This window comes from Pipistrellus kuhlii, unplaced genomic scaffold, assembly GCF_014108245.1.
Source record: "Pipistrellus kuhlii isolate mPipKuh1 unplaced genomic scaffold, mPipKuh1.p scaffold_m20_p_15, whole genome shotgun sequence".
NCBI lineage: Eukaryota > Metazoa > Chordata > Mammalia > Chiroptera > Vespertilionidae > Pipistrellus > Pipistrellus kuhlii.
Genome location: NW_023425460.1, coordinates 30299262 through 30367122, shown reverse-complemented (window position 1 = coordinate 30367122; position 67861 = coordinate 30299262). Strand labels below are relative to the sequence as shown.

The 67861-nt window shown below is 54.7% G+C and overlaps 2 protein-coding genes across 9 annotated transcripts; both read left to right on the top strand.

Annotated features, from left to right (window-relative positions):
• The first annotated feature begins 7472 nt into the window (after positions 1 to 7472).
• HPS1 (HPS1 biogenesis of lysosomal organelles complex 3 subunit 1) lies at positions 7473 to 29485 on the top strand. 7 transcript variants are annotated; one of them, XM_036438792.2, is made up of 20 exons: positions 7475 to 7750; positions 8791 to 8906; positions 10797 to 10913; positions 14822 to 14959; positions 15120 to 15262; positions 15597 to 15705; positions 15951 to 16111; positions 16615 to 16714; positions 17333 to 17428; positions 17515 to 17587; positions 19054 to 19109; positions 20204 to 20371; positions 20457 to 20636; positions 21539 to 21600; positions 22139 to 22273; positions 22352 to 22417; positions 23445 to 23589; positions 26252 to 26365; positions 28006 to 28088; positions 28781 to 29048. In XM_036438792.2, the coding sequence occupies exons 3-20, from the start codon at positions 10797 to 10799 to the stop codon at positions 28941 to 28943; spliced, it is 2109 nt and encodes a 702-aa protein (XP_036294685.1). In that variant the 5' UTR covers positions 7475 to 7750; positions 8791 to 8906; the 3' UTR covers positions 28944 to 29048. The 7 variants fall into 7 exon arrangements, 5 of the variants coding, with proteins under 5 accessions (XP_036294683.1, XP_036294682.1, XP_036294684.1 ...); XR_004988112.2 differs by lacking the exon at positions 28006 to 28088 and having other exon boundaries at positions 7473 to 7750; positions 23449 to 23589; positions 28781 to 28918; XR_004988111.2 differs by lacking the exon at positions 28781 to 29048 and having other exon boundaries at positions 7473 to 7750; positions 23449 to 23589.
• Positions 29486 to 31125: 1640 nt separating this feature from the next.
• PYROXD2 (pyridine nucleotide-disulphide oxidoreductase domain 2) lies at positions 31126 to 55451 on the top strand. Of its 2 annotated transcripts, XM_036438793.2 has the most exons (16): positions 31127 to 31279; positions 35279 to 35298; positions 37587 to 37680; positions 37763 to 37836; positions 40051 to 40206; positions 42173 to 42326; positions 44008 to 44069; positions 44175 to 44272; positions 46268 to 46409; positions 46823 to 46957; positions 48711 to 48783; positions 49043 to 49199; positions 51973 to 52127; positions 52987 to 53093; positions 54349 to 54469; positions 55181 to 55450. In XM_036438793.2, exons 1-16 carry the CDS (start codon positions 31153 to 31155, stop codon positions 55249 to 55251), a joined length of 1746 nt encoding a protein of 581 aa, XP_036294686.1. In that variant the 5' UTR covers positions 31127 to 31152; the 3' UTR covers positions 55252 to 55450. The 2 variants fall into 2 exon arrangements, with proteins under 2 accessions (XP_045437932.1, XP_036294686.1); XM_045581976.1 differs by lacking the exon at positions 40051 to 40206 and having other exon boundaries at positions 31126 to 31279; positions 55181 to 55451.
• The last annotated feature ends 12410 nt before the right edge of the window (positions 55452 to 67861 follow it).

The window sequence follows — 67861 nt, the reverse complement described above, 5'->3', positions numbered from 1 at the left end:
AGATATGGCTTGGGAAAGGCAAGGGGAGAAAGTGCATAAACATGTGTGGAGCGTGGCTTCCTCTACTTCCCCTCTTCCCCTCCTCACACCCAGCTGGACACTGCCAATTGCTCACTTCTGCTAACTTACTCTCCAGTCCCATAGCCTCATCTCTGCCAGCCACTCTGTCCTCACCTCGGAGCCCAGGGAACTCTGCTGTACCGAGAGGAAATTTCGTTTTAGTTGTAGAAATGTTTGCAATCTTTTCATAAGATGAACTAGAATTAAAAATAAGATAGTACGGGTTCTCAAAGAGAAGCAGTCATTATCAGGCCCAAACAACTAGAACATTCCAGTCACTCCCTCTCAGTTCCACTAACTGGAACACAAAGGCTCCTGAACTGCCTTTCTATCCCAGTCCTGGGCAGTGAGTGTTTGGGGAGGACCAGAGAATTAATCCATCCAAGGCCATCTAGATAAGCAGAGGGCAGGAGGGGGACTTGAACCCAGATCTGTTGGATTCCAAAATCTACTCTCATTGCATTGTACTTCCTTTCTCTCTTACTGGACTGGTTATGGCCAACTTTTTCTCATCTCTATTTTGCCCACAGTTAGCTTTCTTAGCATTCTGTGTGTGTCTACAGACGACTCTAGTAGTGCCTTCACCCAGGACAGTTTATCTCAGGTTTGGGGTAGCCAGCTAACAACTCTGATGAGTAGTGAGTTGGGCTGTGACCAGCCTTGGCTGTAGAATTTTGAACCCAGGCTCATCTTGGCCCACCAGGCCCTCCTGGTCTGCTCCCCTCCGTCTGTGTTTTTCTGCAGAATAACTTAAAGGCCACTCCCACCATCACTGCCCACCGCAAGTGAGGAGTCTTGATATTCTAAGTCTTGAAGGTGAGTGGCAGAGCCAGTTAGCACCCACGCATGCTGCCTCTACTAGCCTGCTCCTCCTCTGTCCACCACCCAGAGGTTTGGATGTTTCTCTTCGCCTTCCCAAACTAAATAAAAAGTCCATTAATCATTGTCCTATAGGTATTGTTCATAAATATCACTCTAAAACAAGAAAGCCAAAATACTAAAAGAGAGCAAATCAAACGCTTTGGCACCCACTTCCTTCCAAACACCAGAGCAGCCCCTGGGAGTTCTGGGAGCACTTGGGAGGAGCTGACAAGTCCAAAATGACCAGCTCATGAATAAATCCTACTGTCTCATGCACCCAGCAGAGACATCACTAACTTTACTCTTCTAATTATTATTCATAACAATCTTCTAGGATACTTTTTTAAGTTGTAAATGTTATGTAATAAGTTATATTTTTGGAAGAAGCAAAAAGAAATCTTAGTTTTATTGATCTGGAAGTTGGCAAAATGAGTGCAGGAACACCTCCCAGGGAAAGATTCTTCTCTGTGCAGGGCCTTTACCAGGGGTTAATATTTTCTTCCAGAAAACAGAATATATTAAGGTTTATATGAACCTGATGATTGCAGAGGCTTGGGTTCATGAGGTAGTTTATATATTGAGGTAATGTTTTGTAAGTAATAAAATGTGAATACTCTAACTTTCTGTTCTCAGGGTGTTCTGTGGGGAAAGGGAGTCACTGTTGTCCTCGATCTTAAGACTGTCTGTTGAACTAACACATGCTGCCCTAGACTTCTCCCCACACCCAACAAGCTTGTTCAAGTAGTCTAAATGGAAATTAAATTGTATTCTTCAAGTTAGATGTCACTGTCTCTCATAAATTAACTAATAGCTTCAATAATAGGTAAGCCTCAGGCTCTCAAGGCTTAACACAATTGAAGTTTATTTCTTGCTCATAGGTCATGTAAAATTCAGTTGGTGGTAATGGGACTAAAGTGGGCAGTGGTTCTGTTCCATGTAGTCCTTTAGGGATCCAGACTGCTGTGAGTTCTCTGCCATCTTCAGCACTTAGCCTCTGAGATTGCTATGGGCATCTCCAAGATAGACCATATCCTAGGCCATCCGTAAATGTAAAAGGATTCAAGTCATATAAAGCATATTCTCTGACCAGATGGACTTGAAATAGAATCTATAGATATCCTGAAAACCTCCTAATATTTAGAAATTAATAATACATTTCTAAATAACCCATAGGTCAAAAAATAAAAATATATAAAAAGTATTTAGAACTAACTGAAAATTAAAATATATCAAAAATTGTAGGTGTTGATAAAGCAGAACCTTGAGAGAATTTTATAGCAGTAAACTTCATTGTTAGAAAAGACAAAAGATCTCAAATCATGTCAGTTTCTAGCTTAAGAAATTATTTAAAAAGAAAATCCAATCAAATTAAATCCAAAGTAAACAGAAGAAAGGAAATAGTAAATATCAGTACAGAAATTAGGGAAATGAAAACCAATGAAAATTGATGAAACCAAAAGCTATTGAGAAAAATCAATAAAATTCTTAATGTGACCTGAATCCTTACAAATTTAATGAGCAGAATAGACATTCCAGAAATAGATTCATGCATATATGGACAACTAATATGAGATAAATGTATCAAAATAATTCAGTGGAGAAAGGACATTTTTTTCAACAAATGGAACTAGAAAAAAACGGATATTTATATGCAAACAATGAACCCTTCTCTCACATTATCTACAAAAATCAACTTGAAATGGATCATAGACATAAAGTTAAAACCTAAATTTATAAAACATCTAGAAGAAAACACAGGATAAACTCTTTGTTACCCTGGCTTAAGCAACGATGTTTTACTCAGTACACAAAAAAAGCACAAACATTTCTATTCTTAGAAAGACCCTGTGAGGAAAGTGAAAAAACAAAAACATAGACAGGAAAAAAAGGTGCAAAATAAATATCTATTAAAGGATTTGTATCCAAATATATAAAGAAATCATATAATTAATAAGCAAGACAATCCAATTTTTAAAATAAGCAAATGATTTAAATACTTTACCAGAGAGAGCATATAGATGGGATACAAGGACATGAAAAGATTTCAGCATCATTAGTCATTAGGAAAATGGAAATTAAAACCACAATGAGAAACATACATAAAAACTACATACTTACTAGAATGGCTAAAATTACAAAAAGGCAGTATCAAATGCGAAGGAGACTACAAAGCAACTAAAACTCTCAATATTTTAGAGGGAATATAAAATGGTGCATGCACTTTGGAAAACAGTTCAACAGCTTAATATAAACTTAAACATACACTTTACATACGGTCCCGCCATCCCACTCCTAGCTGTTTATCCAAGTGAAATAAAAACAGGTTGACACAAAAGCCTGCACATAATTACAAATAGATAAATTGGATTACATAAAAATTGAAAACATTTGTGCTACAAGTGATAAGTAAAAAGACAAAACACATAATGGTTCACAGATCTAGAACAAATACTCCAAAAATTTATATGGAACCAAAAAAGATCCCAAAAAGCTGCAGCAATCTTGAGAAAGAAGAACAAAGTTGGAGGGATCATAATACCAGATATCAAGTTATACTACAAACCCACTGTAATCAAAACAGCCTGGTACTGGCACAAGAACAGGAATATAGATCAATGGAATAGAACAGAGACCCCATAAATCGACCCAAGCCATTACGCTCAATATTTGACAAAGGAGGCAAGATGATACAATGGGATCAAGGCAGTCTCTTCAATAAATGATGTTGGGGAAATGGGACAGACACATGCAAAGAAATGAAATTAAACCGTCAACTTATACCATATATAAGAATAAATTCAAAATGGATAAAAGACTTACATGTAAGTGTATGTTTAAGTTTATATTAAGCTGTTGAACTGTTTTCCAAAGTGCATGCACCATTTTATATTCCCTCTGAAACCATAAAAATCCTAGAGGAAATCTAGGCAACAAAATCTCAAACATCGCTCATAGCAATGTGTGCAGATACATCTCCTAAGGCACATGTGTCAAACACAAGGCCCACGGGCCAAATCCGTCCCGCCAGGCCTTGCAATGTGGCCCGCACCGCGCTGTCATCACTGCACTCCGCTGCGTTTCCATCACAATGACAGTTTATGACTATTCAGTAAACCATTCGGCCCGAGATTGAGGCTTGATTTTAGATTTTGGCCCCTTCTCTGATTGACTTCGACACCCCTATTAAGGCAAAGGAAACCAAGGAGAAAAGAAACAAATGGGACTACATTAAAACAAAAAGCTCCAGCAAAGCAAAAGAAACCAACAAAATGAAAAGGGAGAATGTGTTTGGCAATGGTACATCTGATAAAGGGTTAATATCCAAAATATACAAGGAACTCATATAACTTAACAAAAGGAAGACAAACAATCCTGTAGGGTGGGAAGGCACGTGGGCAATTTCCTTAATTATCGTCAGCTGAACTCAAGGTGTAGCCAGTGCCACACCTTGGGCACATGTTTCCCCAAGATGGTGGACATGTTGTCAGCTTGGCCTTCATATCAGCCCAGGTGTTGGCAGGGGTGGGACTAGATATATACATCCAGGCATGGTAGGGCCAATTTAAGAATGCAAATAAGTTGGTGTTACTTCCTGGTATTGGGGGTATAAAATACATGCGCTGGGAGGGGTCATCGTCTTTCTGCCTCTCCAGCAGACAGTATGGCGGCCCACCCAGCTCCCAGCTTAAAATCTGTCTCTGTGTCTTCTCTCTTTATTTCTAATATTTCTCAATCCCTGGCTACCTCCACTCTGAACCGGTTCGTTCATCTCTCTTTCTGTATAAGACTCGGAAAAGGGAGATCCCTGCCACGTCTGGCCCCCGCGGCATCAGGCCCCCGCACAATCCAATTAAAAAACAGACAAAGGATTAAATAGACACTTCTCCAAAGTGGACATACACATGGCCAAGAGACATATGAAAAAATGCTCAAAGTCACTGATCATCAGAGAGATGCAAACTGAAACAAGGTAGTACCTCACATCTCTCAGAATTGCTACCATCAACAAATCAACAAATTACAGGTGTTTGCTAGGATGTGGAGAAAAGGGAATCCTAATACATTGCGGGTGGGAATGCAGACTGGTGGACCCGTTATGGAAAACAGTATGCAGTTTCCTCAAAAAATTAAGTATGGAATTGCCATTTGATCCCACTCCTAGGAATATATCCAAAGAAACCCCAAAATACCAATCAGAAAGAATTTTTGCACCCCTATGCTCACAGCAGCACAATTTACAATAGCTAAAATCTGGAAACAGCCAAAACCGGTTTGGCTCAGTGGTAGAGCATCAGTCTGCAGCCTGAAAGGTCCCAGGTTTGATTCCGGTCAAGGGCATGTACATTAGTTGCGGGCACATCCCCGGTAGGGGGTGTGTAAGAGGCAGCTGGTCGATGTTTCTCTCTCATCGATGTTTCTAACTCTCCCTCTTCCTTCCTTTCTGTAAAAAATCAGTAAAATATATATTTTTAAAAATAAAATAAAATCTGGAAACAGCCCAAGTGCCCATCAGTAGATGAATGGATAAAAAAAGCTGTGGTACATATATACCATGGAATACTATGCAGCAGTAAAAAAAGAAGGAACTCTTACCCTTTGAGATAGCATGGAGAGACCTGGAAAGTATCATGCTAAGCGAAATAAGTCAGTCAGAGAAAGACAAGTATCACATGATTTCACTCATATAGGAAATCTAATGAACAAAATAGATCCAGAGACATAGAAGCATGGAACAGACTGAAGGATCTCAGAGGGAAGGTGGGGGTGGGTGAGTGGATAGGAAGAGGTCAACTAAAGAACTTGTATGCATATATTCATAGTCCACTGGCAGAGACAATAGGATGGTGAAGGCCTGGGGCGGGTGGTGAGGGCAGGTTAGAAGAGGTCAATGGGGAAAAAGGAGGTACATACGTAATACTTGCAACAATAAACATTTAAACACACACACACACATAATGGGAGAAAAATTTTGCAAATCATATATCAAATAAAGGACTTGTATCTGGAATATATAAAGAACTCTTACAACTAATAATAAAAAGAGAATTAACCCAATTTTTAAAATGAGCAATGGATTTGAATAGACATTTTTCCAAAGAAGACATATAAATTGCTGCCATGCACATGAATAGATGCTGAATGTCATTAGCATTAGAGAAATACAAATAAAAATCATGAGATGCCACTTCACACCCTTGAGGATGGCTAAGTTAAAAAACGACAGCAAGCTTTGGCGAACACGTAGAGAAATTGGAGCCCTCATACAAGGCAGATGGGAAATGGACTAGAGGGAGGGGGGTGGAGAATAAATAGCATATCCACTTGATGAGATGTATTCAATCACTGAAATGCATGCTTGTGAAGGGTTTGACACAAAAGAGAAACATGGTGAGTGGAAAAAACAGAAGAAGGAGTGCACAGCCCGAAGACCTGGACTGTGGACTATGGACGGGAGGCAGATGCCTGCGATGGGGCTCCGTGCCGTAGATGGGGGGTTTGGGCCCTGAGGTGGGCTGCCAGGGATGGCAGTGAATGGAGGAAGGGGAGGAGGCATTAATTCTTGGCCCCTGCCTTTGGCGGGGAGGGGCAGAGGGGGTGTGCTCTACTGTGTCCTACACATTCCCTCAAAGTCATCCCCTATTGGGCTGCACTCAAAGCTCCTACGAGACTCCAGGACACTGAGGGGTGACTTGGGCGGGGATGTAGTACCTTCCATAACCTTTATCAGCTCTCCCCACCTCCAGTACACACACAATTTTTTTAAAAAAATAGATTTTATTGATCTTTTACAGAGAGGAAGGGAGAGAGATAGAAAGTTAGAAACATCAATGAGAGAGAGTCATCGACCAGCTGCCTCCTGCACACCCCCTGCTGGGGATGTGCCCACAACCAAGGTACATGCCCTTGATCAGAATCGAACCTGGGACCCTTCAGTCCGCATGCTGAAGCTCTATCCACTGAGCAAAAACGGCTTTGGCAGTACACACATAATTTAAGAAAATCTTGCAAACTCGGGTTCAAAACAAAGTCGCTAATGTGAAATCCTCTCTCCCTCCCCCCCACCACCCCCATGGACTAAGAAATTCCGAGGCTGGCACTGGGGGCAGCTGGGCCCTCCTGCAGCCGGTCCCTCCCCAGGAGGCCAGGGAACCAGCGGCTCTTGCTGAGAAGTAAAGCCCCTCAGTGGGAAAGGACCGGCTTGGAACCAGGAACCTGGTTCTCACCCAAACGGGGCCCCTCTGCAAGTGGTTATCTCTAGGCCTCAGTTTCCGCTCGGGTGACATGAAGCTAAATGGGGCTGTTCCTAGGGCCTCCATGGGGCATCGCAGGGACTGAGGCCAGGGGGAGGGCTTAGCACAGTGCGGGGCGCAGCGCTGGGGGCTGGGGGCGAGGCCCCCAATCCTTGGAGCCTCATCTCCTTGCTCCAGGACAACAGGAAGGGGACCGGGGTCTGCAGGGGCCGGCGCTCCCAGCGCGGAGCAGCCCGCCCGGGCCAGCGGCACCGCCCACAGAGCGGCCGAGCAGGCGGTCACGTGGGTGGTCACGTGGCCCCACCCGGAAGCGCGCCCGGGGCGGGGCCGGCTGAGCGGCGCTCTGACCCGTGGGGGCCCCTCGGACCGTCCCGGCGCGGCCCTCGGCTGCCCGCTCCGTGGGCGGCGGACCTGCCTCGGGAGCGCGCGGCCCCCGGAAGAGGGGAGCGGGCCCCGTCCCCGCCTCGCCCGCCCGTGTGGCCGGGAGCCCGTCGCTGCACTCCTCGGAGCCAAAGTTTCTGCAGCCGCGAAGTGGGCGGGTTCCACCAGCCCGGCCTTCTTCCCAGGGTAGCTGCGAGGTGCGAGGGGCTCTGGGGGTGACGCTGCTGCCCGGACTGGAGAGTGCGGGGCCGATGGAAGGCTGCGGGGTGGGGGCCCCGCGGGCTCCTCCTCCCGGCCCCCCGCCCCTGGCCCCGGGCCCGGCGGGGCCAGGCCGGCCCAGACCGCGCTTGCTGGGTGGCCACTTGCTGGGTGGATGTGAGATGGGCCCCGGGTGAGGGGCGCGGGCCAGAGTCCCATCGAGGCCGGTGTTCCCTCCTGAGCGCAAGGGAGAGAGAACAGGGAATGACACTGGGGAGGGCCTCTTATCCGCCTTTTGGAAAAACAAAAGTAGAACTTAATGTTCACCAAGAAACATTCCCGTGCTCCTGGGAATGCGGCATGAAGCCCAGGCATGCCTGTGATGTAGCAGCGAGTCCCAGTTCTGTTGCAAAAAAAAAATGCTGAGCCTCTAAAAGCCCTTTCTTGCTTCATCCTAATTAAACTAAAGCTTTATATTACCCCTGCCTTTTACCATCAAAATGTGAATGATCTACAACCAATTTAGTTCATCCTGTTGTTTGATGAAGGGCACCTGGGGAATAAGAATAAAGACACCCTCCCCACACACCTCCTTGTAAGGGCCCTCCTGCCACGTGACTCCCCCACTCCCACTCTAACCTCATAGGGAAGTGCAGCAAGGGGTTCCCCCCCCCTCAGGGAGTCTGAGGCCCTGGGAGGTGTAAGGGCCTTGGCAAAGCCAAAACGAGAACCAGGTGTCAGGTTCCTTTTTCCTGGGACTGGAGTGGGTTTGCTGACCACACGTGGCTCTGCAGGATCCACAGAGATATGAGAATGCTTGGGAGGAAACTGTAGTGGGAATTAATGTTTGTGGGGCTCCTGCTATATGTCCGGTTTTAATTTTCAAGGGCACTCAGACACCTGGTTGTGGGAAATGTTCTGAGCAGACTTCTGCAGAGCCAGAGCCAGAGCTGTGACCTCACAGTCCTTCACCACCTTGTCCACTCCCAGGAACTAGGACAGTCGGGACTGCTTGCCCTCATGACCTCTCTGTTTTAAGCATTTGCAGGGCCCAGAACGTTATGCTGCTCTCCATGAGCTGGTCGCAGGGTCTGTCCACTGCAGCCCTTTCTGAACCTCTGGCTGACTGGAAGCTCTGCCGTGCTCCGTACCAAGGTAGATAATTCTGCCATACCTGGGGCAGCCGGAGGCAGGCAGCACCCACTCTGAGGCTGAGGGAGCTGGACAGAGCGAGGCAGGCAGTGATGGAGCTCTCCCAGGCTCTGCAGAGCCCTCTCCTCAGCCCCTGAATTCACCTTTGCCTACTCTCTCCGTCCTCCCTTGCATCCAGGCAGGCATCAGGGTCTGCTGCTGTGTCTCTAGGTTACACTTCTCCTGGCCTCATTACCCTACTCCAGAGGACCTGCCTCCATAACCTGACCTCACCCATCGATGGCCAGCACGCCTTTCCCACAGCCTTACCAGCCTACAGGGGCTCTGTGCTGTGACCACAGCCTTGATTCCATAGCTCACTGTACCCCAACCCCACATCAGGCTGGCCCGGGAGTCCCGGCGCCTCTTCCAGGTCCAGCTGCCCTCATCCAGCAACCTCTTCGCACTCCGTGTTCTCGCAGTCCCTGCCTGGTGCTTAGCGATTCCGTGGGGATGGGCTGGAGACACCTTGAGGCCAGGTGCTCTGCGTTAGAGTTGATAAACCAACTGGAAATTTGGAGGGAATTCAGTAAGGATCCCTAAGCTGCTCAGATAGGGGATCCTACGTAGAGTCTGAGACCTCGAGATGCTATGATCCTATTAAGGAAGCTGGGCCTCCACTCATGGAAAACTCAGAGCTTCCTTCCTAACCCGTGTCATGTCTTAGCACACGTGCGACGTGATCACGTCCGCGTGGCACACTGCGGTGCATGAGGTTTGAAGTTCCTCTCTGGGGTTCTGAGCTGCACCCACCAGCCTGAGAGGTCTGGCCTTCCCAGGCTTGGGTGGGCTTCTCCGAGGTCGAGAGGGTTGACGTCTTGCTGCACCCAGGGGGCCAAGGCACAGTGCAGGGAGCTCCGAATTAAGAATCGACCAGTTGGTGAATAAGAAAACACACTTTTATGTAAATAAGCCTTAAAATGTGTGGCACAGAAGGTACATGTGTGGGTGGTGGGGGAAGGGGGTTCAGTGAGGCCAGAGACACGGAGGATGTGGCTGCGGACTCAGCAGCTAAGCAGGTGTGAGAAGGAACGTGGACGAGGTCAGGCAGCCTCTGTTTCCCGCCCAGAGCAAGAACTTGTGAGTGAAATTCCTGTAGTGCTGAATCCAATCCTGATGGGCTTCGAAGCGCGCCGTTTGTGGCTGTTCTTTGGTGTGAGGAGAAACACACCTCTGGACTTCCCAGAGGGAGGTCCAGCAGCCGCCCTCTGTCCCTGCACAGGCCCTGTCTGCCGTGCGCCCGGGGACTGCCTGCCTCCCTGTGCAGTGGACTCGCGTCCAGATCGACAGCTGGGACCTTCCTCATGATTGGTCCCAGAGGCCCAGGGTCAGAAGACCCAGGAAAGAGCCCCAGCCGTAGTGTCAGACAGGATCCCATCTCTGCCACTTGAAGCCGTGCCACTGGGTGCTCTGTAAGGGGAGGAACGGAAGGTGTCTGTCTATTTTTTTAAAATATATATTTCGTTGATTTTCCACAGAGAGGAAGAGAGAGGGATAGAGAGCTAGAAACGTCGATGAGAAAGAATCATCGACCAGCCGCCTCCTGCACACCCCCGACCAGGGATGTGCCCACAACCAATGTACATGCCCTTGACCGGAATCGAACCTGGAACCCTTCAGTCTGCACACCGACACTCTATCCACTGAGCCAAACGGGTTTCGGCGGAAGGTGTCTGTCTCAGCAGGTGGCTGAGAGGGTGTGAAGAAAGAACGCCAGGAGGCCCCGGCCAAGGTGCCCGGTGCACAGCATGGGCTCACAATCCTCTGCTGGGGTCACGATCCTCTTCATCACTCAGGCCAAGCTGAAGGATGAGGGGGCCGGGAGGCAACCTTGACCTTGCTTCTCCCCGGCAGATGAAGTGCGTCTTGGTGGCCACAGAGGGAGCGGAGGTCCTCTTCTACTGGACGGACAAGGAGTTTGAAGAGAGTCTGCGGCTGAAGTTTGGGCAGTCGGAGTATGAGGGAGAAGAGGTGAGTGTGGGATGGACGGGAGGGGACAAAACAGAGCTATCAGGAGGACAGGCGGCAGGAGAACCTGTCCACCCTCCAGGGCTGGGCCAGAGACTGTGTGTCTTCGCATCTCCCACCCCTTCCTCCCCCCAGAGCTGACTGGCTAAGTGGGGGCAGGAGGATGTAGAATTGTAATCACACAGCAGGGAAACTTGATCTTACCCTTTTCTTTACTTGAAAAGTTCAGCAGCATCTTAACACGTTACTTTTTATGACAGCTATATTAAGGTATAATGGACAAACTATAATCTGAACATAAAGTGTACAGTCTGATATACTTTAATATGTACATGTCTGCAATTCCATCCAATCAATAAAATGGGCAATACCCACCACCCCCCAAATTTGTGAGCTTCCTTCACCGACCCCCTCTAGACCAACCACAGATCCGCTCTCTGACATAATAGCCCGGTTTGTATTTGTAGACCTTTACGATGAAATCTTGCAGTAGATACCAGGCTGGGTTTGGGTTTGGGTTTGGTTTGGTCTGGTCTGGTCTGGCTTCCTTCACGCGGCCTGACTGAGACTCGCCCCCTTGCACTGTGTGTGTCTCAGCAGTTCTCCCCCTTCCATGGCTGAGCCGTGGTCTGTTCTCACCCTGAGCCACTGGTGGTTCAGCCACGTACCTGCTGGTGGGAGCAGCATGCAGGATGTTCCCAGTTTTTACTTCCACGTAGAGCAGCTTTCACTGGCTCCCTAGGGGAGTGTGGCTGGATCGTGTCGGTGTATGTTGAACTTTTTAAGAGGCTGCCGCCCAGCTTTCCTCACAAGGTTGTGCCATTTAACAGTCCCCTGGTAGAATGGGAGACTTCCATGTCCTCGGTAGCCTGCTGGCCCCTCTGTGGTCACTCTTTGTACAATAAATGTGTTGAGTCTCTCTGATCGGTATCTGATAGAAAGTGACTTTTCTATTAATGTAATTTGTTCATGACAGAATCTCGTTGTGTGTTAATTTTCATTTCCTTAATGACTAATGATTTTGTGTATCTTTTCATGTGCTTATTGGCCATTCTTATATCTTCTTTAATGAACTGTACAAATCTATTGCCAGTTTATTGGGTTGATTGTTATTTTTATTGAGTTTTGAGAGTTTCTTAATGTGTTGTGGATGTAAATCCAAGGAGATAGATGTTTTGTAGGTATTTTCTTCCAATTTGTGTCTTATCTTTGCATCCATTTTGATAATTTAAATTTATCTTTTTTTTTGCTTTTATGGATCATGCTTTTGATGCTATATCTAAGAAATCTTTGCCCAACCTAAGATCACAAAGAGTTCTCCTGGTATTTTCTTCCAGAAATTTTATAGTTTTAGGTTCTATATTAGGTCTAATGATCCATTTTGAATTTTTTTAAATATGGTATCAGGTATAGATTAAAGTAATTTTCTTTTTTGCATATGAACATTCAATTTTAAAACTCAGATTATTATTTTTACTCATATATTTTCCACTCTACATTTTATTTACTTTACTTATTTCAATATATTTCCATTGACTTCAGAGAAACATCAATGATGAAAGATCATCACTGATCAGCTGCCTCCTGCAGGCCCCACACTGGGAATTGAGCCCGCAACCCAGGCATGTGCCCTGACTGGGAACTGAACCAGCAACTTGTCGGTGCATAGGACAATGCTCAGTCTACTGAGCCACAGCAGCCAGGCGGTGTGGCTTAGCAGACCCTATATATAGTTGGGATCATGCCATATTTACAGTTTTATTTTCTGTTTCTTTCACTTACCATCATATCTAAAGCTTATTCCATTTTGTTAAATATTCTCAAAAGCATAAATGTTCTTGGAAACATATTCCTGCGTATGAATAAATGCATGCATTTATTTAACTATTTCCTCAATGCTGGCTTGCATAGCACTTCTAGTTTTCTGTAACTATGACTGTAGGGAACTTGTGCTTGAATTTTACCTCACATCTTACTACTTCCTTGGGATAGATTCCTAAGAACAGAAACCATTCAAAGAGAGTGTACCACTCTGTAATTCTACCAACTAGTATGAGAATGTCCCTTTACACTCGGCTACACCAAAGATTTTTATCTCCTCCCAAAAATTCTGGCTACACCTGCAGAAAAAACTACTATTTTTAACATGAATGGCTATACACACTCTAGATTTTTAAGTGACTTTTCCTGTTAACATAATTCATTCATGACAGTTCTAGAAAATTATGGCACGTGAATAATTCAACATTTGCCTATCTGGAAGGATATTCAGACAAATATGAATTGAGAACCTCTTTTGTGCCGGTCTCTGGAGGTAGAGCAGTGAATGAGACCTTGCTCTCACGGACTTAGAGGGCAAAAAGGGATGACATACAGTGAACCAAGGAAGCACCATGAGTTCAGGGAGTGATGGATGGTCAGAAACGCTTACACCAGGTGTGAGATGGGGAGTGACTGGGACAGGGTGGCCTGGGCATGGTTGGGTGAGAGGCTGTCTTGAGTTGGGACCTGAATGATGAGAAGCAGCCACTGTCTAAGCTTCACCGGCAGGTTCTGCAGCCGCTGGGCACAGACCGTGGCTCCTGATGTGGAGGACGTTGGGAGAAAATCAGCCGCGCGCTGCGCCCAACTCATACGTTAATGCTGCCCCCGGCCTCTAGCCAGCGGCCTGTTTCGCTTCTCCTGCCGAGGGCTTCCTTAGCTCCTTATAGATCTCACCAGCTCCCGGTCAGGACCCTGCCTTCTCCACATTGCAGTCAGATCCAGCATCAGCTGGGGCCGGCCAGCGTGCTTCTCCCTTCCTTGGGTTCCAGTGTGAATTTCAGCTGTGGTCCTTCCGCTGGCCTTATCCCATTCTGTTCGCAGATTCTCTACTAACGTGTCCTTCTCTTTTTTGTTTTGTTTCTTAGTTGGGATTGCAGAGAGAATGAGGGGAGAGAGTTGGGGGGAGAGCTTATGAAAGTAAAATTATGCTTGTTGTGGAAACGGGAGGAGAATTATATAAAGAGTAGGAAGAATCACTCACAGGTCCCTCTGTTCAGAAGTAATAAATTTAACAGTATTGACTTTTTTAATATTTTAATGCTTTTTATACAGTTTAAGATACAGAATTTCACACCTTTTTTTAAAAAAATATATGTATATGTTGTTATTGATTTCAGAGTGAGGCAGGGAGAGGGGGAGAGAGAATCATCAATAAGGAGAGAGAATTATCGCTGCCTCCTGCACGTCCCCTGCTAGGGATCCAGTCTACAACCCTGGCGTGTGGCCGGACAGGGCATCGAACCGCGACCTCCCGTTTTATGGGTGGATGCTCAACCAGTCGGACCACACTTTTGTTTTCTTTTAAACATAACATTGTATCAGAGGAATGTTCCACATCATTGAAACACTCCACTACTTTAAGTGGCTGTCTATTCTTCCATCATTTAGACGAGCTGTTATTTATTTAATGTCCCTCTGGCACTGGACACTTCCCTGTCCCCCAGTTGCCGGCTACTATGAACGATGCAGTAGTGAACATGTGCGCACCTGGGTCTGTGCCCGCTCTCTGACCACTTTCCTCGGCTGCGTCGCCCCCAGCAGGCCCCCCGCTGCAGAGGGCACGGCTGTGTCCGTGCCGCCAGTGCTCCCCCCGCTGGCCAGCTCTCCACCAGGCGCCCAGGTACCGCACACTGGAAACATGGCCGCCTCCCTTCGCGTTCCCTTCCACCTTCAGGGCCAGCCCCTCCCGGCCTTCCTAACCGCACCCAGGTTTGGAGGCAGTGTCTTTCCGCCCCCTCCGGTCAGAACAGTGACACCCTCCCCGGCAGGTCTAAGGCTGTGGACACCCCTGGTGGCCAGGCCGGCTCTGTCCATCTCTCTGTCCTCGTGTCTGGCACACTCGAGCAGGGTCTTCTCCCCTCTCGCAGCTCCCTGCCCTGGAGGACCAGCTCAGCACCCTCCTGGCCCCGGTCATCATCTCCTCCATGACGATGCTGGAGAAGCTCTCCGACACGTACACCTGCTTCTCCACGGAGAACGGCAGCTCCCTCTTCGTCCTTCACCTGGTGGGCGTGGGGCCCCGGGGCCCAGGCTCCCCTTCCCTGACTCCGAGGGCGGTCTGGTCGGTACCCCCCTGCACCTGATCGTCCCCTCGCCGTTCCCCGGGGTCCGGGCAGGTGAGGGGCGCCCCCGGGGCTGGCTGACGTCAGCCGGCTGTGCCCGCAGTTCGGAGAATGCCTGTTCATCGCCATCAACGGCGACCGCTCGGAGGCCGAGGGGGACCTGCGGCAGAAGCTGCGGGTGCTCAAGTTCCTGTTCGAGGTGCACTTCGGGCTGGTCACCGCGGACGGCCAGCTCATCCGGAAGGAGTGAGTCCCCGCGGCCGGTCCGCCCCGGCGTTGGCTCAGCGCCCTCCTGAGGCCGGACAGTGTGCACACGGTGCCCCCAGCTCCTCCCTGCGCTTCTCTGGGCCTCTAGCCCGGGTCCTGTCACCTCTGCGTGTGAGAGCCGGGAAAGGCAGCGGCTTTCTCATCTCAGGCGCCACCCGGTTCCTGCCCAGCACCCCTCTCCCCGCCCGGGCCATGGCCCCAGCACGGCCTCCGTGCCTCTCGCCTGTTACTTGTCAGGTCACAGGGATCTGGGACTGCGCCCCGCGGTTGCCGTGGGGACACAGCTTGCTCACGCCCCCCGTGCTCTCCCCAGGCTGCGGCCCCCCGACGTGGAGCAGCGCGTCCAGGTGTGGGAGCACTTCCAGAGCCTGCTGCGCACCCACGGCCGCCTGCGCGAGCGGGAGCAGGGCTTCGCCGTGGAGGTGACGCGGGCGCGGGTCCCGGGGCCGGGGAGGGTCAGGTCAGAGGGGCCGTGCCGCCCGCCGTGAGACCAGGCTCCGATCCCTCTAACAAGTGAGGGCACAGGCCGACCCCCCCCAAACTCAGCCAGGGTCCGTGCTGGTCTGAGCTCCCGGTTCTGTTCCCAAGCGTCTGTGCTCAGTGCAGGGCCGGGGCGGGAGCGGGCGGCGGGTGACGCGGCTCCTCTCCCGCCCGCCCGCGGGGCCAGGCCGTGGAGCGGCTCATCCACCCGCAGCTCTGCGAGCTGTGCATCGAGGCGCTGGAGCAGCACGTGGTCCAGGCCGTGAACACCAGCCCCGCGCGGGCCGGCGAGGAGGCGCTGCACGCCTTCCTGCTGGTGCACTCCAAGCTGCTGGCCTTCTACTCCAGGTGAGCGCGGCCCGGTGCGGAGGCCTGTCCTCCCTCTCCCCCGGTCAGAACAGTGACACCCTCCCCGGCCGGTCCACAGCTGTGGACGCCCCCCGGTGGCCAGGCCCCGGCCCCTCCGTCACCCCGTCTGCCAGGCACACCTCCCGGGCCAAGGAAACCTCTAAGACCCGCCTGTCTCTCTCCTGCAGCTTCTCACATTCTTAGATTCCTCAGCCCTCGCAGCCCAGTCTCTCTCTGAAGTCCTGCTCCCGGGAATCCTCTCTCAGACTCCGAATTTAGGACTTCCTGGTCCCTGGCGGTTCCCATTGATGGTTGTTTTTAACACAGCCAAGTTTGAGTTTTATCTGCACCGCCTTTCTCCAGAACGGGGGGGAATCAGCTGGCGCAGTCGTAAACTCCTTGAGGGCTGGGACCACGGCCCATCTCTATAACCCGCCCTGTCCTCGTCCGCTGCCCCCCAGGGCCCTGGGCACATGCTGACCAGCCGCCTGCTCTCTCTGCAGCCACAGTGCCAGCTCCCTGCGCCCCGCCGACCTGCTGGCCCTCATCCTGCTGGTGCAGGACCTCTACCCCAGCCAGGAGGACGATGGTGATGACACTCAGGTCTCGGGCAGCCTCTGGGCAGCTGGGAGCCATCGGGGATGCGAGGAAAACCCGTCCGCGGGGGGGCCGGCAGGCTGCTGCGGAGGCCGGGGTTCCTGAGTCTCAGTTCTGGGCTGGTGGCTGGGCAGGCCTTTCCTGCTGCTTTCTAGAAGGAGAGTTCTGGAATGCACGTGGTTAAAAGTGCAGCTTTCTGGAGTCAGGTAGTCCCTGCTTCCCCATCAGCGATGTGGACGGGCAGATACTCACTCCTTCTGAGCCTCAGTTGCCTTATCTGTGCCATGGGGCAGCGATGACTACCTCTCAGGGTGGCTTTGAGGAATAAAGGAGGCAGGGACTAGAGCCCAGCAGTGCCTGGCGAGGGGGGGACTCTCTGTACGTGTACCCCCACCATCCCATCCTCCTGCTCGTCCGTGGTCTGGTGTCAGCGTGAGGGAACGGCAGTGGTTCTGGGGAAAGACTAGACCACCCAGACCCGAGACGTGCCTGGGAAGGGAGGCCACGCTGGGAGCCGGTCGCACCTGTGCCTCTGCCCAATGGCCGACTGGGAAGAGCTGGGAGTGGAGGATCGTGGGAGGAGCCCGTCAGACGGGCTCTAACCACTGTCCTGTCCTGTCGCAGCCTTCCCTTCGGAGGCTGCCGAGCAGCCAGAACATCCCCGTGCAGCAGGCCTGGAGCCCCGGTTCCGCAGGCCCCACCCGGAGCTCCACGGGGACTGTACGTGCCTTGTGCCTGCGGGGAGGAGCGGGGGGGGGGGGGGAGAGCAGGGGGAGCCCTCAGCCAAGCTGCCCCTTCTTCCCCAGGAGACAGACAGCTCCCTCCCCGAGGAGTACTTCACCCCCGCTCCTTCCCCCGGGGAGCGGAGTTCAGGTTCAGGTGAGACCTGTGGGGGAGGGGCCGTGGAGGGGGGAGACAGATGCCAGGCGGCAGCCTTGGGGAGTGTGTCTGGGGGTTCAGTGGACCCCTGTCTTGTAAGGGCCTAGGCACAGACACCCAGATTTCTAGAGTACGGGACTCCGTCTGCCCGCCTGGCTCCAGCTGGAATTCAGGGCTGTGCAGGCCACTCACGTGATCACTAAACTGTCCACGACACACCGATTCCACTTAGAAATTCATTCTCTCGTATGTGTATTCTCTGCTTTCTCTCTCTTTTTTGTAATTACTAAGTAATCAGGTAATTAAAATTAAGTAGTCATCATTTGATTTCAAGCGCAGTGATTTAAAATATAAAGATCCAGTCTCTGTAGTTTATATCTGACCTGTGTAAACAACAGAAATAAAGGAAAAATTTACTTTATTTAATTAGACTACTCCGGGGCCTAGGCGTCGGGATTTTTAAAAGGTCTCGTGTGCGGCCACAGTTAAAAGCCACGGGGTTAGCAGTTCTTAACTTTGGGTCCTGGGATGGGCTGCAGGGAGCCCAGCCACCGAGGGCGTGTCCCCGTTCACGTACGCTCACACGTTTCTCTGAGGCCAGGCCCACGGCTGTCCTCTCCGCCTCTCCGAGAGCCCAGAGCACAGCGGGAAGCACCCCCTGGAGTGGCCCCTGACATGCCCTCCCCTCACTCCTCCAGATCCTCCTCCCCCCCTTTCTCTCGGGGGCAGTCCGTGTTTTAGCCTCGGCGGTGTCAGGGACGCCGTTCTGCAGGGCACAGAATCACGGCTTACACAGGGCTCCGGTGCACTGGTCCATTTGTCAGTCCGGTGCGTGAGACCCAGGAGCAGACGTCCCCCAGAGAAACACGGTGATAAGTGATAGTTGTTTGCAGTAAACTGAGAGAACACTATTGTTACACACATACAGCATTTCCAAGGTGCGGTAGGTTCCGTGGGCTTTTGTGAGCTGTCCTGGGGAGGGACATCTAGCTCCGATCCCAGCACAGGGTAGGTGGGTGCTCAGTAAAAGTTTGCTGATTGACTAACAGATGGGGAAACATGGACTGTGTGCTGCCTCCTAGTGGCCAGTCACTGTTACAGCCAGGAAGGGGCCTGAAGGGGCAGAAGCAAGAGGGAAGGAGGGGGCTGAGGGACATGCCCCCTCATTGCCAGGTGCACCTTCCGGCACCTGCTCCCAGCACCGGGCTCTGGGGGAGCGTCTCTTCCCAGGCCAGGCCCTGGGACCGCAGAGTTCCCTGCGTTGGAAGGCTTGGGAAGGGCAGTGCAGCTCCAGCCCATGCTAAGTGCTCCCCCAGCCCATGCTAAGTGCTCCCCCAGCCAGGGGTGTGCGAGTAGCTGGGGAGGCGGGGGAGACATTCCTGCTCCACCCGCCCTTCTGGTGTGCTGTTGCGCCATTATTTATAATTTCTAATTATTTATGTTATTTCATCACCTGTGGCCTGCAGATAGCACCATCTGGATGGACGGGGGAACCCCACCCACAGATGATTCCCTGATCCAGGTGAGTTTTCGGGGGAGGGGATGGCCCGGGGTACCAGCTGACCTAGATGCTGCAGTGATCCTCGGGGACTCCGAGGTTTATCTCTGAGTGACGCCTGCCACCTCCGGGCTGTCGATGCCAGGACAGCTCAGCCCCAGGCCAGGCTGGCGGGGGGTGGAGGGCGGGGAGTGGAGGGAGACCTCAGCTCCTGAGAAATCCCCACTCCTCATTGGAGAGTGAAAGTCCAACTCAATTTGAAACGTTTTTTTAAGATGAAAATGTAAATATATTCATTGTAGAAAAGCTGGGAAAGACAAAAGTAAAGTATGGAAAAGGACTGCTCTCCCTCAGTACACACAGACACACACACACACACACACACACACACGCGCGCGCGCGCGCGCGCGCGCGCACACGCACGCTACATGCATGTTTTTTTCCTTTCCTAGCGTGTCTCATTACACTTTGCCTTGAGCGTCTTCTCCTTTGCGAGGCCACCTCAGCAGTGTGGTCGGCACTGTGAGCCCACCACGCGTGCCTTCGCTTACTTAGCAAACCGCAGCCACTGTGTCCGCATCCGCTGTTATCCTAGGACTGCAGAGCCTCCTTACAGGGAGGCATCTCTAACGGGTTCCTCACTTCTCAGCTTTCCCCACCACAGGCTTTCTTAGGGCCTCAGTGAGCCTGGAGTCTCGCTCCTGTGGTCCTTCAGTGCCTTGGTTTCCCCCGGTGGGCACTCTGAGGTGGTTGAAATGACAGACTTACTTAACTTTCAATGCCTTCCTCTCTATGAAGACCTGGGGAGGGCGCCTCTTGCCCTCAGTCCACCCTGGTCTGTTTTTCCTGCCTTTTCTGCCTCTTCTCTACACACCACCCCCGAGTGGCATCCAGCCCTGCCTCTGGGCGGAAAGGCCCGGAGAAGCTGAGGGAGAGACAGACGCTGGAACAGGCACAGTGCGGGGATGGGAGAGCAGGACTTCCTGGAGCTGAACCGGCTCCGGCTCCTCGTGGCTCACAGGGAGGATGGCGGATGGGCCCCTGTGGGTGGGTCCAGGACGGGGAGGAGGCCAGCCGGGCCCCCTGCCCCTCCCACCACAGCCCCTCTCCCTCCACAGATAGGAGAAGACACACTCCAGATGCTGATCCCTGGCTCCCCAGCGCCCTCCTGCCCCCGGCGGATTTTCCTGGATGCCAGTGTGAAAGAGGTGTACTGCCCCATGGTGCCCCACACCATGTACTGCCTGCCCCTGTGGCCGGGCATCAACATGGTGCTGCTGACCAAGGTAGGGGCGCCCCACCTGCCCTGGCCTGGGCGCCGGCCCCTGCTGCCCGGCCCCTGCCCGGCCCCTGCCCGCTCTCTTCCCCCAGATCCCCAGCGCGCCGCTGGCCCTGGCCCTGTACCAGCTGCTGGACGGCTTTTCGCTGCTGGAGAGGAAGCTGAGGGAGGGGCCGGAGGCCCGGGGCTGCCTGCGCTCCCACCCGCTCCTCGGGGACCTGCGCCAGCGGATGGACAAGTTTGTCAAGACCCGAGGGAGGCAGGAGCTTCAGGTGAGGCCGGGGCCCCACAGGCCTGCCTCCGGGGAGGGGGGGGGCGGGCCCCGGCGGAGGGCTGTCAGTCGCCTTCGCCCGCCCACCACAGGGCTGCCATCCTTGCTCCTCGTCAGGAAGTTGTAGCAAAAACTTCGGCATTGACATTTTCAGAGCGTGTTTAAGTAAGTTTAGCAGAACACAGGTTATAATTCCCATTTTTCAGAGCAGGGAACTGTGGGACTTAGATCTCAACTTGGCCAGGATTACTTGGGGAGCCAGAGCCCAGGACTCAGGATAGGCCGTCTGTGCCCGGCGCCCTCACTGGGGGGCAGGTCTCACAGGCCACTTGCCCCCCTTCACCCCTCCTCCACCTCCGGTGGCTTAGAGACAGGGACAGGGCCTGGGGGAGGGGAGCCCAGCAGGAAGTGGGGTGGAGGCTGGGTCAGGGAGAGGATCTGCGCGTCACTGGCTGCGCACAGTTGACCTGGAATTGGGCAGAAGGATTGGATTGGAGGAGGCCGAGTCCGTGAAACCCAGACCCAGGCCCAGAGTCTCCACCGGAGCAGCCGGAAGCTGCTCAGCATCTCTCAGTGACGCCGGCATCGCGGTGGCACTGCCTCAGGTGCAGGGTCCTCTGCAGGGTGACGCCCAGGCTCCTCTCAGCGTCAGTGCCCCCTCCAGTGACTTACCTGCCCTGGCAGCATTGGTGTGCGTGTCTGTGCCAGCCAGGCAGTGGGCCCAGCACTTGGCCCACGGATGTGCTTTTGAAATGAGCACCTGCCAAGTGTAGAGCATGGTGTGCAGCGGGTGCAGAGAGCTGGGGGCCTCAGGAAGCCTCCAGAGGAAGCCCTCGGAGCCTGGCCTCACTGTGGGAACACCACCAGGGGGCTGACCAGTCCCCTGCCCCTGCCCTCCTGCAGAGCACCTGGCAGGAGTTCAAGACCAAGGCCTTCTCCAAAAGTGACCCCGCCTCGTCGCAGGAGTGAGTTGTGGGTTCTGGGTGGGGGCGCAGGTTGGACAGAGGGGCCAGTTGCCTCCAGGCCAAGAGGGGGAGTGTTCAGGAAGGTGCCTCTGAGGGGACGGGGTCCTGGGAGAGCGGGTACAGCTGCGGACGCCGGAGGGAGGTTTGGGAGCAGATTGGCTGGAGTCTGGGTGCAGGCCCACGAGGACCCAACACCAGGGACACTCTGCCCGGGTTCCAGCCCAGCTTCAGCTCTGCTTCAGTGCAGCCTCGAACCCGTTACCCCTCTCTTTGTGGGGAAATAAGCCATGACGTTGGACCCAATTCCATGAACTGCGTCCAGGTGCATGGAGCTCCGTGTTGGGAGACCCTGGGGAGGAAGCTACTCCAGGGGCCATGAGGGGGAGGCACGCTCCATCAGCCACGTCTGCCGTCAGTGCGGGGTGACCGTGCAGGACGCAGCGCTGTCCCCGCTGTGTCTGTCGGCGCAGGCCCGGGTAGCCCCCAGGGCCAGTGTCTTCTCCCGGGCCCCGCCCCTGTGACGCCCTCTCCCGGCCAGGCTGCTCCAGCTGTGCGGGAAGATGAAGCGGCAGCTCTGCGCCATCTACCGCCTGAGCTTCCTGAGCTCGGCCCCGAGCCGCGGGGGCCCGCAGCTGGCCCGGCACCTGCAGGACCAGGTCCAGATGCTCATGCAGTGAGTGTGGGGGGCCCTGGGGGGCCGGGGCGGGAGGGGGCCCACGTCCCCACACCCCCGCTCCCTGCCCTCCCGCAGAGAGAAGCTGATGGACTGGAAGGACTTCCTGCTGGTGAAGAGCAGGAGGAACGTCACCATGGTGTCATATCCTCACGTCTGAGCCCCACGCCCCCCGGGAGCCGCCCCTGCCCGCCTGTCCCTCCGCCTGCCCTCTCCGAAGGACTGTGTCTGTGGGATGGAGATTATATATCCCATCGCCTCAGTTTCTTTTCTCTGAGAAACAGGCAGCAGTTTCAGGTTTCTGTCTGCAGGAACGCCCCCAAGGCTGAAATTCCAGCAGCCCCTGGTGTCCCAGAGTGACTTCGTAAGAGCCTTAGCGTTCACCCCTGTCGGTGCTGTCCCACCAGCAGAGTGGTGACGGGCATTCCTCCAGGAGCAGGGGTGCTGGGGACGGGTCGGTATGAGAGCCATGTCGTCCTCCTCGGAGGTCACGGGTCACAGCAGAACAGGGTGGCTCTGAGAAGGCCTGCACAAACGTGTTTTAGAAACCACGTCCCAGATCTGTTAGACCCTTTTGTTACGGACCACTAGTTGTACTGAGCGTTGATCGTCCCTGGAACGTGGTATAAAGCAGCGTTACCTACGTGAAAATCTCGGAAGGGTCTGGTCTCCAGCCCCCGGCAGCGTCTGTCTCCAGAGTGCAGGTGGGAGGGACAGCAGGGCGCCAGCCACTGCCCACCAGGGGGTCTGATCCCAGCCTTCCAGCCTCTCGAGGTGAGAGGCGAACAGACACGGCGAGGTGTGCGGGTGGCGGTCAGCTAGGCTCACCCAGCACCCATGCGGCTCTCCTCTCCGCCAGCCTCATCGTGTGTATAATTTAAATGTGTCCCTTGTGAAAATCATAAAACATGAACACACCGGGTTCCTGTTGCAGCCAGAGCTCCCCATGTTAACTGTGCCAACGTCGGGGATCCATTGTACTTGCATCTTAGGACTTTCTGGGGTTTGGGTTTGGAGGTAAAGAGGGGTCTGGGGGAGAGTGTCCTGGGGGTTCACTGGGAGAGGGGCAGCCCTGGCCGGCTGCCTCTGGCTCCACTGCTGAGCCCGGGGAACCGGGTCAGGGACAGCGCCTCCCTGGCTGAGGCTTACGGCACCTTGACTCTGCCTGAACCTACCTGGAGGACTTCCCGGGCCTGGTGCACTTCATCTACGTGGACCGCACGACCGGCCAGATGGTGGCCCCCTCTCTCAGCCACGGTGAACGGACCTCCTCGGAGCTGGGCAAGGGGCCCCTGGCTGCCTTCGTCAGAACCAAGGTAACCGCCGCCCATCCGGGCACTTCCCTGCCCCGCGGACAGGACGTGCTGGCCTCGGCCCTGCCTGGGAGGGGTGGGGCTCCCGGGCTCTGGAGCTCTTCCTCTGTCGGCACCTATCCTAACCCCGCAGGCGCCTCAGAGCAGCTTGTCTGTCACCCCCGGGCCCTGATCAGCCTTGCTCAGTGCAGGGGGCATCTTCCTGGGTGTTGGCCAATGTCCTGGATTAAACAGAGGCCAGGGGAAGAGGTGGCCAGGGCCGGCCCGGGGGCTGGCACTAATAGGTGTCCAGTAAGTACTGTTTGTTGAGTTAAACAAAACAAAGAAGAAACACAGCTTAGCCAACCTGACCGTCAGACCTAAAGCTAGATGGTTTCTGCTAAGGAAACATTCTCTGGGGATTCTTTTATTCTCTTTAACTGACTCTTCTTCGTGGCATCTCATACTCAGAGTCGGGAGAAGGGATGACCTCGTTCACCTTCTACACTATGTGCACACAGAGACACACCCACTTTTCCACCCAAGTACAGTGTGGCCCAAAGGCTCAGAGCAGATGGACGTCTGGGGGCCTGTGCTGAAACCCGGTTCCCACCGTGTGGCTGGGGCGCTGCTCAGCCTTCGTTCTGTTTCCTCGTTTGTGAAAGAGGATAGTAGTGGCACTATTAACACATATTATAGACGCACATACAGGACTCAGCACCGTGTGCAACGCAACAGAGAGAACTGACTGCGTATTTGCTGGTACCACCATCATCACCACCATCATCATCTTCTCCGTCTCCATCCCTCTCTCCAGAGATAGTCGGGCTCTCATGGTGCATTTATTCCCTTGTTTTCCTGTGCAGTTTGATGTAGTTGAGCGCTTTCTGTCTATGCAATTGTGTTTACCACATTTTCACTTTTATGTCGGTGCATTTCCGTATGTCATTAATTCTTTATAAACATGATTTTTTAACAGCTCCACAACAGTCCATCACGGGAGTGTAACATAATTTACTTAGCCATTTCCCCGATGCCGAGCATGGAGATTGTTCCAGGCTTTCGCAGCTATAAATAATTCCGAGGCACACACCTGTGTGCATCCGTCTTTGTCCTCACCTCTTGATTACTTTCGCTCCGTGGATTCCCAGAAATGGAATGACTAAGTCAAGTGGGAGGAATGTTTTTAAGGTTATTGATACATGTTGTCAAGCTGCTTTCCTGAAAACAAAGCAAATCCATGGCGTTTGTTTGCAGATTTAATTAGACATTGCGTTGTGGTCAGGTTCGGAGTGGATCCCGGGGGCCTTCCACTCAGGCTTTCAGTGAGAGGGCCCGTCAGGCCTTCCCCCAGCCCAGGCTGTCCCCGCTGCCGCCCCTCAGCTCACAGCAGCATCAGGACGTCCTGGAATGAGGCCAGAGAACGTGGCGGGACCTACGTTGCGTAGTCCGCGGGCACATTCCCATCAGACCCCTTGGTGGGCCTCCTTAGGACCCGGCCCCCGGAGCAGAGGTGCTGGGTCACGGTGCCCTGCGAGCTCAAACACCTCACCAACACCTTCCCGGCCTAGAACTCACGTCGGAGGCTCCCAGCCGGGAGAGGACCCGGGAGGGGCAGCCCCAGACGGCAGGAGGGGTTCCAGGAGGCCACCCCTTGGTCTCCTCCTGTGTTGACGTTGTCTTTGGCCTGAATGGTGCATTTACTCATTTATAGCCGGAGCGTCTGGTAACAGGATATAAAGTGCTTTCGCATCTATTTTATCGTCACGGGAACTGGAGGGGTAGCCAGCGGGAACTGTTACTGAGCTCCTGCCCCGAGCCAGGCTGTGCCTGGGCACCGGGGAGAGAAGAGCAGAAGAGGCAGCTCCTTCTCCTCCGGGTACTTCCTGCCCCCCGGCCCTGCCCCTGCCCCTGCCCCTGCCGCGGGGAGAGGGCCACCGAGGCTGCCCTCCTCTCCCCCAGGTGTGGTCTCTGACCAGCTCTCCTCCTCTCCCCCAGGTGTGGTCTCTGACCAGCTCTCCTCCTCTCCCCCAGGTGTGGTCTCTGACCAGCTCTCCTCCTCTCCCCCAGGTGTGGTCTCTGACCAGCTCTCCTCCTCTCCCCCAGGTGTGGTCTCTGACCAGCTCTCCTCCTCTCCCCCCAGGTGTGGTCTCTGACCAGCTCTCCTCCTCTCCCCCCAGGTGTGGTCTCTGACCAGCTCTCCTCCTCTCCCCCCAGGTGTGGTCTCTGACCAGCTCTCCTCCTCTCCCCCAGGTGTGGTCTCTGACCAGTTCTCCTCCTCTCCCCCCAGGTGTGGTCTCTGACCAGCTCTCCTCCTCTCCCCCAGGTGTGGTCTCTGACCAGCTCTCTTCCTCTCCCCCAGGTGTGGTCTCTGACCAGCTCTCCTCCTCTCCCCCAGGTGTGGTCTCTGACCAGCTCTCCTCCTCTCCCCCAGGTGTGGTCTCTGACCAGCTCTCCTCCTCTCCCCCTGGTGTGGTCTCTGACCAGCTCTCCTCCTCTCCCCCTGGTGTGGTCTCTGACCAGCTCTCCTCCTCTCCCCCAGGTGTGGTCTCTGACCAGCTCTCCTCCTCTCCCCCAGGTGTGGTCTCTGACCAGCTCTCCTCCTCTCCCCCAGGTGTGGTCTCTGACCAGCTCTCCTCCTCTCCCCCAGGTGTGGTCTCTGACCAGCTCTCCTCCTCTCCCCCAGGTGTGGTCTCTGATCCGGCGGGCGCGCAGATACCTGCAGAAGGGCTACACCACGCTGCTGTTCCGGGAGGGGGACTTCTTCTGCTCCTACTTCCTGTGGTTCCAGAACGAGACGGTGGGTGCCTCGCTGGGGACTCCCATTCCTCTCTCCGGACGGTGCGCAGGCTGCCCCTTCATCCTTCTTGTCCCCGCTGGAGCTCACAGATGAGCACAGCTGATTGAGACCCAGAACTCCGATGTCCCTTTCCCACCAGCCCTGCGACCCTCCGCCCAGCTGCTGTTCAAGGCAGTGTTTAGTACCTTCAGGTAACGTGCGAACAGGGGGACGCTGGCCCCATGTGAGAGAGGCCGCTTAGACCGTGTGCATCCTCGGTGATGCCCCAGCATCACCCACTGCACGTACACAGCGTGGCACACCGTTGTTCCCATTGTGCAGGTGGATAAACTGAGGCTCAAAGCGACGAACCAGCCTGCCCAAGGCACAGCTGACAGTATAGCTTGGGCCTCTTGCCTCTTGGCTGGTTCTCTAGACCTCACTGTGACTGCAGTGTACGGACATGGCTGCAAGGTGGTTGTCTCTGCTGTCCCCGTGTCTTCCTCTCCCTCCCTGCCCCTCTAGTTCTCCTTCCCTCCCCCACCTTTTCCTTTTCTGTTTCTCTTTGTTTTCTCCTCATTTGTCACCGTTAATCATTATTCCAGCTTCCTAAAGGCCATTTCTTCCCCCCCCCCCCCCCACATGCCCTCGGTCCCTGTTCTCCTGTCCCCCTTGTCCCCCTTGTCCCCTTGTCCCCTACTCTCTTCTCTGCTCTTGGTGAGAGGCGACCCTGACGCAGTGGCCCGTCCCTTTTCTCAGTGAAGTTGTCGGAGTGTCTCACCACCGTTCCCACAGCCGCACAGCCCTGTGCGGTGGGTGAGGCCGGCATCGTTGACCCAGTCTGCACTGGAGAAGCTCACGGTCTGGAGACTAAGCCCCACAGCTGGTCACTGAGGCCATAGGCGATGCCGCCAGAGCCCAGGCTCGGCTCTTTTGGCCGGCAGGCTCCCATCTTTGCTCTGTGTCTCAGAACCTCCTGGGTGTGTATGACCAAACTGCGGCTTGCAAGCCACATGCGGCTCTTTGGCCCCTTGTGAAGAAGGGCCACCGAGACTGCCCGCTGTCCGTGGTGCCAGTGCCACTTCTTCAAAATAGACTCACCCAGACCATGGTATTTTGTGGAAGAGCCACACTCAAGGGGCCAAAGAACTGCATGTGGCTTTCGAGCTGCGGTTTGCCGACCACGGGACTAAGGTAAAGCCGAGGGGGAGGAGGCCTAGTGTGAAGTCCGGCCAAGTGAAGTCCGGCCTCCTCAGTGCTGGGCAGGCCCCGTGCCTGGGCCTGGCACACAGCGGGCGCCCAGTGGACCTCCATTCCCGCCCCCTCCCCATACGACCCTGAGAGTCCCCGGTGCCGTCAGAGACAGGTCTTTGGGAATGCTTTGCTCTTCGTGGCACCGCCCAGGGCACCTCCCAGTGGCCCTCCTGACATGTGACCCAGCTCCTCATGTGCCAGGCATGATGCTCGTAACTTCATACCCATCGTCTCTGCTGCTCGTTGGAGCTTTTACATCCCCATTCACAGATGGGAACAGTACAAAGAGGTCCGGGTCTTCCCAGCACCAGGCACACACCCGGCAGGGCTGAGCCCGGTGTGTCTGGCCCACACGTTCCTCCTACCACACCCTCCGCCGCTCTGAGCCAGACCTTCCTCTTCCCCAGGGGCACAAACTCCAGATAACCGAGGTGCCTGTCCTCTCCGATGACGCGGCGCCCGTGGGCATGCTGGGAGGAGACTACTACAGGTGACAGATCTGTGCTCCCGGCTGGGGCTGCGGGCGCACAGAGGTTGGGTGATAAGTAGCCGTTCCCACATGGGGGAGCAGCTTCTACCTCAAGGTGCCCCCGCACCCTGGGAGCCTTCAGGCGTCTTCAAACTACGGCCCGCGGGCCACATGCGGCCCGCAGAGGAGTCTGATCCGGCCCGCCAGGTTTTTTGGGCAGTGAGCGCAGCCGAGGTGTTACAGTAGGAATTAGTAGTTCATATAGTCCGGCCCTCCAGCTCTCTGAGGGACCGTGATCTGGCCCCCACTTTAAAAAGTTTGAGGATGCCTGCCTAGACCCTTGTTGGAGGCTCCTCGCGATGAGAAAGGGAGTGAGAAACATTAGGGTTCCCGCCCATCTTGCCGTTGTCACCCTCGTGGCAGCCTTTGCAAACAGCTGTGCTGGGGCCCCGGGACTTCCCTGCTGGCTCTGTGGCTCTAATTAGGATGCCGCCGTCAGCAGGCCCCACCCAGGATGGGGAACTGGAGGGATGGACTGAGGCAGGCTGGGGCTGGCCTCACACGGTGAGGTCAGCAAGGGAAGACCTGCTGGCCTGGTGCTGGCACTGGTGAGGGGACTGTCTGCAAGGCTCCGGGGGAGGGTCGGGGCAGTGGGGGGAGTGCCGTGGCTGCTTCTGAATCCTGTCCCACTCTTCCCCCCCCCCCCCCCCCAGGAAGCTCCTGCGCTACTACAGCAAGGACCACCCGGCCGAGGTCGTCAAGTGTCACGAGCTGCTGGCCCTGCACCTGTCAGTCATCCCCGTAGACGTGCTGGTGCAGCAGGCGGGCGAGCTGGCCCGACGCCTGTGGGAGTCCTCCCAGGTCCCCCTGCTCTAGGCAGCCGCAGTGCACCTGGTTCTCCACCCCACCCCCTCCCGCCACAGAGCCTGTCCACCGGAGGACGGACAGGCCCAGGGCAGCTCCAGGATTTCTTCTGTTTCTTTTGTTTGTTTTCCTCTGTTCCCTTCTCCCCACCCTCACCCCACCCCAGGATTTCTTTAAAAAACCCCACCTAAAGCAGCCTCCAGGCCAGGCAGTGACCAAACCCCCAGAAGCTTCTGTCTGGAGGAAGCTGGGGCCAGGAGGTTCCTTTGTCTCTACTACAGCAGTGGCTGCAGGTCAGAGCTGCCTCCGTGTATCTCAGGAGACAGCGTGTCTGAGGACGCCTATCCTCCGCCTCTTTCCGAGGCGGGGAGAGCTCCCTGGGGAAGCTCTTTCCCTCCCCGGATGACAGGTGCTCCCTGGCTGGGTTCCAGCTCTGCCACTTCCCTCTCGGCAGCTCTGAGTGGGCCCCCCACGTGTGGGCGACAGCCCTCCCTTTCAGGGCGTGTGTGAGGGCTGCTGGGCACGAGAGGAGCTCAATAAACGCTGGTTGCGGTCATTGGTCCTGTCCAAGCTAACGCGCCTGGCCCCTGGGCCTTCTTGGTGCCTAGAAACCCTGGCAGGTCCTGGCCTCTGGGTGCCCACAGGGCTCCTGCTCCTGCCCTAGCCCCACCCAGAGATCCAGGGCCCCCAGGCCTGGAGGCTTGTCAGAGCTCCCTGGCGATCCTGGTGGGCCCAGGTTTGAGAACCAGCGCCCGGGGTGCAGCCTCCAACCCAGGAGCTCCCACCCCGGGGGGCGGAAGACCTCGGAGGAGCTGCAGAGGTCGGTGCCCAGCGCACAGCGGCTTCCGCAGACCCAAGCCCCTCCTGAGAGTGCCATCTGGAGCCAGGACTCATGCCCAGGCTGCTCTTTCCCGCAGGGAGCAGCCTGAGGGCACAGGACTAGAGCCACACCCTGTCAAGGTGCTCAGAAGGGGGCAGGGAGGGACAGAGCGAGCAGGAATGGACTGCTGCAGTGAATGGACATTCAAAACGCTGGTTGTGGAAAACAGAAGAGCACAAGGGGAAACAGTCTGGCAGCCCCCCCACTTTCGTCCCTAATATCCCCCTTAAATTTTAGCCGCTGTGCACTGACACGTACTCGGTCCAACCAGTCCTCCCCCAACCCCCTCTGTCTGCGGCAGGGAAGCGTCCCGGGGTTTCGGCAGAGCCTCGCAGGGGGTGCAGGGGCTGTGCCTGTGAGGGGCTCTGTGAGGAGGAGGGTCCCCAGAAGATGCCCATCCCTTGGGGCACTTTCCCACACATTCTCCCGATTGTGGGGGGAGTTTTTTCCGGCATCAGGTTACGGCAACCTGTCAGAGCAGTACACACTCCTGGCTCCTGGGGTGGTGCTTCCTACAAGGCACGCCAAGGGGCCAGGGACCAAGGGGCTCCCAATTCAAGACAGGCCGGAGGGTGGTAATAAGGCACATTAGCCAGTGGTATTGACAGATGTGGCCTTTATTCCCTGGGGATTCTTGGGGAAGGAGCCAAAAGACAAGGGAGACGTCCAGGCCTTCAAAAGGAAAAGGTGAACCCAACAATTCCGGACGAGTGAACCGGCCCCCAAGCGGCCGTCACGGCCTGTTGAGTGTTGAGAAGAGGGCGCCCGCGCAGGAGCGGCCCTCCCTGCAGCGCTGCTGAGGCCGGAGCAGGGCCATGGGAGGGGGTGTTGGGCCAGCGGCTCCCGAGGGGTTCGCCGCCCCACAGGCTGGCAGGTCAGAGCTAGAGGCCGTCAAACCCGAGTGAGTCTGTCCTTAGATGTCCCACCCAGCACCTGCCAGACAGGCCATTCCTGCCTGAGAAGCCGGACAGCACAGAGGCCTCACACCACCTCTGAGCCTCAGTGCCCGGGCTGTAAGGGGAGTGCTGGGGCTTACGTGAGGGGCTCCAGGACTGGTCAGCACAGCCTGGTTCACGGGAGCCTGGAGGATCACCAGCACAGAGGGTACTCCCCGGAGGCCGCGGGCGCTCTGCCGGCTGTAAAGGCACCTCCACAGCGCTGCCCCTGGTGGACTCGGAGGGGGAGGGGCGTGCAGCTCAGCTTCCCTTTAGTCCTGGCCCCAGGCCAGGTGAGACAACAGGCCTGCAGCTCCTCCTCTCTCCCTGCTCTTCCTGGCTCCCCACCCCCTGAGGAGGCACCAAAAGCTGACCACAAGCAGATTACTGAGAGTGCTGAGCAGACATGGCTGCGAGTGGCCGAGGCCTCCGCAGGGCCCTGAGGGCCTGTCCCTGTCCTCCACGGAGACCAGCCCACTGGGAGGCCGCAGGGCGCCTGAAGCCAGAGTACGATGCGGTGGTGATAGGAGCAGGTAAAGCGGCTGAGCCCGCGCTGAGGGCGGGAGGGCAGCTCCGCTCACAGGCCTGGAGGGACCCCCTCCCAGCCTCCCCCGTTTTCTGGGCACAGGCAGGCCAGGGATGGGGGCGAAAGGGAGCAGGGGCTGTGGGGGAAGCCACCATCTGCCAGCAGGCGCCGAGTCCTGGGGCTGGTTCGGGGGTAGATTGGCTGGGTGGTTTGGGGCAGATTCTTGCCCTCTGGGCTTGGGTCTTCCCATCTACAACGAGGAGGAGGACTAGGCCATTCCGTCCCCTGAGGGATTTGCCGGTGGCCACCACCGCCTGAAAAGCACACGTTACCTACGGGCTAGGAAGAAAGCCCTGCAACGACAGAGGGTGAAGTCCAGCCACTGCAAGGGCCCGAGTCCTGGTCGCCACAGCCTCTGAGGCCTCCCAACCCCAGCGGAAACCGGGATCGGTGCACGAAGGGGAGTTAGGAAACCACAAAAACGAGTCTCAGAGGTGCTGTGCGTGTCCGCAGAGGGCGACAGCGCCGCTGCCGAGCACACATGGGTGTGGAATCGGCAACAACCGGTCCTGCTGGTCTGGGGCTCAGAGCCCCATCCCCACCAGGTGCCTGGCAGACGGCCTTCCCTCAGGCCTGCCACTCACACTCACAGAGGGCCTGAGTTTCAACTTATGACATTATTTTCAACTGCGTTTATACAGCGAGACGACCACAGGACCGGAAGGAGGACACGCCCCTCAGCTTTAAAGCCGCACCGTGTTTTGTCAGTTTGTAGGTACTGGGAGCAGCCGTGTGCCGTCAATGTTTAACAGCCACCCCTCCAGGGAACACGTGTGCAAACACACCCATGCATCAGCTTGGTAGCGATGCTGAGAGAAAAGCAACGGAGCACACTTTTCACAGAAAAAATAACGGCTCTCTACGTTCCAGGTGCCCCACTGATTCTCACCGAATTTCTGTGATGTTCGCCAAACTCAGTAGCCAACCTACAGTTGCACTTGACAAATGAGGATAGTTCCAAAAAAATGTGGTGTGATGTTTTCATTTAGTTTAAAGAGAACAAAAGTGAACTAAGTGAGACAACGAAGATTTATGTCCAAACTTTACTTCTTCAGTGATGGGACTGGATGGAGTGAAGCTTTTTGACACTGGGAGAGCATTCCTCCATTTTTTGTGCTTTTCACGAAGCTACAGCTATGAACACAACACGCTGTTGAGTTTCACCTGCGTAATTAGCATTTTCTCCATCACTTAAGTCCATCAACAGAATAATGAACCGAGCCCGCCATGTAATGCCGGCTGGTCCTCGGGGTACGTGCTCTCGCCATGGCCTTTTACAAGTTACCAAATGGTGCCCTGGATGTGAGTCTGGGTGGGATTCACAGCGGCCCACCGTTACCTAGCATGGCCCCGTGTGGATGCACAGAGGTGATTACTACAAGAGCATAGATCATACTAAGACATACACAATAATCAGGAAGTGACAGTATGGAGTACTGATTGCCTTTGTCTTTAATTTCTTTCATTGTAAGTGCATGTAAGTGAATGTTTAACTGGCTGTTTTGACAACCACTCACACACTTCCCGGGCTGGGGCAGCCAGCTCCAGCCCCCACTGACAGACAGCTCAATAAATGGAAGCGCCCGCTCTCTCAGCCTCCGCGAGGGCCTCTGCCTCTCTCCGTCCATGACGACAGCTCACCAAGCTGTTTCCTGGCAGGGATGTTGGCTCTCAGCCCCATCTCTGCATCCCTGAAGCCACACCAGGAGCGGGGAGCCCCCTCGAAGATGTAGTCAGCGGCCTCCGAGTGCCTAAGAAGGCCCAGGAGCTGGTTAAAAGGCAGGACGGGCACTGGGCCTGGCAATTAGGATTCTGGGATTGAAGGTGGCTCCGGAGGTCCGCGTGTCTGACCGGCACACGGAGTGCAGGCAGCTGCGGCCACCCGTTCAAGGGCCCTTGTTCAGAGCAGCTTCTCCGTGGAGCCCTGCGAGCCCAGGAGTCGGGCGTGGGGATCAGCTGAACCTGCCGGCAGCTTCAGGCCACTTCAGGAGGCAGGGGGAGGTCCCCAGAAGCCACAGAACGGCTCAGACAGGACTGGGGTGAAGGGTGTCAGGAGGAGTGTTCTGGGATGTCGGATCCCACACTTCTGTCACCTGAGGTATGTCTGTGCTTCTCTGTGATGACTGAACTGGAACCTAGTTGCCCAGAAGCCTTTATTAGTTTTCCAAGATTCACCATCAGTACGAATTAAAGAACAGATAGCTACCATTTGCTGTGGGCCTGCTAGGCTTTCCATATGTCACTGGTTGTTTTCTCTGCAACACGGCCAGGCTCCCAGCATCCTCCATTTCGCACATGAGGAAGCACAAGGCTCGTGGCCGGGACCCTGGCTCTCGGGACCGTGGCCGGGAACTAGCAGGAGCCAGGCTGAGCCAGGACAGCGGCCTGGCAGGTGTATGCATTTCAGAGCAGGGCTTTTCAAACACAGGTGGCAACCATTCATGAGTCCCATCCAGCAATGTTTTTTAAACTTTCTTGGGAGAATTTTTCAAAAGTGTGTAAAAATAGTATATCCACCAGCATTTGTAAAAAGTAAAATATTATCTAACAGCTCAGCACCTGCTTGTCACATGCTAAGAGTTGATGTCAGTTCATGTTTGTTCTGTGAAGACGCTTGCAGGTGGAGGTGTGCCAGGCCAGCGTGTGAGATGATTTCTTCCCACCGATCCCAGTTGGAGAGGTTTGAGAAGGGATTTCGTGAGCGGGTGAGAGGTCGGCTCAATTAGAGGTCATTGACTCCGGGAGTCTCTGTGTGGAAAATTTAAAATCAGCTCAGCTGTGAAGAAACCCATCACGTGGGTCACTGCTGCTCCCCTCTTCGTGGATGTTTGTGAAATTATCAGTTGAGCATTTTATTTGAGTCAACAGAGGTTTCCGGTTGGTGCTCAGAGGACAGTCAGCTCACATCTTCAAAGATGCAGAGCGGCCTTTTATCACCAAGGACAGACACAGGCCCAGCGGTCCAGACTATGGCCTGCCTCCTTCCTGGAAATGGCTGCCGGGGCCTGTTCTGTGCCCAACGGGGATTCTCCATCAGCAGCTGCACCTTCTCCTGAAACTAAGGAGAGAGGAGGCCGCTCGGCCGCGGGACCACCTGCGACAGAATGACCTGGGAGTGCGAGGCCCGTACCAGGCCCAGCCACCAGCCTGCTGGATACACTCTGGCCAGGGCACTGGGAGTCGGCATTCACAAAACTGGGGCAGTGCTTCTACCAGGGTCTTGGTATGGACCCGGGCTCCCAAGCCAAGTTCAGGGTTTCTGCGGTTTGAAGGGTAAAGCGGGTAAATTTACGGATCCCCAGGCTCCCTGAAGCTGCCGCGGCACACATGGGACCAGTAGAGTTTAATTCCCGCCTTTGCACTGTGCTGATTGTACTTTGGGAGCACTGAGGGCGACAAGCACAAAGCCATGTGCCTACAGCCTTCTGGGCCACTGCTGTGAGCCACACGTGGCAGAAGGAGCCAGGAGAGCACCCGTCCCACAACCAACACAACCTGGGCAGCGCTGAGCCTGGGCCGGACAGGGACCTCCAGCATCCGCGCACGTTTCCCTCCTGCTCCCTGCGACATTCCCCCGACAGTGGCCCCTCATCCCGCGTGAGGAAGCTCCGGGACACGAGGCTTCACGGAATGGCTTTCTCTGGTGAGCGTGGACTCCGTGCCCCTCGGTCCAGCACGGAGCCCCTGGCCACGCTGGGCGAAAGGCATCTTCCAAGCCAGGGCGAGAACCGGGGTTTCTGACCCCACAGACCAGGAGTCTCCTGGCATCGGGCTCAGGCTGGATGCTGGTCTGACATCCAGGAGCAGGTTTAGGGGGAGCCCAGGTTTCTGCTCCCTCTCCAGCGTCTTCCCGGACACGGGGCAGGGATGGGGGACCACAGGACCAGGGAGCGTGTCTGTCTGCCTGCTGACCGAGCTGCTCTCCTCCCCTCCCGTGTCATTGCAGGTCACAACGGGCTGGTGGCTGTGAGTACCTCCCCCCGCCACGCTCCCCTGGCCCCAGGCACGTGCTCTCAGGAGCCACGGGAGAGGAGAGGAAGGCCAGCCCTCCTGTGCTGACCAGTGCAGGAGAATGGGCGTCTGGGCGGGGGGGGTTTTAAGGAGGATGGCAGGGGCACCCTTTCCTCTCCTCTGCTTCCATGCTGGGGATTTCCCCTTGACCTTGGAGGAGTCAGGGAACTTCCAGGGGCGAGATGAGGAGAAGCTGGGGAAGTGGGTGTGTAACGGGCATTGCCTGTGAGGCGTGTTGGAGCCTGGGGACCAGGCACCGCGCCGGGCGGGCCTCTCTGTGCTCCCGAGTGTGCGCAGTCCTGCGTGCCGAGGCCTGTGCTCTCAGCTGGGTCAGGCCACGCACCGCCCGGAGTGGACAGCAGCCCCACGGGCCAGGTGCACCCTGGGACAGCAGAGAAGCCAGGGCCGTCTGAGCCGGGCCAGGGTCACCATGGCCGTGCTTCTCAGACCGGAGTCCGTGCCAGAGGGTGCCCAGGACCCGAGGCGGACACGGGACCTCTTCCAGAAGCGGTGGCCGCTCTAGACTGTCAGCGAAGGGGATTTAGCAGTGCCAGGAGCGATGAGATGGGTGCTCAGTCTCAGTACTTTCCCCAGCACATCCATTTCACTTGGACATCTTACAGGGGGACATGCTGTAACTCAACTGATCAGTAATTTTAAACATTTATTTTGTGTTCCTATGAACCTGGGCTTGTCTCCCACCCAGTTCTGCCTGCCTGGGGAGGGTCAGGCAATCCCTCAGCTCTGAGCCACGGGGACTCGGGGTAGACGCCAACCTCGGAGAGTGTTGAGAAGGGACGCAGATGCTGACTCCTTGCGGGAGGTTTCCAGCCGAGGCCCCTGCCGTCTGTGGAGTTGGTGGTGGCTCCTGGCGGCGAGGAGACCTCACCCCCCGGGGCCCGGCGCTCAGTGAGCGGGCGTTCGGGGGAGCTGCGCTGTGGCTGGGTGACTTGAGGGGGGTGGGGGTCTAGAAGCAGGGTGTGCTCTCGATTGGACAACTCTGAGATGGGCCATCCCCATGAATCCTGTCTGTGCCGAGGCCGGAGGAGACGGGAACTGGTGACCAAGCAGCAGCCCCTCGGCCCAGAAAGGGAGCGTTTGGCATTGGAGGGGACGGGGGGGGGGGGGGGGGGGCAGAGCCCCTGTGTTTGTGCTTAGAATTGTGCGGGGCTCACTCTGTCTCAGGCTCTGTGCTCCCAGTCCCTGGTCAGAGCTGGTCCTTCCAGCTGGACACACAGGCTCTCCTCCGGGGCCAGGCGGGCTCCCCAAGGTCAGGCTTCTCTCTCCTCTCTCACCCGGATGTGGGGGAGCACGGGCCCTGGGCCCAGGCCAGCTGGGTCCAATTCCCAGCCCCTCCCTCCATCAGCCCGTGGGCCTGCGGAGAGCGAGGCCCCTCCCGGAGCCTCGGTTTCCGCGTCTGTGAAAAGGGAGGAATTCTAGTTCCACCTCAAGGGGCTGCGGTGACAAACGAGCTGGCCCAGCCCAGTGTCTGGCACAGGGTCGTTGCCAAGTGAACTTTTTTTTAAAAAAGTCTGAGTTCTATGCTATCTGAACTATACCATCCCTGTTGTCACCTGGGTGGTGGTGAGAGGACCAGCATAGACTCACAAGCCGACTAATTCTACTCAGCAAACATTTATTGGTTTACAGCTAAGTGCAGAGAAAAGTTAATAACTCCCCCCCCCCCCATTGTCCCCCGAATGGGCTGCACTGCAGCCTGAGCTGCCTTCTCTGGGTGCGTCCTCAGCCCGCGGCCAGCTCAGTGAGCCCCTCACAGGCCTGGAGGCAGGTGAAGCGGGTGCTGTTATCACAGCCGGTTTCGCACGTGAGGAGAGGGCGGCCCTGTGGCTGGTGCTGCAGCTGCCCAGGCAGGAGAGAGGAGGAGCCACAGTGAGAGGAGGTCAGGCTCAGCGCTCACAGCCCAGCCACTCTGGCCTCTGGAAATGGGGGGATAGAGGGGGAGATGGGGAGAGGGAAGAGGCTCGCTTGCCTGGGGCGGGGGCCTGAGATTCCAGAGGCTCCCGGGCCTGCCCGGAGGGAAGGTGAGAGGCAGCCAGGAAGCAGAGGGGCGGGAGCAGCCATGTCAGGTCTTAGAAGACACGGGAAAGCGAGAGTTCCAGGGGCAGCGAGGGGAACGGCTTCCCAGAGGTGGGAACAGTGAGCCGGGGGGCAGGCTGGCCTGCAGTGAGGCCCGAGCCTGCAGGCGGCCGCCAGGGGTGAAGGGAGGGCTGTGTGTCCCCCAGGCGGCCTACCTACAGAGAATGGGGGTGGACACGGCCGTCTTCGAGAGACGCCACGTGATCGGGGGCGCAGCTGTCACGGAGGAGATCATCCCAGGTGAGCCCGACAGGCGGAGTGGGGCGGCGGCGGGGTGACACCGGTGACCGCCGGTGACCGTCTTCATCGGATTGGGTTTCAGGGTTTAAGTTCTCCCGAGCGTCCTACCTCCTCAGCCTGCTGAGACCCCAGATCTACACCGACCTGGAGCTGAAGGTAGGGCTCCCGCTGCGTCCGGTGTTGTGGGAGGGGGTGGAGGGGGAGGTAAAGGTGTCAGTTCCATCTCCCCTCCTGGGTGAGGCTCCCCACACGGGGATTCCCTGCACCTGAGGTCTCGCTTCCAATCTAGGGCTTATCTATGCACGGTCACCCTGGTACATTCCTGCTGATGGTTTGGTCTAGCCCAGTGGTCGGCAAACTCAGTCAACAGAGCCCAATAGCAACAGCACAGCGATTGCAATTTCTTTTGAGAGCCAAATTTTTTTTTTTTTCAACTTAAACTTCTTCTAATGCCATTTCTTCAAAATAGACTCGCCCAGGCCGTGGTATTTTGTGGAAGAGCCACACTCAAGAGGCCAAAGAGCCCCATGTGGCTCATGAGCTGCAGTTTGCCCACCACGGGTCTAGTCCACCCAGTGTCTTACCAACTGGGAACTTCCACACAAACATCAGACTTAGTTAACGGAGGAGCTCTGTCAGCAGGACCGTGTTCCTCAGGCAGCACTGATTCACCCCATGCAGGGCGGGGGGGTAAGGGGGGCGGCCCAGCCCGGCCCCCAGCCCTGACTTGTCTGGCCCTCGGGGAACTGCCTGAACCCTTGAGCCCTGAGTCTGCAGAGCTGTCTGAGGAGGGTGCCTGCCTGGCGGGAGGTCCTGCCTTGGCAGCAGAGTAGGAAGCCGAGGGACTTTCACCTCTTCCGGGCCCAGGCCTGTTGGGAGCCCATCTGAGACTTCTCAGGGCCCCTGTTGCCTCTCTTGGGTTAACCTTGGTCACTGGCTGGGCCAGCGCTGCCCACCCCCCTCCACATGCCTTTCCCCCCTCGCTGCCTCTTTTATGAACTCTGCTCACCACAGCCCAGGGCCCACTGAGCCCCTCCCTGCGTGGGGCCTGTCACCTCAGAGAAGAGGTCCCCGGTGCCACCTGTGCAGGAGGCTGCCATGCACTTTAGCGCCGATTTTGCTCTAAATTGAAAGTTTGAAATTGATAAGTCGCTGAGCCCCTGTTCACAGCTCTTCAGCTGCTTGAGCTGGTTCATGTAGAGGCGTTCTCCGAACTAGATAACTACAGAAATGCACTAAAGAAATTATTGAGCCGAGAGAGAGAGAGAGAGAGGGGGGGGGGGGGGGGAGGGGGAGGGGAAGGGAGAGAGGAAGAGAGGGAGAGAGGGAGAGAGGGAGAGAGGGAGAGAGGGAGAGAGGGAGAGGGAGAAGGGGGGTGTCATCAGCCAGGACTGGGTGAAATGTCGCCAAGGACAGGAAAGGCTCTGGTCTTCAGCCCGCAGTACCAGCCTAGAGCCGGTGGCACGTGCGGCCGCACCAGCTGTGCGTGAGCAGAGGCAGCTGTGGTGGGCGCGGGGTGGGGAGACCCTCCTGTGAGAAATCAAGCTTCTGAAAACGGGGCGTCACAGAACAGAGTTTTTCACATGATTAATAGCTTTATTAATAAAGTAAAATAAAATGTGCTCCTGAAAGGTTCCGTGTGCTCTTCAAATATTTGTAAGTCAAATCGTATTTTAAATGCATCAAGGGAGCTTCCACTTAAGGTGACCCTGGAGTAAATGAGTCTGCACAGTAAATAAAAATTTTTGATGTGAATAATTTATCTACCTTGTAAGTATGGATTTTCACATAATTGTTTTTTTATTGTGTCTTTCCAAGTTTTAATTATTTATCTCAGGAGCGGGGGCAGCTGTAGACTAGTGCGGAGCGTGAGCCGGGGCTTCTGAGTCAGAGATGTGGTTATGAAACCTGATCCACTTTCCAATGTGACCTTGGGCAGGTTACTTAACTTCCCCAAGCCTCAGTTATTGCGTTTGTGCAATGAAGATGGTGGAGAGTTGATGTAAGCTAACCATTGCAAACCCTAGTACGGTCTCTGGCACAGGGTAGCATGGTGTGATAGGAGGGGGTGTGACATGGAGTGGTGTGGCTTTGTGTGCCCTGGTGTGATGTGGTGTGGAGTGGCATGGTGCATCTTGGCATGGAGTGGTGTGGTGTGGCCTGGCGTGTTGTGTTGTGGCGTGTTGTGACATGGTCTGCCACAGGAGTGCCTGGGCACTGGGGCTTTTATACTCTCACACTAAAAACTAGGAATCAGGACCATGGGAACCTGCATGCAGGTATCTCTATGGTCATAAACACAACCAGCGAAGGTCAAGGGCAGAGGCCACAAATCCCTCAGCAGTTGCTTGTTCTGCCTGTGTCCTGCAGAAACATGGGCTGAGAGTCTATCTCCGAGACCCCCACTCCTTCACCCCCATGCTGGAAGAAGGCACGGGGGGCAAGGCGCCCAGGTCCCTCCTGATGGGCTCAGACCTGGCGGAAAACCAGAGGCAGATCGCCCAGTTCTCACAGAAGGATGCCCAGGTAGGGAAAGTGACCGGCGACTGCTCTCTCTCTCCCTCTCTCCTGCAGGCGGCTCTGGAAAGGAAACGGGCCTGGCTGGACTTGTCCTGGGGCACATGTCCGAGGGCCAGGGGGCTCGGACAGGCCACCCCACCTCCCAGCTCACCTTCGATCTTGGGCACTGCCAAGAGAAGAGGGGAAGGTCCGTGGCTGAGACCAGTGGACACTGGGGCCCCTCAAACCTGTGTGGCCACTGTTCCGACAGCCTCTGCCTATGACTGTCAGAGGGGGCGCTGGCATGTGCTTGCACTGTGTGCTTTCTGTCTCCGCTGCTCTCAGACAGAGCTCTCAGTGGTTATCAATATTAAAGCACAGGGAGGCCGGACGAAGAATCAAGGGCGGATCAGAGACGATTAAAGATAGAATGAACTGGATCGGGAGTTTAGGACTAGAAGGTTGTAATAAATATTCATTCGATTTGGCGCCAATCCCCCGACAGCCCAAGGCGAGAGCTTGTCCACAATGGTGTGAGGGTCTGCTGAGCTGATGCACCGCATCTGACGGCGAATGCTCGGTTTTCCTGGCTTTGGGTGGCATTATAAGGGATTCGTTGGGTAGCTTTGTCTAACGAGTTGTTGAATATGATGGGCCTGGTGTGATTGGTTTGCAGATATAAGAAGATTCCTTAAATGGCTATTTTTTTTTGTCCTAAGCCTAGCTATAAGCTGAAGGCATGGCATTAACTCAGATCCTGGTGCAGACATTTTTATAAGGGGAACCTCGGTGAATGTAACCGAAGTGTGTTGCTTTTTTGTGAGGCTCGTCTATCACCAGGTAACATCTCTTCAGCCCGCCATTTCCAAGCCTGGCTGGCAGTCAGAGTCGCCTGGGGAGCTCTGCTTTGCTTTCAGAGTGATCCTTTGGTGCCTCCACCCTGTTCTCCACACCCTGCCCCCTCGGATGCACGAGGGAGCATTTAGGACACGGCCAGGGCCCAGGCCTGTGGGACAGGGGCTGTGGCCAGGAGGGCTGCCAACCACAGGAGCAGGAGGCAGGGCTCGTCCCCCGTGGGGAGGCAGGAGCCTGGATTCTGGCTTCGTCTTTGTGGATGGTCACACTAACGTAAGGTAACTAGATGTCCCGCTTTTGGCGGGACAGTCCCGATTTTTAACAATTTGTCTCGCGTCCCCTGGCAACGCAGGACAAGTTGTTAAAAATCGGGGCTGTCCCGCCAAAAGCGGGACGTCTGGTCACCTTATACTAACGGCCTCCTGCAGAAAAGCTGTGGAGCTCCCCAATGTGCTTCCAGACAGAACTTTATGTAGCAATTATCAAATTCCATGGGTATATCCGTGAGTCTAGATGACCCAAACGTTAAAAGCTCTGGGCTGGAAAGGAAGATAAGGCCTCCAGGGCACAGGCAGCCACCCAGCTCCTGTCGCCTACCCAGGGGAGGAGGGTGGGTGTCGAAGTGGATTCTGGGGTAAAAGTGGATTGGGGCTCCTGGGGTGAAGGGAGCAGACCTGTTCCTGCTGTGATGGGAGGCCATGGTAGGTTTGCAGAGCAGGAAGGAGCAGTGGGCATGCTGCAGAGCTGGGAAAACCATCTTACTTCCCCTCAGCAATGCACGGGCAGATGGCAGAGAAAGAAGAAACTGCTCAGTGGCCCTTGGTTTAGCACGGAGACCACATCCTGGGTACTTGCCAGGCTTCTGTGGCTGACTACTGGCCAGCTTAACCCCTGTTCCTGCCACCACCCCATGGCTCTCCCGCTGCCCAGGCCCGCTCTGACCTCCCCTGGTGTCGACCTCAGCACAGACCAGGGACAGGGAGCGACAGCACAGCCACAGTGAGATGGCTGGGCACCAGGCCAGAGGAACCAGAGGCTCCGCTGAGGGCAGCGGCCACGTGGGGGCAGCATGGAGGGCAGAGCTTGGGACCATGTCCCCTGCTAAGCAACAGGGCCTTGACTGGGGGTTCTGTTCCAGGCTTATCCCAAATACGAGGCCTTCATGAATCGCTTGGCATCAGCCATCGACCTCCTGCTGGACGCAGCCCCCGTGGACGCGGAGGCCTTCTGGCGGGGCAGCCTCCTGCAGAGGCTCAGGGCGCTCTCCACCCTGGCACCCCTGCTGCGGGCAGGTGAGTCCCAGCTGCATCGGGCAGGTGAGGGGCCTTCTCGGAGCCGAGCCCACTGTCTCTGTGATCAGACGTAGGCGGGGCCTCCACGGCAGCCTGCCAACTGCCATCCCTATGGGCTGCCGGCAGCTCGGGGAGGAGGCCGTGCCTGGTGAGCCTAAAACCAGAGCCCACACAAAAGCTTATGTGCGAGGAGTTAGTTTTGAAGGGTGATCCAGGGAAGGGCAGAGAGAGATGGAAAGAGTCCATGCCGGTGTGCTGCTGTGTGGGCCACCACGCAGGTAACAGCTGCTGGGACCTCAGAGGACCCCCTAGGAGCCTTAGGAAATGCATGCGAGGGCCAGTCCCAAGAGGAAAATGAGAAACCTTTCTCCGTTAGGTTCTACTTCCCAATGATCAAAGGTTGCCCCAAGGTGTTTTAACTCCTGCATAGGGTTGTGCATTCATGGGTGTCAAGTGGCCATTTGTGGGCGTCCTGTCTCGGGGGCCAGAGAAACCCCAAGGTTGAAATGCAGAGGCACGTCTTACAGGCGTGAGGTGAGATGCTGTCGCTGGCACCGTGTGAAGCTGACGGAACTCTGTGCGGGGCCACGAGAGTGTGAAGAGGCTGCTAGATTGGGGCTTAGCAAGAAAAACCTTCTGTGATGGATAAGGGATGTCTGCCATGGCTATGAGAAAGGAAGTTTGGTTAAGCAATGCTATTCTTTTCGACTCCTCCAGGTTATAAAGACCAGTTTAGCTTCTGTATTCTAGAAAAATACTGAAACAGTTAGCTATGATCACAAAATCTATATATATAAAAGCTTAATATGCTAAGTGTCTTGACTAAGTGGTTGACCAACTCGTTGCTATGATATGCACTGATCACCAGAGGGCAGATGCTCCAACCAGTAGGTTAGTTTGCTGCTGGGGTCCAGCCGATCAGGATTGGGCAAGATGGGGCCAGACATTCCCTGAAGCCCTTCTACAGTCCCTCCTGTGGTCCCTCCCTGGCCACCAGCCCCAAACAGCCCCAATTGGGACTGGGCAAGATGGCCCTGATCAGCACGATTGCCAGTCACCCGTGCACGAATTTATGCACCGGGCCTCTAGTTGCTCCATAAAACTGTAAAACTCCAGTGGCACATAAAAGTTAATTTCTCACAAATCTGCATGGTCTAGCTCAGTGGCCGGCAAACTCAACTGAACCAAATATCAACAGTACAACAATTGAATTTCTTTTGAGAGCCAAATTTTTTTAAACTTCTTATAATGCCACTTCTTCAAAATAGACTCGCCCAGGCCGTGGTATTCTGTGGAAGAGCCATACTCAAAGAGCTGCATGTGGCTCGCGAGCCGCAGTTTGCTGACCACAAGTCTAGTTGACCCCAACTGGGCTCCGCTGATCTAGTCTTGCCTCACACATGTTCGTGGCTGGGGCAGGTCAGCTGGGGCAGCTGTGCTCCAGGCGCCTGTCCTCTTGGGAGCTGCAGGCGAGTGGAGGCCTTCTTGAATTAATGGCAGAAGCTCAGAGGGCAAGCCCCAATGTTCAGGACAGTTCCAAGCCACGGTTTGCATCACAACTTAAAGCATTCCATTGAGCAAGCAAATCTTGTAGATGAGTCAGAATCAGGTGCAGAGAGATTGCAGATCAGAGCCTTCCTTCTTGCCTGTCTGTTTATGCTTTATGGGTCTTCTCTTTCAGGCTGCATCCTGGGGACCAAGCTGCCCCAGTATTACCAGGTCCTCACAGCTCCAAGTACCAAGGTGAGAGGCTCCCAGCTTTAGGCAGGGCCTCCCTCTCCCCCCCCCCCCACCCCCCTCTCTCCCGCATGGCCCTAAGCTCTTCTCCTTGCTGTGTTACTGTCCTAGGTGCTGGATCAGTGGTTTGAGTCCGAGCCTCTAAAAGCTACTCTAGCAACGGATTCTGTGATTGGAGCCATGACAAGTCCCCACACTCCGGGGAGTGGGTGAGTGTGGGAGGTGAGGGGGCAGTAGGAGTGGAGCAATTCCCGCAAACGAGTGATAATAAGAGTCACTGACTGAGCTCACCCTGCGAGCCAGGCAGGAAGCCACGCCCTCCACACACGATCCACCTGACCCTAACGCTAACGTCTGGGAGCCGTGGTTCAGAGAAGGCACCTATTGTGCCCACAGTCACCCAGCTACTAAGTGGCACGGCTGATTTGCAGCCCAAGTTGTTTGACCCCCAAAAGTCCTTCTTAGCTGCTACTCTGTTCTTCCGTAAGAAAAGCCTCTCACCCACCTGCCACTGTGCTCTCTCACATAGATGTGTCTTCTCCCCACTCCTTCCCCTCTTCTCTCCCTCACTCCTCTTCCTGTGTCTTCCCGCCCAGGAAATCCTACTGCCCCTCCCTCTCCCACTCATTGTTCCTCTGGGACATGTTTTCACACAGTCGCCTGGGTAAGGGTGGGAAGCTGCCTTCCCTTTGTGAGCAGGGTGTGCTGACAGCCTGCTCCAAGAGGGGGCAGTCTCACACACTGGAGCCCTGAGCTGTGGGAGGCCTCAGTGAGCCCCTGCAGGAGCCGGAAGGGAGGGGTGAGTGTATTGGGAGAGAGGATGCTGCCAGGTGTTGGGCCAAGTCCAAAGCACAGAGGATGCAGCTAGAAGCTCTCGAGGGAGGGAGCGCCCCTTGGGGGTGGTTTTCCGAACACACTAAGCCAGCCCCCACCTCCCCAGGGCTGTGGGAAGGGGGGCTGGCAGCAGTTGCCACACCTTGCCCAAGCTCCATGACCAAACAGTCCATTTGGATCTTCCAGTGGGGGCTTCCTAGCCTTTTCCTATTCTGTTCCTCCTGTGGGTCTCCAGGAGGCTTAGCTGCTGCCCAGATTGTAAAATGTGCCTCTAAGTAATTTGTTTCTTCATTAATTCTTTCCATAAATATTGATGGAGCACTTGTCGGGGTGAGGTGCTAGGGCAGCAGTAGTAAGTGGAGCTGAAATCCTGTGGGCAAGTTAGACACACAGCAGGGGATGACAGCGGACGCCGAGGTGCGAGCGGCTGTCCCTCTGAGCCCCTAAGGACAGGGGGCGCTAGTGACGCAGAAGATGAGGGAGGGAGGGGCTCTAGGCAGCTGTGTTCCTTGTGCAAAGGCTGGGAGTTGAGAAGCCATGTGGTCTATTCAAGGGACTGCCAGAGGGTCAGTTGGTGGGAGTGTGTGCGGTGAGGGGGGCATGGGAAGGGATGAGTCGCGAGATCAGGCAGGATCCCTGGGGCCCTTTTCAGACTCTGGCCATGACTGACAAGGAGACAGAGAAGGCCGGGCAGGAGAGAAGGGCCAGGGGCCTGGCTGGGTTGTGAGATTGGACCCCAGGTTCTGCGAGGAGAAAGGTCTGCAGGGAGAAAGGGTGGGAGAAGGCGGTCCAATGAGGAAGGCCTACTGCAGTGTTTACTACGGAGGAGAGGAGAGAGGCCTGGACCAGGGAAGGAGCTGCAGGGAGCCGGGGCGGGAAAGCTCTTCAGAGGCGGGGGTGACAGCACGTGATTGGATGGAGGGCGGGAGAGATTAGGAGGTGAGACTGCACCCAGGTTTCTTTTGGAAACTGGAGATGCCGTCCATTGGGGTGGGGAACGGGGAAGGAGATTGGTGGATGGGGGCAAAGATTGGGTGTTAGACGCCAGCCCAGAAACCATCCACATGGGGATATCAGTGGGCAGCTAGACAGATGGACTGGAGCGCAGGACAGAGCCGGAGCTGCGGGTCTGGGCGTCGCCGCATTGCTGGCACCAAAGCTGCACCAGATCCATTTGTTTGGGGAGAGAATACGGGATGGGGAAGTGAAGGACTCTTCCAAGAGCCTAAGCTCCTTGGAAGGCTAGTGGGGCAGGGCTGGATGGGGGAGAGAGAGGCTGGAGGTACAAGGCAGGGTGGAATACTTGCACCTTGAACTCTGAGGAGGTTAAATCCCTCTTCTGGCCACTGAGCCTGATGATCTGCCCTCAGGTATGTGCTGCTGCATCACGTGATGGGGGGCCTGGAGGGGGTGAAGGGGGCCTGGGGCTACGTCGAGGGCGGCATGGGTGCCCTCTCCGATGCCATCGCCAGCTCAGCCACTGCGCACGGAGCGAGTATCTTCACTGAGAAGGTGAGTGGCCCCTCTATCACATCCTCTGATGATTGGTGAGGGTCCTTCCAAAATCTCAGGCTCCCAAGTTCCCTCATTTTACCAATGGACAGGGCGGGGCTTGGAGTCAGGAGCTCGGTTATATAGCCCATTAGTAGCTGAGCCACTGTCCCCCGGGTCCCAGGTCGTCTGCCTCCCCGTCAAGTTCACTGCCTCTGCCCACACCGGGGCTGAGCCTTTGGGGGGGATAGGGGGGCGCGGGCTGTGGAGGGACGGGCTGTGTTTCACCGAGGAGCTGCCGGGCCCGGCAGGTGGATTTGGGGTGTGGAGGCCGTGACAGCCTAGGAGCAGCAGAGACAGTGGAAATCCTTCAGGCTCTAACCTGGTTCGTCCCCCCGCCCCGGGGGCTCCTGGGCCTCGCTGTGTGGGTGCAGACAGTGGCGAAGGTGCAGGTGGACAGCGGAGGGCGTGTGCGAGGCGTGGTGCTGCAGGACGGCTCGGAGGTGAGGAGCAGAGTGGTGCTGTCCAACGCCGCGCCGCGGACCACCTTCCTGAAGCTGACGCCACAGGTGAGCCTGGGGGAGGCTCATCCCTGCCCAGCCCGGCCGGTGTGGCTCAGTGGTGGAAGGTTGACCTATGAACCAGGAGGGCACAGTTGACCTATGAACAGTCAGGGCACATGCTCAAGGTTGTGGGATCGATTCCCCAGTTGGGGGAGAGGGGGGTAAGCAGGAGGCAGCCAATCAATGATTTCTCTCTCATCATTGATGTTTCTATCTCCCTCTCCCTCATCTTTCACCTCTCAGAAATGAATAAAAAACAAACAAACAAACAAAAAACTTTTAAAGATCTCTGCCAAGACAGGAGCTGAAAATGGGTGATCGGGGGAGCTGGAACCGAATGGGGGTAGGAAATTCAAGTGCCATGTCTGTCCATCTTTGGGGAAGCCAGACCTTCCTCACCCAGCAGACAGACAAATAGGCAGGAGCCTCACGGGTGAGGAGAGAGGTCCAGAGAGGCGAGGTGCCCTGGGCCATGCAGGTGGCCAAGGACAGAGCTGGGACCCAGAGCCAGAGCTGGGACCCAGAATTATTTATACAACTGCCCTGATATCTGGTTCCTCCCTTCTAACCAGCCCCATTCCGCTGCCCATGTGGATTTTCTATCTCCATATGAACGCTGCATCACAGACAGCCAGAGGACTCCTGGGCATGGGAAAGAACTACTGACCGAGCACAGAGAGCTCGGGCATTCTGTTGATCTTGGCTAAGCTCAGCTGAGTTGGGCTCCTCGTACATCTGTCATCAGCTCTGAGCCCTGCTGACCCAGGCTGGGCTTGCTCACATGCCAGCCAGGGGGTCAGGAGGCATGGCTGGTGCAGGACAGTTTCTGCCCAAATGACCTTGGCTGTGTGTGTGTGGGGGGGGGGGGGGGGGGGAGGAGATAGCTCTGTTCCACGTGTCCTTTAGCCTCTACAGTGGTTGGCAAACTGTGGCTCTTGAGCCACATGTGGCTCGCGCGCCTCGGTTTGCCGCTCTGTTGACTAATAAGTTTGCCGATCACTGGAATAGGGGCTTAATCACAAGGAACAAAAACAGCCTATAATTATTGAATTCAAGAGTCTAGGTCAGTGGTCGGCAAACTCATTAGTCAACAGAGCGGCAAACCGCCGCAGTTTGCCGAGCACAGCTCTAGCATATTCTCGGCATCTGGCAGAAGGCAAAAGCAAGCAAACGCAACCAGGCAGTCCTTTCCAGGTTTGCATCCCACCTACACTGGCCTTGTTCAAGGTCAACCCCAGTATTGAAATGGGAGGACATTACAAAGAGGTGTGCATAGAGAGGCAGGAGGATTTGGAACAATTTTTGCAGCTGACCACACCTTCCCCGTCCCTAACATAGATGAGATGAGCATGGAGCTCCCAGCCATTCTTGGGACTGTTCCTGAGACAAGCACCTCTGTTTCTGAGTGATTCCGCTACCAAACCCAACAAACATCAGTTGAAAAGCCTCTTGTTAGGGCACTTCTGAGAGCATCAAGGCTCCCAAGAGCTCCAGGCGAGGGGAGAAAGAGGCCTGCAGACCACTGGCTGTATGGAAAGCAGGAGTCATTGTGGCCCTTTACAGCCAGGACTGCTGGCAGGCCACAGAGGGAGACGTGGTTGGTGCCAAGCAGGAGCGGAGGGCTTCCCGGAGGAGGGGGTCTGGCTGAGCTCTGAGGACAGAGAGAATTTCCGGATGTAGAGGTCAAGAGACCGGTCTGAGCAAAGGACCAAGGCCACCACTCTGGGGCCAGGCCTTTTATGGACACTTCTGCTTGCAGGAATGGCTTCCAGAAGAGTTCACTCAGAGAATCTCTCAGCTGGACATCCAGTCGCCTGTCACCAAGATCAACGGTAAGAGGCAAACCCCACTGCAGTCCGTCCCTCTGACACAGTAGGGGTGAGAAACGTCCAGGTCTGGGGGACACTGACCTCCTCATTTCTATCCCCGACCTCCAGCCTGCCCCCTGATTGAAGGGGAAACACCCTCTCATACTTTCTCTTCCCAGTCTAACACGAGTGAGCAGGGTGATGGGGAGGGAAGGAGGATCTGGGGGGCAGAGGACACAGGCCTTGGGGCCCTGACCTCTTCTTCCTTCGTTTGGTTCCTCAGTGGCTGTCGACCGGCTGCCAAACTTCCTGGCGGCCCCCAATGCTCCCGGGGGCCAGCCGCTGCCCCATCACCAGTGCTCCATCCACCTGAACTGTGAGGACACCCATCTGCTCCACCAGGCCTTTGAGGAGGCCATGGATGGCCGGCCCTCCCACAGGTGAGCTGTCCCTGGGCTTTGCATCCTGGCGTATTCTCAGCCATGGTCCTAAGGAGGTATGGGGACTGTCCAGACAAAGCAAGGGTTGTCTCTTCCTCCTGGTGTTAAATATTCACAACGAGGTCGGACCTGCCTGAATCCACACTTAGATTCCAGGGCTAGGAAATGCATCCCAGGCAGGAAATATGGGCTGGGGCAGGTAAGGGATACAGAGTCTGGCAGGTCCAGCCAAGTAGCACGGATTAGCAGAAGGAGCAAAGAGAACAGTGCTGGCATTTGGGAAGAACTGGAGAAAATGCGGGAGAGAAAAGGCATTTATCCAATTCAGCAGCCTGCCCAGGGGCACACACTCACCGACTCTATATCCTCTCTTATCTCTGACTAGTGACCCGGTGCATGAACTCTGTGCACATCAAAGGGGAATTAATTAGAGGAAATATTTTAATATTGCTATTGCCCTTTTTCTATTATAGAAGTGTCAGAGATGAAAGAAAATTAGTAAAATGTATATGAAAATCTTCCTCCTGTCAGAGTCTGGGGCATGCCACAGGAACCAGAATCAAGTCAGCACCCACCCATGTGCACCTCAAAATCACATGAGACCCAGACCCAGCTGACCCCACCCCCATCAAGCCCTGCCAGGTGTGGGGCACGGCCTGAGGTTCCCTGTCAAGCCCTGCAGGTGAGGAGCATGACCTGAGGTCCCCAGTCATGCCCCACATAACATGGGGCACAGCCTCAGATCCTTTGGCTGGTGCCAGGGCGGGGGGCTCAGCCTGAGGTCTCCCATCAAGCTCTGCCAGGTAAGGGACATGGCCTGAGGTCCCCTACGAGATGGGTGCAGCTTGAGGTCCCCTGTCAAGCCCCACCAGGCAGGTAGTGCAGCCTCAAGGCCCTGGTGATTGCTTGTTAATGCTTATTCAGGAACTTGGCCTCCGCTATGGGCGCAGCCATTTTGTTATGCTGCGACCATCAATTTGCATATTCCCTCTTTATTAGAGATGAGGATAAGCTGCCTTCATGCAAAACTTGGAAAAGCATTTCCCACCGCGCACCACACCACAGCTGTATCTCCATCCTAGGAATAGGCAGGGATGTTCAGGAGCAAGCATTGTTCTATGCTGTCCATGTCCACCAAAACTTGTTGAAAACCGGTTCTGTACTGGGCTCTGTGCAGGCACAGGGTGAAGGGATCCGGGGTAGGGTAGGGGCATGAGGCAGACACTAAGTCTATCATCGGACGGACACATAAACATTAACAGCACGAGCTAAAGAGGCTGTGGGTCCTGAGACAAGGGCAGAGGGCAAAGTCCCCTAACCCACTCATAAGCATGTGGGGCCCCTACTCTGTTACAGGCTTAGTTCAGGGACTAGGGTGCAACCAACAGGCAGAGTGAACAAGGCCTCTGCCCTCAGCTCACTGATATTTTTTTTAAAGGAGACGAGACAGTGCACTGTGATAGGAAGAAAAACAGGCCAGGGAGGGAGTTGTTGCTAGCCTTCATTGGAGGGTCAGAAGAGGCTTCGCTAATAGCTTTGCACTTGAGCAGAGACCGGAAGGAGGTCTGGGGGTGTCTGCGGAAGAACATCCAGACAGAGGGAGAGTCAGGGGCAACGGCCTGGGGCAAGAGGTGCTGCTGTGCGGGAGGCACGGGAATGAGGCAGTGACTGGAGAGAGAACCTGGGAGTGAAGGGCAGCAGGTGGGGCCTGAGCAGCAGCTGCTACATCCTGCTGGGCTGTGTCCATCGCCGTGGGGCTTGGGAAGAACCTGAGGAAATGCGGGAGTGTCGTCTCTGGGGACGTGTGGGCAGAGCCTCACTTGCACTTTGGAAGGGCTGCTGTGGCCGCTGAGCGGAGAAAAGGGGTGTCAGCTGCGGTGGAGAACCCAAGGAGAAGGGATGGAGGCGTGGACCAGGTGGGGCGGTGGAGGTGACGAGAAGGGGCCGCATTCTGGGTATTTGAAGATAACGCTGCCAGGATTTGCTGTTGGGCAGGAAGTGGGGTAGGAACGAGAAAGAGAAGCCCCAGGAGACGGTGTTTCCTGTGTCGGGAGGGGTCGAAGGTGTGCAGGGGGAGCAGGTCTAGGGGATCCAGGCGTTGGGTTTGGACAAGTCCCTTTGGAGAGGCCCAGTAGCTATGCAAGCCCAGAGGGAGCACTGCAGGGAAGGGATGAGGGAGAAGGGCGTTCGATGGCCTTAAGGTTGGCGATACCTGGAGGCCAGCAGAATCCTGTGCTGCAGGTGGGACAGGTATTGTAATCCAGGGAGGAGGAGGCCCGGTTTCTGTGCTTCTGGTGCCAGGAGCTCTGTCTTGCTTGGCCTGCCCGGGACAGGGGACCAGGCAGGGTGAGAGGTTGAAATCTGGCTGCTCCGGCACCTGCTGCTTAGCCTGGCCCCGTCGCTCATTCGTGTTGTTTGTCGGGACCTGGGGTATGTGAGACCCTTTGTCCTCCAGGCTGTGTGGTGGACGGAGGCAGGGCCAGGCCACGCGTTTGGGGCTGGGGCTGGTGGGAACAGAGACCTTGGGGGGCACGGCCTGCAGGCCACGGGGTGCAGCCTGAGGCTGGAGCTGAGCTCCTCAGGAGTAATCTGGACTCTCCTGGTGGCCACTGCCCTATGGGGTGAACAGCCACCTCGGCCTCACAGAGACGATCCTCCCGGCCTGGGCGTCGTCCTGGCCCCTGCCTTCATTTTGTCGCCTGTCAGCCCAGCGGCCTCAGCCCCTTCCCTGGGGCACCTGCTTCTTTGGCTCTGACCACCCCTCCTGCCACAGGCCTATGATTGAGCTCTGCATCCCTTCCGCACTGGACCCCACGCTGGCTCCCCCCGGCTGCCACGTGCTCTCCCTCTTCACGCAGTACACGCCCTACACCCTGGCCGGAGGCAAAGCGTGGGATGAGCAGGAGAGAAACGCATATGCAGACAGAGGTAAGGAGGTCTGCTGGACAAGACATCTTGTCAGCAGTGGCTGTGTGTTCTGAGGGCCCCTCTCCTCTGAGTCCCCCACCTGCAGGATCTGTCCCCTGAGAATTATCCAAGGAACCCTAAGTCTACACTAGGGGTGTTGAACTCAATCAGAGAAGGGGCCAAAATCTAAAATCCAGCCTAAATCGCGGGCCGAATGGTTTACTGAACAGTCATAAACTGTCATTGTGATGGAAACGCAGCGGAGTGCAGTGATGACAGCGCGGTGCAGGCCACATTGCAAGGCCTGGCGGGACAGATTTGGCCCGCGGGCCTAGTGTTTGACACATGTGGTCTACACAGTGAATGCCTAGGGTCAGGCACTGGGCTGAGAAAGTAAAAGAGACAGCTCCTGCCCTCCAGTGGCTCACGGTCCAGTGGGTTGAGTGACAAGGAAACCAATCTCACAGGACAAGGTCCTGTGTAAACCAAAGGAGGAAGCCTGAGGCAGAGGGACTGGGAGAGCTTCCCAAAGGAGGGGCCTTTTGGGTGGGGCTTTACAGGATGAATAGGAGTTAGCCAGGTAGCAGATGACATTCCAAGCAAAAGAAAGAGCTTGAGCAAAGCAACGAGGTAAAGAAAGCTTTGCACAGTCGAGGAGGAGGAAGTAACTGTGTTGAGGGGTGAGGTAAGAAGGTGGGACTAGCCTGAGATCCATAGGCCTTTGCACGGAATTATTTCTTTGCCTGAGGACTGTTTTATCTGTCTGTGGCTTATTGAGGTACATTTGCAGTGTGCAGTTTAGTGAGTTACAGTAAACTTGCCAAATCGTGACCCATAACGCCTCCTCCCACCGCCACCCGTCTTCCGCTGCCTGGCCCAGTGTTCGACTGCATCGAGGCCTACGCCCCCGGCTTCAGGGGCTCCGTGCTGGGCAGAGACATCCTCACTCCGCCGGACTTGGAGAGGATCATCGGGCTTCCTGGAGGGGTAAGAATAAGTCTGGGGGTGGGAGGGGGTCCCTCATCACATTCTTCTCTCTGTACCCCCCTCCCTGGCGTGCCCTCCACACAGCCTTCACCAAAGGGAGGGCAGGGGCAGAGCCCATGGCGGAAAGGGGACAGGGAGGGGCCAGGTCGATGCAGGGAGCAGGCGGAGCTGGGAGATTCAGGCAGGAGGGCAAGCTCACCAGGACTGGGCCCTCCGCCTGGACGTCCATGTGGGCCTGTCCATTGGAGCTGCTTCCGAGGGAGCGCCCCTCCTCTAGGCTGCCGGCCCTCAGGCTCCCGGTCAGGGCACCAAGCCTCCCTGAGGCTGAGGCAGGGAGGCCGGTTCCAACCTAGCGGCACCGGCTGCCTGTAGCTGCTGCCCACGGCACTGTGTCTGGGCCCAAATGGGACGCGCTGCTTGTGTGAAAGGCACACCAGGGGCAAAGACTCAGTGTGGGGCAAGTGTGAAATGTCTCATCCATCATGGCGATATTGATCCCACAGTGAAATGCAATGTTCTGGGGCTACTGGGTTAAAGGAAACCCATATTAGCATTAACCTCACCATCCCTTTTTAAATTTTCACGTGGCTAGAAAATAAAAGTCACATATGGGGCTCATGTTAGATTTTATTGGATAAAGGATTCCAGGCAGAGGGAAGGAATGGGTGGGTGTGGAAGGCATGAAGTGGTGGAAAGGACATGAGGGGGTCCAGCCTGGAAGCCGAGGAGAGCAAAGGGGTGTCTCCACTGAGGCAGGGGCAAGAGCAGACTTGAGGGATAAGGGACAGGCTGGAAGGACACCCTGTGGTGATTCCCTGCAGACGTTGGTGCCCGGACCTCCCCACCCCTCCCTTACCCCCGCCTTCCAGGCCATGGAAACAGAGCCCAGCTCAGTCCCCCTGCCCCTCGTCTGCACTCACTGTGCTTCCGCTGCAGCTTGGATGCCCAGGCCCAGGCTCAGACGGTGTCCTGGCTCCAGAAACACGTGCCAGCAGCCAAAACAGCCCAATTCCTCTCACTACAAACAGAGCGGGCTTCACAGTCCATAGCAAAACACAGAATCTCCCTTTCAATTCCCCCCGTTTCCTCACACTCTGAAGATGCTCCCACCTTCTTTCTTCCTGAAAAAAAAAAACACAAACTCTGGAAAGCTTCCCCCAGCACCGGGATGTGCCCTTTCCTCTCCCTCTGTATGAACCAGCAGAGCACTCGGAGGGGGAGCCCTCCTGTGTAACCCCGTGGCCCCGCCCCGCAGAACATATTCCACAGCGCCATGACCCTGGACCAGCTCTACTTCGCCCGCCCCACGCCCCTGTACGCTGGCTACCGCGGCCCCCTCCCGGGCCTGTACCTCTGCGGGAGCGGGGCCCACCCCGGTGAGTGAGCCTCGTCCACCTCCCTGTGCGTGTGGTGAGGGCTGGCGGGACATCAGCGGCATGCGGACGGGGACAGGGTAAACAGGGAGGGGCCGGGACCCCCACAGGAACAACCGTCCCCCACTGCGTGCCCTCTGCCCGGCGGGCCACAGGCACAGGCTAGGTGGCTCGCACCCTCCTTGGGAGGTTTGGGGTATGCCTCCGAGGCATCTCCCCACATTCCAGTGTGGGACTGCGAGGCACCCATGTCCCCTAAACCCCCTCCTTCCTTCAGACCAGAAGGATCGGTAAGTTAGCTTCTCCGTTTAAAAACTCCCCTCCCCTCCCCTATCCCAAGCGTGACGGACCCCCCCTGAGGCCGCAGGTCATGGTGACTCTTACCTGGGCCCCCGGGCTCAGCACCCGGGAAGGCCCTCCGTCTTGTGTCAGTGTCACGTGCTGAGGGTCTCCCATCGGGCACATGGGCTCTCGGACCCAAAGAGGCACTGGCTTAGACCGAGGGCCCGGCCACTCCCAGAGCTCCGAGGCAGGAAACCTGCAGGGGGGCCCAGAGCCTGTCGTCATCAGGGGTCAAGGTGGTCCTGAGGCCCACGCCAGAGCTCTCCAGCATCCCCACTCCGCTTGGCCGCTGCTCCCCTGAGCTCTGGCCCTGCTCCCTGGTGGCTGGGATGGGGTGAGTGCAGCTTTGGCTCATGGGAGATTCCCTTCCAGGAGGAGGGGTCATGGGAGCCGCTGGTCGCAATGCAGCCCACGTGGTCATGGGGGACCTCAAGAGCCTGTGACCCTGCCCCAAGGAGAATTGCCCTTGAGCTCAGAGGTCCCCACGGGGCCATCTGTCCAGGCTGTGGCTGAGGCAGACAAGTACGCAAGGCTTGAGCGACTATCTTAGAAAAAAACAATAAACATGCAAGTTACGTTCGGCACTGCTTAACCTTGTACTCACGATGAACTGCTTTTGTTTTATTAAAAACAATGTTTTAAGCCTAGAGTCTGCATTTTTCTATATATTAGTAGAAGAGGAAAATGTAACTATGAAATTGCCTGTCTGTGTGATAGTAGGTGGCATTCACTTGTCTGGGATACTTAGCATTCTCACAACATCAGCGCCTCACAGCCCATTTGACCAGAATCCCCATCTCACTGCTGGGCTCCCACCGCCCATGGGCTAGGGGGAAGGCGGGGCGGGGGCGGGGGGGTTTACCTAGTGAAGCTCAATCTGCTGCTGACACTTCCAGGCAAACTGCAGGAAAGGACCCAGCTCCCTAGGGAGCCACCAAGTCATCCACAGGGCCCCAGGCCTGCATGGTGCTCCGCATCTCAAACCCTCACCACCGCCAGCCAGGCAAACAGCAGGGAGGGCGAGTGCAAGGCCTCAAAGCTGAGGGCCAGGGCCGTCTGGGGCCCACCTTCCTAACTGAGCATTCCACCCCTTCCTTCCCACAAGCAAGACCCCTGCGAGCTCTGTCCACTAAACTCATGTTATTCCGGAGTGGGTGGGCACTCTTGGTCAGAAACGTTCGAACAAATGGCCCTGTGGTGACACAACGCCCCCAGCCAGCTTCTCAGGCCAGCAGCCAAGGCTGCAGGTCCCGGGCCCACTGGCAGAGGAGGTGACGGTTTCCTGGGCCATCTCCTCCCACCTTCCCCGGGCAAATGGATACAGATGAAGATATACCACCTCATTACTCACCCTCCATAGACCCAGCTTCCTCACCTGGAGAGGAGTGGTCATAGAGATCCACTGAGACCACAGGGCATGTCTTCGTCCAGTCTCCGGCGCACGGGAGTGGTCCAGCGGCTGACACTGTTGTGGACGGTGTTACCGTCATGTCTGCGTTCCTGGGAAGGAAGGGCCCAGAAGTACGTGAGGTAGGCAGGCCCCGGCTAATATCTGTAGTGAGATGTGCGAAGGCCTTCCCCCTTGGTTTCATGGCTCACCCCTTTCCAACTTCCACATGTAGAGGACAGAATTGGCCGAAACCAGTTTGGCTCAATGGATAGAGCATCAGCCTGCGGACTGAAGGGTACCAGGTTCAATTCCGGTCAAGGGCATGTACCTTGGTGTGGGCACATCCCCAGTGGGGAGTGTGCAAGAGGCAGCTGATCAATGATTCTCTCTCATCGATGTTTCTATCTCTCTATCCCTCTCTATTCCTCTGTAAAAAATCAATATATATATATATATATATATATATATATATATATATATATATTTTTTTTTTTTTTTTTTTTTTTTTTTTAAGAAAGAATGGAATTGAACAACAAATGAGAACTTGCACAATCTTCAGAGGCCTGGGGCAGATCACGTCAGACGTGGTTGTTCAGAATATTAACAACTGGAGGGGGATGGAAAATAAAAGTCCCAGATACTTAATTTAGAAAATGTTAAAGATATAATAACCAAGGACATAAAACCCAAACACAGTCTTACCTGCAGAAGGAATCGTGGTTACCATTTTGCAACATTCCTAGCTAGTCTTTTACATCATTTGGATCACATGCGATACTCGGTATGTGAGTTGCATGTTTTTCTTTCATTTTACTTCATGTTATGAGCAATGATCAGTGGTATAAAAAAAAAATTGAAAACATTGTTTTTAATAGTTGCCTAGTGATCTCTCTTAAGGATGCAACATAATTCATTGCAGGACACTGAGTTCAGCCTTGGCCTTGATTGCTAATTAGCAGCAGCCAAAGGCCAGGAAGCCACTCTTCTACCCTGAAATGGTAGTCATTCTGCCCTGAAATGACTCACCCTTGTGTCTACCAGGATGCAGCTGCCGGCCAGGCAGACATTCCCGCCTGAGGAGGGAGAACCGGGGAGGGGCCAGAGAGCAGTTCCAGCACAGCGAGGAGTTGTTTCCCGCTGTTCGGTGGCTTCCTGTCACGGCTCTGGAAGATGCATTAGGTCCAGACCAAGATACACGACCGGGCCTGTGCCCTGTGGGGTGCCTTGGCTCCTGTAAGCCCGGGCACATGCCATCCCGCTGAGCAAGGGGACTGAGCTTCCCCAAAGAGATGACGGCAAATTGGCCACAGATCAGCTACGAGTCCCTTGCTGACTTCAGAACATAAAACTCTCACAAGGATAAATAAGTCACACCACATCCGTACCTGATTTATGGTTGTTTGCTTCCTCAAAGCGATGGGGATCCCTTCCTTGGAGGCCATCGTGTAAAACCTGGGGAAGCTGGGAGGCCCTGACGGCCTGGGCAGTGGTGTGCAGAAGGGGGGGGGGAGGGGGAGATATGAGGTTTACAGCCCTGGGAGGGACTCGGCATCCTCGTTGGAGGGATGACAGATGCGGCCGGGCCCCCTGCGGACCTTGCAAGTGTGCATTTTCCTGATGCATGTTCTGTTTGCAAAGCACCTGGCAGCAACGAGTTTTGTGAGAGATGGACGTGAGTTTTGTGGCGAAGGAAGGAAGCACAGGACTTGCCTGAGCCTAGGATGGCACCCTGTGGGGAAAGGGGAAACCTGTGAGATAAGGAGAAACACAAATGGACAGCAAACCTAAAGTCATATTTCACCTCAGCAGGAATCAATTACATTCCATTTAAACCAAGCTCTCATGTGTTACCTGTAAAGTAAAGAAAAATTATTTAAGCCCAAAAGTATTAGAAAATCACCAGTGTGGGCAGAAAAGGATCCTCTCATAAGCTGCTGGCAGAAAAGGATCCTCTCATATGCTGCTGGCAGTGGCATCAAGTTGTATTTGATAATTAGACTCAAAAGACAACACCCGAAAGCCAACCCATGTGGAGGGTTAATCCACGTCTTGTCATTTAACCTCTGAAAAGTATCGGAGCTGTCTCCAAGGATGGAGAAAGATAACAAGCATATTCATGCAGTGTTATTTGCAATGGCAACATATTGAAAGCAGCTTAAATGTCCCCAAATAGATAATTAGTTAAATTCATCTTGGTATTGCGTGGGATGGAATACCAAAAGGCATTTTTTTTTTAAATCACATTTTGAAATTACTTTTTTTTAATCACATGAGAAAATGCTGATAAAAAATAAGATGCAGTGGAATCCTAATTTTGTTTATAGAGATTAAAATATATTTCTTTCTGTGACTCTAACACACACACACACACACACACACACACATATATATAAATATATATATATATGTATATGCAATATACACACCATACACACACACACACACACACACACACACACACACACAGATGGAGATGGAGGACAGAGACACAAATTGGAAGAAGCAAGTGCACCCACATGTTAGCAGCAGCCTGGGGTCTTCCTGCCACTTGCTGGCGGTTTGGAAAACCTTCCTACCTACCTTCATATCATCTACTTCAGCTTAAGAACAAGCCCAAAGTTAAATGGACGGGACTGTGAAACATTGTTTAAAATGATGGTCTCAAATGACTTGTGCATTAATGAACTGATCGTAAACCAGAGACTTCCAGGCACCCCTGGGCCTCCACGTTCCTTAGTGAAGGGGGTCTCCATCACAAAGGGGAGGGCAGCATATTGTTGGTGCTTCGACAGCCCAACAGGAACCCTGTGTGCTAGTGGGGAGGCCACAGAGATGAACCCAAACCTGGATTTCCTTTCAGTTTACCTGAAATTACATGTGTTCTGTCATGCTGGCGGTCACATGCACTGCTTTGTGGTTAGATATGTCTTTGACTAATAAAGGAATTGGAATATGAGTTAAATGAGCGAAGGGCATTTGCTTGGTAGCTTGGTATGCAGACATCTTCCAAGACAATAGGTCTCTTAAGAAAAAGTACATTGAGTGGCCAGATTATTATGATCTCTGAATGCATAATAATCTGACCACTCAGTGTATATCCTATATAATAAAAGGCTAATAGGCAACTTGTCCCCTTGACCAGGAGTTCAGCCAGCAGGCAGGCCGGCCAACTGTCCATGTCCCCTCCCCCTGGCTAGGCTGACCAGACCCCACCCGTGCACAAATTCATGCACTGGGCCTCTCTCTCTATAGATAGATAGATAGATAGATAGATAGATAGATAGATAGATAGATATAGACATATAGGGTATATAGATATATAGATATATAGATATAGATATAGATATAGAGATATACTACACACACACACACACACACACGCGCGCGCGCGCGCGCACATACAGTGAGTGGTCAGAGTATTATGCATCCAGAGATTATAATAATCTGGCCACTCAGTGTATAGTGTAGTCAATAGTGAGGAAACATCGAAGCCAGGCCCCCACTCACCACTGTGCCCGTTGGCCTTTCCTCCCTTTGCTCTTTCAGGGCCCGTGGAGGAGGGTGGGTCTGGCTCCAGAGCTGGGTGCACAGGGGTTGAGGATGCCTCCCTCACAGCGTGGACATGAGGAATTCGTGTGTAAACATAGCTCACCACAGTACATGTGCCCTACGGCCAGAAATCCCACTCCCGGGACACATCTATAAGAAGAACTTTACCAAAAGACATGCTAGACTGCTCACAGCAGCACCGTTTGCAACACCTCCCCACTGAGACTACCCAAATGCCCGTCAGCAGGAGAATAGATGAGTAAATCGTGGCATATTCACACAATGGGATCCTACTCATCAGTGGGAGTGAGCACCTAGAACCACAGGCCACAATAGCACGCTGAATAAAGCAAGCTGGGCACGACATAACAGGCTGGAGGATCCCGTTTAGAAAATGGACAAAAGCAGGTGAGAGTAATCTGTGCTGTGAGACATTCACCTTGAAGGGGTCAGGAACTGGAACCGAGCCTGAGAACAAATTTGGGGTGCTGGTAATTTCCCATCATTTGAACAGTGTTGGGGTTCAGACTGAAAAAATTCATCCAGCTCTACACTGGAGGTTGCTCTCTCTCTTTGCATATTACTTCAATAGAAAGTTAGAAAACGAGCATGGTACCTGGCCTGCAGTAAGAGCACCTGTTAACATCATCACCATAAAGCCCTGAGTCACCGACAGAGCACTAGGTCTGAGACTAGACCAGGGTGTGGAAATGAAGGAGGGCAGTAAGAAAGGAGAATAAAGGGGGGAAGGACCAGGTGGATGTGATGGACAGACCCTCAAAGTGCCCCCACCCATGCTCCCTGCTCTGGGAGAAGGACCAGTGACGGGCTTCTAACCAATAGACAAGGTAACAGGGTGCGTGTGATTGTGTTCTAAAAGATGACCGTGCCCATCATGCAGGAATCTCTCACTCCCTGGCTGGCTGGGTGGAAGCAGCTGGCCACACTTGGAATCCGCGTATGGCAGGTAACTGCTACAGCCTCAGGGATCTGAGAGCAGCTTCCCGCCAACAGCCAGCAAAAACCTGAAGACTACAGTCCTACAGCCTCAAGGAACTGAATGCTGCCAACTGCCATGAGAGGAGACAAATGGGTCCCTCCCTGGCCAGGCCTCCAGGTGAGTGCCGCCCTGGCCAGCACCTTAATAGTAGCTTTGCGAGTCCCTAAGAAAAGGATTCAGCTAAACCTGCCTGGACTTCTGACCCCTGAAAACCATGGGATACTAAACATGTGTTATTTTAATCAACTAAGCGTGGGGTGATTTGTTACACAGCTGTAGATAATACCAGAGGAGGCCAAATAACATGCACATGGTGGCTACAACATCTACCTCATTGGTTCAATTCAAACTGTGCTCCTGGATTTCAAAATATTTCCATTTAAAAATACCGTGTGAAAAATAAAAAATAAAAGGACCGTGTGACCTGGACATCCCTCCCAGGTTGGCTGGCCATCTGCCCCCAGCAGGGCTAAGCCTAGAGTCAGCCATCCCTGACCGAGGTTGTTAGTTAGATGCTCCTGGTTTTGTATCCCGGCTCTGCTGCCATTTGACCTTGAGAACCTTCCTTAACTCTCCTGAGTCTCAGTTGCTTTTGGCTAATGGAGAGAAGGGTGTTTGCCAGGCATGAGGCACACAGCAAAAACCAGTCTTCTTCCTCCCTTACGAAGTGACATGTAACTACATCCGGAGAGTTCAGGCAGGACGAGAGGCACTCGGGAACATTCTGGGCTCCTGGGAAGCAGTGGAAGGAAATTAAAGCCACCACACAGCTCAGCTGGTGTGGCTCAGTCGATTGAGCGTTGTGCCAGACACCAAGAGGTTGCCATTTCGATTCCTTGCCCGGATTGTGGGCTCCATCCCCAGGAGGGGGCCTGTAGGAGGCAGTGGATCCGTTTTTCTATTTCTCTCTCCCTCTCCCTCCCTCTCTCTGAAACCAATAAAACCACATTTAAAAATAAGAAGAAAGCCACCGCATAAAGAAATGGAACAAGATAATTTTCAGTTTCAGATTTGAAGATTCCTCGGAGAGAGGGCCCCAATGCTAGAAGCTTCCCTCCTGGGACAGCAGCACCCACACTTACCTCTACAATCATTGACACCAACTAACCTACACATAGAGCAATACATCCGGGCAAGAGACGAGGAAGCAGCAGGACAGTTGCCACAAGCAGGATCTGTGTGTGGGCCGGTGAGCTGTGTTTCTGGCCCAAGGAATCAATCCCTCCGGCTCCGGGAGGCACCCGGAGCTCCCTTCCTCAGTGGCTGCTTGTTTCGTTCAAGGTCACGTGACAAGCACAGGTTTTTGGAGTTCCCCATCTGCCTCTGGGGAAAGCTCTGGAATATCCAGAGAATCCGCTGAAACCTAGTCTGTCTGCAGGCTGTTGAAACGTTGGGAGAAATAGGACTGGGTTAAGCTTCGGTTATTGTCCTTGTTGGATTTCCATAACTCACTTCAACATCCTCTCCAGGATGCCTCTCCTAGAATCAGCGTCTCCATTAATTTGTTACTTGTTGAGTCTTGCTGCAGCAGAGGCACCTGGGCACAGGCCCAAACCGGGACGGAGGATAATAGCCACAGCTGCTGTTTATTGAGCCCTGACTCCATGCCAAGCACTGCAACCCACCGAGCGTTTCACGCGCATTCCCTCACTCACATCCACAGCAAGCCCAGGAGCCATCCACACTGAGTGCCTTCCACAGACAAGGCAACAGGCCCAGGAGCCGTCTACCCTGAGTGCCTTCCTCAGACGAGGCAACAAGCCCAGTGAAGCTGAATAGCGTGCCTAAGGTTAAGTTTTGAACTGAGGTCTTTCAGATACTAAAAGTCAAGTACAGAAGCTACACTCTGGATCCAATGAGTGGACAAGAGGTTTATCAAAAGTCCCACTAATGGTTGACCATTTACATTAGGGCTATACCCAACTGTAGCAATGGTCCCTAGCCTAAGGTGACCAGACATCCTGCTTTTGGAGGGACAGTCCCGATTTTTAACAATTTTTAACAATTTGTCCCGTGTCCCTCGGCGTTTTAAAAAAGTCCCGATTTTTGCAAAAATCGAGACTTTTTTAAAATGCCGAGGGACGCGGGACAAATTGTTAAAAAGCGGGACATCTGGTCACCTTACCTTATCCTCAAAGTGTCTGCATTCCATTAAGAATAACTCTAGGGCCATGTGACTCTGCATGGAGCATGGCCGTGGAGTCGGATGAAGAGACGAGCTGCCGGTGGTTAAGTAAAGTCAGGGAGTCGTTCTTCCCGAGGAGGGACCTGAGCTAGAACAAGGTCGCTCTCCAGGCGTCTTCAAACTACGGCCCGCGGGCCACATGTGGCCCACAGAGGAGTCTGATCTGGCCCACCAGGTTTTTTGGGCAGTGAGCGTAGCCGAGGTGTTACAGTAGGAATTAGTAGTTCATATAGTCCGGCCCTCCAGCTCTCTGAGGGACCGTGATCTGGCCCCCACTTTAAAAAGTTTGAGGACCCCTGCGGCTAGACTCACTGAGTGAACAGATCTGATGAGTGAAGGATGAAGAGGGCCTCGAGTTCCCCCAGGGTGCCGCCTGGTGGATAGATCAGGAGCGCCCCGTTGGAGGGGAAGAGGACCAGTGCAAAGCAGTGATCAGAAAGAGGTGGGCTAACAGGTTCACACTGCTGAGAGCCCAGTGCCTGGCTAACACAGGCTTCCTTCTGCAGCCAAGGTGGCATCTGAGGAGATGCTGGGGATTTTACATGTCCAGTCCCTTAACCTGCTTACGCAGTCGAAGCACGGGGTTGAAAGAGACAAGCTTCAGGGCTGCCCTGACCCCTTCTCGACTCTCTCCCAAGGCATGCAAAGGAGTAGTTCAGGCATGGAAGTGCGTGAGGAAAGGGACTGTGCCTCCAGGCAGCTAACACCAGAATGTTAGGCCATCACCGTCCACTGTCTGCCCTGGCTAAGAGCTCCCTGCGGAGTGTCAGCAGGAGGCCAGCACAGCTTCCGCAGAAGAGCCGTGTCCCCAGCAGCCTCCAGGCCGATGGCCCCTGTTTCACCTACAGGAAGGAGAGGGACCTGACCTAGCGGGCAGCCTCTGCTCTTTGTCAGAGGCGTTTGTAAAACCTCGTAAGGAACGGCCCTAGAGCCGCTGGCCTGCGTCTCACCGGGGACGGGGCAGGTGAGAGTCAGGCTGGGCTTCCACGGCAGAGGCCAGAGGCTCGTCTGCACTCTGCACCAACTGGAGCCGCCCGGGGCTTGGATTAAGAAGAAGTTTAATAATAGTAAAGCAACTTCCTTAGAAAGGGCTGGCCTACAGGGCACTGGCTATTAGGAAGAGAGAAAAAGCCACCACCGCTGCATTTATAGAAACCTGCTGAGGCTATAATGAGAAAACCTCTCTTCTGTAGCAATGACCTTCTCCAGCGAGTCACCCGCGCCCCAGCTCCCAACCCTTAGCCCAGGATGCAGAGCATAAAGGAGCAGTCAGGTGTGAATTATAGGTGCTGGTCAGGCCAGGAAGCAAGGAGAGCTATAATCGTGGGGCGAATTAATTCCACATAAGTGGGATTAGCAGTAAAACAAATAGCAGTCCCACCACGAGCCCCGTCTGGAATGCTGAGTGTCCGTCTCCGGCCAAGAGGATACAAACAGCCCAGGGGCTGAGCAGGAATCAGTCACAACGCGGTTCCAACCGCCTCCTCTGGGAATACAAGGCAGGAGAGCGTTTGTCTTTTCCCGCAGAGGACTCAAAAAGACACGGTGTGTGAGGGGGAGGCTGCCTCCCCGGGCCCAGTGGCCACAATCCCCCACGAGCAAACGGAGCCCTGAATGCACCCTGGGCGGCCGGGGGAGGGGTGGCCAGGATGTGGGGTAAATTAGGGGCCATGAGTTCTGAGGATGGGCCCACCCGGCCCTTCCATCCTGGCCTAGTGACTGTTGGTTTTATTTTTAAACTGCCGGCCTCTTGTTTGTCTGAGCTGTTTGAGGCTTCTGCTCCTTTCACCATTTGGTGACCTCTGTTGAGGTGAGTGGAGTGCTGGGTGCTCTGGGACTTCAGAGGCTCTGGGTCGTGGTGGGAACTCCAGGTGTGAACACACTCAGGCCACGGAAGGCAAGCTTAGACTTCAGCGCAGGCTCCTGGTGTGCAAAGTGGGATCGGTCATACGTCACAGAGCGAGGACGAAGTCAAATTAGACCAGAATCCCAAAGCCCCCAGTCCCAATGCTGACCTGCTGAAGAGGAGCATTTGAGTAGATGGCAGCTCTCAGCCTCCCCTGCCCGCTTCCTGTGAATCAGAGGAGCCAAATGAGAGAATCTACAGTAGAGGCTATTCCAAGGAGGGTCTAGCGATACCAAAATCTCCGGAAGGTGAGGACAATTACCCATCTTCGGATGACTCTCAGGAAGGATTACCAGGAGGCTCTGCCTCTGCAAGGCGGGAATTCTCACTCTGTGCTTGTTTACAATCTTGAACTAAGGTCAGGTGGGCTTGCAACTATAGGCTGCAGGGGGTTGGAGGGAGGAGGAACATTCTTATGAGTCCTATAACCGGGATTCCTAACCTTTTTTGACTACACCCACCTGGGTGGGGGCCTGAACACACCAACACCCACACCTCTCCTGAGTGTGACCGCTAGGGCGAGGGGGATTAGAGGAAGGAGGTGAGCACTGCAGAGGAACCAAGTGAATATGCCACACTGAACTTGTTGAACATGCAGCATACACATCTTCCTATGTATGTTAGAAGAACTTCACATAATATACTTGATTTTACTTTATAAATGAGTGGCCTATGGTCTCAAAAGTAGCCCTGCTGATTCTATTACACTAGCCTTGCCTGTAAGATGGAAGCTATTAGAATAGCACAAGGATTTATTAGGACAGCACAGGCAAGCAAGTCGCCAATGAAGGGTCCCTAAATAGCACCGAGACCACTGGTGCCAGGTTGTGCTCACATTTTCCTGGTTTTAGCACTAAAAGTGTTGCATCCTGGCAAAACCCTCGGTTGTGAGCAGACCTGTGTGGCTGGTCACTCTACCATATAAGCAAACTATAAGGGTTAAGGTCTGTATCTCCTTTAGCAATGGGAACATGTGAGTGACTACTCATTGACTGTAATTCATTTATATATAGGTAACATGGAGAGAGTGGACAATTTATACACCAAAAATACCCTCTCAGGACAGTCCGCAATCTCTCATCAGGCTAAAATGGGTAATGAGGGCACAAAATCAATAGCAATTTATAAATAAAGAGTACGAATGGCAGCAATCAGGAACCACAACAGCTCTTACCAACTCCTGAGGAACTAACTGAAAACCATCCTCCCAAACGTTGGAGAAATTCCACCCATGGACAGTAGGTGTGGAATAACAACACTGAGTCCTTAGCAAACCAGGTGAGCGCTAATTTTAGTTTATGAGTACCACATTTTTGTGGGTCACTGGCAGGTGGCCTCTGACTGTGGGTGAAGAGGAAGAGCCACAGATTGTGTGAGTCACCTGTTGGAACCACGGGAAAGATTTGCATTCCTTGGTCGGTTCATAGTCACCGGTATGACACTCAGTTCTCACCAAGATGTCAGGTCAACACCACGCAAGTCCCTGCTTCAGCTCATTTAGTAAATGAGGCAACCAGGGCCCAAAGAACTTAAGTGACTTGGGCAAAGCTACGGTTGTCAGGGAGACCGAAAAGGCCTTCTGCGTGTTATAGGGGCGTGTAGGAGGCAGAGTGGTAGGATTTTTAGACAGCCCGTCCTATTCAGTTGCTCCTTCCAGCAACCTCTGAAATAGTGACAGAGGATTCATTCAGTTGGCCCCCCCAAAAAAAGACACTCTCAAGTTTCTGCCCACAGTGTCCTTGAATGTGATTTGACAGGGACATAGGTCTTTGTAGATGTAGTCAAGTTACAATGAGGTCAGTAAGGTGGGGCCTAAGCCTGGTATCCCTATAAGAAGAGGGAAACACGCGCACACACACACACACATGCACGCACACATGCACGCACACGCACACACCATGTGATGACTCACAGAGGGAGGACGGCCCTGTGAAGATGAAAGTGGAGCTCTTTGTGATGCCACAAGCCACGGGCGTCTGGGCTACAGATGCTGGAAGAGGCTTCGGAGTGAGCAGGGCTCTGCTGAGCCTCCAGCACCGAGAGAGAATACATGTCTGTTGCTTTAAGCTGCCCAGTTTGCGGTACTTGGTTGTACCAGCCCCAGGAAACTAATGTAAGACCCATAAGTGGCTCAAGTCCTCTGGGGGACTGGGTATCTTTTCTCTCACGTTCTCCCTGCAGCTGGCAGGTAATGAAAGAGAAAGGAAACACACACAAACACACACACACTCACACAGTTCATCCTTATTATCTGCACTGGGTCCTTCCTGCCTCTTCCACAGCAACATGGGAGAACTCTGGGGCCTCCCTCCCTGGTGGGCACACAGCGTGGGCATGGAGAGGGTGGCATGATGTCAGTGCCTGTGTCTGGGCGCCAGGTGGGTGGGAGAGCCCTGGAGGCACTTCCCCCTCCTCCTGAGGATGATGTTCCCAGCAAGGTGCTTCCGGCAGGACCACTTGACATTTTCCTCTCCACACCCCATTTGGCAAAGGCCAAGAGGTTCGCCGAGCCGTCCTGCCCTTCACTGGTTTCTTCTAGGACAAAAGCAAAGCACTCATCGGGTCGCCCAAGGAGGGCTGCCTCTGCAGAAACTGAGGAGGCTGCACATTGTCTTGCTTTTACGTTTAAAGTTTCCTTATAGAGGCAACATACAGGCTTGGCTGAGGTTGCATTACAGACTCAGTGACCTGACTGCCCGTGAACTTCCACGTGGAGGAGAGAGGCAGCTTCCCCCAGGCCAGGAGGGCACCAGCCCGCACAGGGGCGGGGTTTGAACAGTCCCTGGATGCTGAGTATGATCCTAAATTTATAAAATAAAGATACTTACATGTCTATTAAAATATCTATCCAGGATAGAATTGTAAATGTTTTTATTTTATTTTACTTTTGTTTATTTCTTTTCTAATATTGCTATACTACACAAGAAGGGATGATGTAATAAAACTAGCAAAAATCCCATGAGTCGTGGCCAGGTGGCTCAGTTGGCTGGAGCACAGGCCAGTGCACCAAAAGGCTACAAGTT

Bases quoted from the DNA above. Each gene is read 5' to 3' on its own strand.
- HPS1 (XM_036438791.2), top strand. From the start codon at position 10,797: ATGAAGTGCGTCTTGGTGGCCACAGAGGGAGCGGAGGTCCTCTTCTAC. The intron at 17,429-17,514 runs GTACGTGCCTTG...CTTCTTCCCCAG, and splicing joins CCCGGAGCTCCACGGGGACT to GAGACAGACAGCTCCCTCCC. The intron at 20,637-21,538 runs GTGAGGCCGGGG...GCCCTCCTGCAG, and splicing joins GAGGGAGGCAGGAGCTTCAG to AGCACCTGGCAGGAGTTCAA.
- PYROXD2 (XM_036438793.2), top strand. From the start codon at position 31,153: ATGGCTGCGAGTGGCCGAGGCCTCCGCAGGGCCCTGAGGGCCTGTCCC. The intron at 35,299-37,586 runs GTGAGTACCTCC...TGTGTCCCCCAG, and splicing joins GTCACAACGGGCTGGTGGCT to GCGGCCTACCTACAGAGAAT. The intron at 40,207-42,172 runs GTAGGGAAAGTG...GTTCTGTTCCAG, and splicing joins TCTCACAGAAGGATGCCCAG to GCTTATCCCAAATACGAGGC.